The sequence below is a fragment of the Humulus lupulus genome, chromosome 5 (genome assembly GCF_963169125.1).
Source record: "Humulus lupulus chromosome 5, drHumLupu1.1, whole genome shotgun sequence".
NCBI lineage: Eukaryota > Viridiplantae > Streptophyta > Magnoliopsida > Rosales > Cannabaceae > Humulus > Humulus lupulus.
Window position 1 is genome coordinate 126,871,826 of NC_084797.1, and position 72,089 is coordinate 126,943,914.

Sequence of the window (72,089 nt, forward strand, 5' to 3'; positions counted from 1 at the left end):
CCTCGGGAGTGTCCCTACTACTACTTGGATTAGTTTGGATTGATCTCTTGAGGGCTAGATATTGGTGTGGAACCTTTGATTATCATGTTATTAATGGTATTCCATATATGGTTATGATTAGGTGAACGCTAAGGGCTTAAAGGTTGATCGTTCTCAAGGATCGTTCTTATATTGGTATTAGCTCGAATCTGAGGTAAGAAAACTGCACCCTGTGTATATGTGACATGCATGGTTATCATTGAAGCATGTTGGTTGATTATTGAGTATGACATGCATGGTTATTATTGATGCATGATGGATGTTTAAATGTAAATGTTGATAGCATAATGAATGCTTGGCAATCTTGCCCATTTGCATATGACTGTTGTTGAGGGATGCTGGATGATTAAGTGTGATGCATGTAATGCACGAGAAACTTGTGATTATGGCATGCCATGAATGATGAATATGAGATTGGTCAAAGCTTGAGTCTCTGAGTTTGTGCATGGTCATGATTATGCTAGAAACTGTTTAGTAAGCATGCTGAATGCCCTATTCTTGGATAACTGGCATATGATACATATTGATAGCATTGCTTACTTGTGTATGGTACTGACTAATTAGTCAGATCGACAAAAGTGTTAGTATTAACTGTGAAGCTGTGACTCACTAGTCAGGTTCGGCAGTGATACTGGACACAGGTCAGGTAGCGCTGACTTATTTGTCAGAACGGCCTTAGCGTGAATCACGCAAGCCAACAGAGATTAGATCTAATCGACTACTAGCATTGAATAACTCAAGGAGCATTAATGCCTGACCGACCTTGAGGGTCGATGAATAAAAAAAAGAGCTTGGAGGCGAGTGGCTTACCTAACAGCCACTCTCCCGCTAGAAAAGAGAGCTTGGAGGCTAGTGGCTTACCTAACAGCCACTCTCCCGCTAGAGAAGAGAGCTTGGTGGCTAGTGGCTTACCTAACAGTCACTCTCCCGCTAGAATCATGTGATGTTCACCCATTGGTTTGAAAGCTTTATATTCAATGTGATTATAATGATAATCATTTGATAACGTTTATGAAAAGTGTTATGTTTTCTTGCTAGGCTTTGGCTCACAGGTGCTATGTGGTGCAGGTAAAGGCAAGAGGAAGCTGGACCATCCTTGAGTTGGAGAGCTTAGGTGATGATGTGTACATATGCAGCTGCTCGACCACCACGGCCGAGGTTTAAAGTGGAACTAGGGTTGAACCCTGTTTTGCCGCTTAGAATGGCTTGTAGTAAATATTTTCTGTAATAATCTCTGAAATTTATATTTTTGGGATCCCAATGTATATATTAAACGTTCTAATGAAACGTTACATCATAACCAAAGTGTTTAAACCCTAAACCGCTAATCATACTTAGATCACGTTTTGGCCAAATGACTCGATTAGCGAGTTTAGCACTGTTTACAAGGCACACTGTAACGGTCCCAGGAGTTGGGGCGTTACACTAGCCTCGCGAGCCTTAACAGGCACCCAGCCTTGTGCAAAATAGGCATCCAACCTCACAAGCCTCAACAGGCACCTAGCCATGTGCAAAATAGGTGCTTAGCCTCGCGAGCCTCAATAGGTGCCTGGCCAAGTGCAAAACAGGTGTCTGGCCTTGTGAAATATATATAAAAGTACTTATAATGTATATATGCGTGAGCGGTGAACCTTATAAGACAAATTTTGAATCTATTAGGACTAGCTACCCTTATAGAATCTAAGGAAGTCAAAAGCTCCCTCAAAAGTGACATCTTCATAAACACACCCACCCTACAAAGGGACCACCTCGCAGAAGAAAAAAAGGGAGTCCAAAGAGATCCCTAAGTCTATATAGAATGAGTCGCCTTACCAAGGGAAAAAAGGGCCTTGAAAATAGGTGCTTGCGAGGTTTCACAATTACCATCTCCTTATAAGGGTCCCAACCCAAGGGGAGATAACCTCAAAGACCAAAAAAGGTCCTCATAACAATCCTAGGTCGGCCAAGGTCACCTAGCCCAAAAAGGGTCTCAAAGAAGATGCATGTGAAAAGGATCTCAAAGAAGACACTTGTAAAAAGGGTCTCGAAGAAGATGCTTGCAAAAATAGTACTATGCATAATGACGAGAAGGAAGATTCTCGCACAAAATAAAATGCACACGCAAAAATATAAAAGGATAGCGAGAACCCAAAGGGTCAACATATCCTTACAAGTAATCAAGGTGCACCAACAGACACAAATCACATACAGTAGAGAGGTCCCAAAGGGAACCCTTTCAAAATAATGCTATTGGCATTATGACCACAAGGGCTTGCAGAAGTTCCTCACAAAAAACAAAAAAGAACGGCTTCTCAGAGTCCCAGACCAAGGAAAATAAGGCTCCTCAGAGTCCCATACTAAAGAAAAAAGTAGGCTTCTCAAAGTGACACACCAATGAGAAAAAGAGAAAGGGATTACACTCCCCTTATACTTTTTTGATCATATAAAATTATCTTCTAAATAGGTACATCTGAAAGAGTTGCAAGATAAGAGGTCCTTGTGTCGTAGGCTCTTGAAAAAATGCGCCCGCAATGTGAGGCCTCAATTCAGTAGCCTTAATATGGAATGCGCTCAAAATGCGAGGCCGCAATTCAGTAGCCTTCAAATGGAATGCGCCCGCAATGCGAGATACCCTCACTATGCGAGATGCTCCGGCAATGCGAGGCCACAATGCGATGCCCTTGTGTATTCACCTCCTAGCTCATATGTGCCACATCATGAGGACGCAATGAAATTTAACTTATGGATATCTTGATGCTCCCGCAATGCGATGCCCTTGTGTATTCACTTCTTAGCTTAGATGCACCTGCATCGCGAAGTCGCAATGAAAGTCAACTTATGGATACCTCTTTAGTAATATCCATCTCACAAAATAAGAGGCATCTCAACTCATATTTTACCAAGTGTGAACAATGGAAATTCTCCCTCGACCTTGGTTCCCAATTGAGTTCGCTTCCTACCTTAGACATTCCTTACAATATCACCAAGTAAAGATGTCCAAAATCAATTTCTTAAGTCGACAAAGGGATGAGACACCTCACACCTTGCAAGAGGGTCTCGCATAGCAAGGGCACCTCCCTCGACAAGGTTGCCCTCGGCCTTTTAACTCAATCGGACTCCACTCCTTAATTGGAAATCTATCTAAATGCCACCTTGGACATAAATGAAGAATGAAGTCATGGAGACACAAAACGAGGTTAAGAGGCCTCGGACAGCGAGAGGGCCCTCGTATAGCAAGACCAACTATAGCCTAGTGCTTCCAAACATTCTTGTCTAAGTGCTTAACATGCCCCTAAGCTTCATATAAGCCTTATAATTGGAAGAAAGGTCGATAAAGGTATCAGGATGTCAACATAAGAAGCACAAAGAGAAGGAGGTAAGCCTCACCATGTGAGAGGGTCTCGTTGTGCGAGACCATCTTACATAGCAAGGTCTTCATCACTCAATAGTGCTGCATTACATCCTTCGCTGCCTTATATGCATCTGAGCATAATGCAAGTATCACATTCTTGAAAAAGGTGACACACAAATGCCTTCACATGTTGACAGATGAAGGTTGAAGACTTGAAGGCGCGAAGGAAGGTCACCCTCGGCCGGATGCTCCTGAATAACTTTGTTTATGGCCTCGCATGTCCATTCTTAGTTCTTTTCACCTAGCACTTGATCATACCCTCCAAAGCATGTTCTCAAGTGCCATATGCTATACCTATTCCTAGTCATCCCACGAGGTCTCACGAAACAATAACACCATGCCATGATGCTCAACAACTCCCCTATGGAGGTAATGAACGCCTAAATATCGATAAGTTATTTTTCCACTCACGCGACCATGATAGCCCAGAGTATGCTACCATTGTCACTAGCGTCACAAACTTCGTTGACGAGTTCTCACCGATAACAACTTGGTTTACAAGAAGGCAGAAAACATTACCACCAGAGCATAGTATGTATAGCATCATAATAAGTCTACAAGGAAGCCTAAAGACCTCCTCATAGACTGGGGGGCAAGTGTAGATGCCAAAAACTTTCCATTCTTAAAGGACCTTCATTACATGTCCCCCAAGGCATTAGACAAGCATAGGAAACAAAAGAGTACAATTCGGCACAAAGCGCACCTCGCGCAAGCTCACCTGAATCCTTACTCAAAGTATCATGCTCCATGGACAAGCCGACTTGCGCCAAGGAAAAGTAGCACCAACGGAGGTGGCCTCTCGTGGAGGTTGTCGCCTTGCGTCGATGGTTGCACCTCACAAAGGACATTGCCTCATGCTAAAGAGGCACTTCGCACCAAAGGTGAGCCTTGCATGAAGAGAGCACCTCGTGTCTAAAGGGCGCCTCATGCCAGAAGGGTCTCACGCTAGGAGGGACTCGCGCCTGGAAGAGGGCCTTATGCCGTGAGGGCCTCGTGCTTGGAAGAGGGCCTCACGTCAGGAGGGCACCTCATGCCTAGAGGGTGCCTCGCACCAGGAAGGCACCTTGCGCCTAGAAGGGTATCTCATGCCAGAAGGATGCCTCGCACCAGGAAGGCGCCTCACGCCTTGAAGGGTGTCTCTCACCAGCAGCGTCTCGCGCATGGAAACCGCAGGGCAATGGTCTAGTGAACTGAGACCCTCGTCTCACACATGGTCATCATGTCTCAACGTGTGCAATAGGCCTAGTTGAAGAGGCCTTATCTCTCTCCCTGAGATACATGCTACCAACAGGGCACCTCTTTCCTTGCGGGTCTCACGAGATGGAGAGTCAAGGACCTCTTGAACATGTGTTTGGGGAATGTTAGGGAAGACCTCACAATGATTCGGTATGAAGTCGGAAGACGTACATAATGCACTTACAAACCAAGAGGAGTTAGAGTACGGACACAGTTTCCACGCCGGACAAGTAGTGGCAGTACTAGAATGGTACATAGTAAGGAATCCCCAAGCATGCCTATGACGTTCGTACCAGACAAGTAGTGGAGGTACGACACAGTACCAAGGCATGAGTACTTTTGTAACGCCCTGGATAAGCAAGACCGTTACACTGTGTATTTAAAATAGTGCAAGACTTGCTAATCAAGTCATTTAAACAAAATGTGAATCTAATGTCATCAACGGATTAGGAATAAAATATTTTGGTCATAAACAAGTTATTTTCATTAAAAATGACATTTTAATACATGGAGACTCAAAACAGGGTTAGATGGCATATTTACAAAGATACCAGAAGTTATAAATAACTCAGGCCACTCTAATGGAAAAATACACATTTTAGGTTTCCGTCCCTATACAATCCCTCGACCTTGGCGGCCGAGCAGCTAACAATGTACACCTCGCCCTCAAGGCTCTCCAACTCATGGTTGATCCAATATACCCTTGCCTTTACTTGCACCACGTAGCACCCGTGAGCTGAGGCCCAACAAGAAAACATGATATCATAGCACGATCAATATAAATAACCAGATATTCCACAAAATATAACCAAGCATTCAGAAATTCATAACGTTTGCCTATTTAGTGATAACAGTCGACAAATCACAATTTTTTATCTAGATAATCAACATTTCATTTTTCAACAAATTAACAACAATAGTCACATTCATAATCAACAGTTTATCACAACCATTACACAATATTCAGGGTCGGCACCCTTAAGTCGCACCATCTATTTAACCCACTGTCTTTGGCTCACTTAGGCCGCCCCTAGTGTTATACCCACTTACTCCGGCCAACTTAACCGAGTTCAGTGATTAATAAGTTGTCCTTAGCTACCAGTGGCTGAGCCGCACCCTATGCGCAAATATTGATTCTGGCACTCTTAGGTCGTTTATCACATGTCCCATGGCATAATACCACCTCATGGCATGATATAAAAATATAGGGAGCTCTTAGTCCCATCATATTCACATGATTCATCACAATCACATAACAACATATATACCAATATAGGGAACCCTTAGTCCTAACCTAACCACATAATCAGGAGCAGTTTTCTTACCTCTTGTTCGAGCGAGAATTACGTTACGAACGACCCTTGAGAATGATCGATCCTTTGCTCCCTTAGCGGTCACCTAGTCATAACCAAACATGGAATCAAATTAATGAAAACATCCATAAGAGGGTCTTAACCTAAACCTCACTCTCGAGACCCTGAATTGTACCCAAATGGTGAGTAGATTTGATCTCGAGCCTTAAGGATTGAAACCTCGAGACAAGAACCCTTAAAAACACCCAAAATATGCATCTACTAAAATAGGGTAGCGCTACAGTGCTACCCCCCTAGCGCTACAACCAGGGGCATTTTTCCTTGGCTAACGATGTAGCGCTACCCTCTGGGTGCTATAGCGCTAGGACCATGCAGACATGGCCCTGGTTCTTCCTCCTTTGAATCCTCCATTTCCAACTTGATTTAAAAGCTTCCAAACACAATTTAAACCCCCAATTGAACCCAAATACCATATATACTAGTCCTATACATCATAACCTAACCAAGCTTTGCCAAAACCACATTGAATGGTCAACTTTCAAACCCAAAATCTCAACTGAATTCAATAATAAAACAGAGCAGAAAACTAGAGTTCTAATGGTTAGAATCTTACCTCAAGCTCGGTATAAACTCCTCTTCATTGATGGAAAAATACCCTAGATCCTCAACACTTGATTCCCCAGCTTAATTCCTCAAAAGAAGCTTCAAAATTGAAGAAGAAAAAGGAAGAAAAATGGTAATCGGTTGAAGCAAGAGGAGGTGCTTTGTTTTCTTAAGTCTTCTACAACTTTCTAGTTTTAAGTGTTGATATATATATCCTTAAAGGTAAAAAGACCTAAATTCCCTCAAGTTTTATTAAAGTCCTTAACAGCCACCAAGGGAAAAATCATCCTTTCGCACCTATCTCGTTAACCATAATTAACACCCTTAAATTCCCGTTATTCTCAATATTCTTGAATACCAATAATTCATATCCCGTTACCCCTTAACTCCCGGCAACGGTCTAATCACCAAATTTCCCCAGGACTCACCCCGAGCCCCGAACTTAATCCCGTTATGACCAAACCACTAACTTATACTCAAAGATCGTCTCATGCCGAACAACTCGAACAAATCCACATTATAATGTGGCCTCAACAATTGCTTACCAAAATTCATACAATTATACAATTACGCCCTCAACGGGCCAAATTACCAAAATGCCCTCATAACAAAATATATACCCATATGCATGCATTTATCATCATATAATAATATGATCCACATAATCATGCATATAATCATATAATGGCACAATAAATCAATTATGGCACTCCCTGCCTCCTAATCAAGGTCCTAAACCTTATTAGGAAATTTGGGTCGTTACAACTTTTGGAGATCCTTGGGCGACCACTACTCCTCCAACACCACTACCACTTGCACCCTGGATATGCAGCTCCTTGTCTCTTCGGGGCCACAATGTACCAAGAGCCATTAGAGCTCACCTATAAAATAGGGCCTTACTTCATCATTGAATGGGGTTGGAAAATTCATTGTATACTGTGGTTATTAAGAATATACGAGTTTTTACTCCATTGTTGATCTGCACTTATCTTTCCTCAAATCTATTCTAAGTTCTTACTTAGTTATTCTCTTACTAAACATTGAGTTTTCTAACCTAACATAATTGATGAGTTATCACCATCAACATGAGTTCTTTGATGCACTTGTTATGGTTTGTCAAAATGATCAGGCTGAAAACTATTATTTTAGGAACTCATTGATGTAAATGGCTGGGGACATAATATACATGTTACACCTAAATTTAGAGAATAAATAAACAACCTCTAAATGTAGGCTAGTAAAGTGTTAGCTCGGAATTAATAAGTGTTGACTGCGTTTTTAGCCAACGACGTGAGAACGTCAAATACGAAAAACCTTCAAGAGAATGTAAAAACGACACAGACGGTATAATAAAGAAACTAAAGAACACAAGAGATTTTTATAGTGGTTCAGCCCCGATTGTCGGTAATAGCCTAATCCACTTAGAGTTGTGATTTATAGATCTATACTCAAGATCAGATGGACTGAGCCAACTAAGTTTCTTCAGTACAGATTGTGAAAATACAAGAGTTCTCTCAAATATCAGCACTTTCTCTCTCTAGAATACACAGACCCAATTTTCTCTCTCTAGAAAGAAGAAGCATCAGAAGCCCCTCTCTCAACCCATAAGCCCTCTATTTATAGGCCTAGGATCCTCAACTGATATCCCCTTTCGATAGGGATATTTTAATATTCATCTTATATTTATATTACAATAAATGTTTAAAATACAACTGATTCCTCAATTTGAGTGAGGAGTGGGAGATTCCCGGGTGCCTAGACCAATTCTTGCTAGAGTCGTTCTGGGGACTTTGACGTAGTCTCACATGCATGTTGATTACTCCTTCAAGCTTTCCTTGGACCAAAAGTGGTATATGCATGGCTCTCCTCGGACCAAGGTGGTCCGAGGCATCCTTCTCTCTTGTTTCTCTCCTCGGACAAGTTCGAGCATACCTCTTCCATTCAAGGTCCCTTCGTACCTTGTGGCCTTCTCCTCGGACCAAGGTGGTCCGAGGCATCCTCCTTGGCATCTCACCTTGGACAAGTCTGAGGCACTCTCCTTGGCATCTCACCTTGGACAAGTCTGAGGCACTCTCCTTTAGCATCTCCCAATTATGTCCGATCGGACATTGTGTAGGCTCTCCTTGTCAAAATCTAAGTCTCCATTCTTGTTGCATGGGACTCCTCCTCCTTAGCTACTTACCTTGGACACTTTCGAGCCAACACTTAGGAAACCTTGGGAGGCTTACCTCGGACATCCTCCTTGGGGCCTCCTAGGACCACATACTCCTTGGGGTCTCCTATGACCACTTTCTCCTTGGGGTCTCCTAAGACCACTTTCTTGAGTTCTCCTCAGACCTCATCCTTGAGTTCTCCTAGGATCACTCTCTCTAGCCTCCTAGGATGCATTTTTTCATCTTTATTGCCATGCCATTGATCTCCAATTTTTGGGTATAACAATAAGTGTTAACATTATACTTGTACAAATAAACATGAAGATCCAAAAAGCTATATCATTGGCACTCGAGCATGAGTTGCAAGCTTGAGTGCAACAAGAGTCTCATCCAAAAGATGTGTTCGAAAGACCAATCAAGCAAGGATGTAGCGATAATTGGAACAATGAGCTCGAAGATACACATGATCTTGAAAGCGCATTGAAGCAGTGTTCAAGCTCGAAGATGTACTAAACTAATACACAAAGGTGCTGTAACGCTTTACTTCCTTAGAGCTGTTACTAAGTGAGTTTTAAAACAAAACAGTGTGCACTGAACTCGCTAACCGAGGTTTTTAAACAAAAGTGTGACTAATTAAAAGTTAAGGCTGTAATCTTAGAAAAATGTGTCGTTTCAATAAAACTTCTAGTATTAAACATTTGGGATCCCAAAATAAGGTTTGAAAACTATTTACATCTCAAAATAAGTTTACAATTGATCAGTTATAAAAATCATAGATTATTACAGCCATTTTCGAATAAACCCCCAACCAAAGCAGTCGGGCAGGCCAAACATGTACGCGTCGCTTCACGCTCTCCGTACTCATGGTTGGTTGACTCAGTCATTGCCCTTACCTGCAACACAGAGCACCCGTGAGCCGAAGCCCAGCAAGAAAACCCAAATAATACATAGCATATGCAATTCATATAGCTGGCATAATTCACTGATAAATAGGAAAACCATCATAATAAACAAGCACGGCCATGCCGCCCCAGAGGCCTTACCAAAGCCTGGGGTTTCGGTTCTCACCGCGAGGATAATTCATGTATCCCTTGGGTCCCACCCTGAATATAAGCATCCCATGTGCCTTGGGTCCCACCCTGAATATAAGCATCCCATGTGCTGAGTGTTACTTTCGGCCCCGCTGCCGCACCCGGCCTACGCCGCTCTCGGCCCTTGCCGTTCATTTCAGTATAATCACACATATAGTACATTCGAAATAATCATTCACACACATCATGATTCATTTAAGGTTAAACATTTGCACATAATACAATCTGGGGCCATGCCCTGCAATCACACAGTGGGGCCATGCCCTATTCTCGGGTGTTACGGTTTTCTTACCTGTATTCTGAGCCTCCTGATGCACTCAAGCCGCGAGCACGATCCTCTAGCACGAGCCTCTCCAATAGCCTAGTCACAACACACAGAAAACATCCTTTAATACTAATCAATTCATAACCACTTCCCGGGACCAATCCCGCACTCTCGGGACCTCTAATTCCCTAAAACAATACACCGGAACCATCCCCCGAGTCCCCGGGCAAAAGCCCTAAAAACCAGAATTTTGCCTGCCAAAATGGCCTAGGGCCGCGGCACTCCCCTCAAGGGCCGCGGCGCCCAGCGACCTACCCCTCTCCTGATGCAACCTTGCGCCGCGGCGCTCATACGCGAACCCAGATTTCTGGGTTTTCCCATGCGTTTTTCCCGAGCCTCAACCTCTCCAAATCACCCCAAACAAATACCTCAACCCCAAAATCAAATCAAAACCTCAAATGGACCATCTAAACACCCATAGATACTAGAATCAAGACCAAAACACCATCACACCCAAAGATCCACCCATTGATTCCTAATTTCAGCAACTCCACCCAAAACTTTAAAAACATAACTCAAACTTTATATTTCTCAAATCAAAACAGAAACCAATTCTTAAATGTATATAAAATCCTTACCTTGAATGAAGAATTCACCCAAAAGCCTCCTTGATCTCCTCCTAAACTCCCACTTCAGCCCATTTTTCTCTTCTTCTTCTTCTTCTCATTGCCCTAACTTTCCTTCTCTTTATTTTTAACAAAGCCATCAAATAAAACAAATGCCCAAACCGTGTACCCTATAATCCCAGCTGAAACTTGTCTAAACCCCTTGCCAAATGACCATGCTACCCCTCCAAATGATCCTTTCCCAACTAAGCCCTCAAGGGTACTCTAGTCCTTTCACTAATATTTCATTTCTACCATTTTCTATCTAGAACTTGTTACTCTCAGCAATAACTAATGGTTACCCAGGTTACTAAATCTCCAATAACCATTACCCGCTAAATCTCAACTTAACCATAAAATTCCCAAGGTACCCCTAGGCTCCTCCCGAGCCGGGTATAGAAATCCCGTTGTGACATTTAAGTAAACTAGCTCTCTAGGACCGTCTCGACACGTGCATCACAAATATAACACCACACTCACGTGGTACAATTCACAGAATACAATTATCACATATATGCCCTCAGCGGGCTAAAATTACAATTATGCCCTTCTAACACGATCCGGGCCTACATGCATACTAATATACATAGTCATGCATCTCAGATAAACAAATAGTCATATAACATGCTTTAAATCATAATCATGCATTTAACTCATCAAAGTCACACATAAATCCCATCATGCCCTCCTGGCACGCTAATCAAGGCCCTTAAGCCTTATTAGCGATTTTGGGTCGTTACAGGTGCTGTTAGGAAATCCCTATAATCATGGGGATTTAATTCAAGCCGTGTAATTAACCGTATTGTTTAGGGATATTTATCTACAATAAATGCAATTGATTGTATTTTAGTTAACCAATTATTATTTCAAATTCAAAATCTGACATGTATATATTGTAATATCCCTAAGATTAAGGGAGGATTCTCGTAACTGGGTCTATAAATAGCCTGGATTTAGTCATTTGTACTCACACTATTTTGAGAAACTCTCTGTGAAATTACTCTAAATGCTTTAACACAGACCTTAATAAAAGTGACTCGTGGATGTAGGCAGATTTTAACTACTAAACCACGTAAAAATCTATGCTCTTCTTTTCCTGCTAAATTACACATTTGCTTAGTTGCTCTTGTTTTTAGTTGACGAGAAACATCGTAAAAAGATTGATGTTTTCATTGAGAGCATTAAGCATTCTTGTTCTTTCAAACCTCCCGTTGAACAAACAATGGCTGCTCCTAGTGACAACATCCCCGAGGAGAACACTCCTCAAAAGGAAGAACATCCTTAATGGTCGGGCAAACAGCAGATGAATGAGTAAAATTCTATTGAAGGGAGTGCCTCATCAGCCCCATGAAAACCTGGTCATGGGTCTAGGCCACCTAACGAGGATTATTATCATAATCCTGAGAGATATGTACCAATGGTGGAGTTGGAGAATTGAAGGCCATGAGAAAGTTTTGCTGAAGTCACGCAGCTAAACGAAAAATTGATGGGGAAGGCAACAGAATTGCAGGCACTCCCACGGCGGGCTAGGGAACATCCTCAAGGTAGTACTGCAGCAAGGGTGGCCGAACAAAGAGCCCAACAAGGTCAAGGAACAAGGGCTAGAGTGAGTACTGGAATCAACCAGTCTGGGGTGTCAACTTGAAACTACTCACAAATCAACCATCCAAGAGAGGTTCCAGTCTCCATTGGGAACAACTTTGCTGCACCGCAAGCAGCTTGGAATAATAACCCAGAACCACTGATGCCACCCGCGAACAATGAGAGACCACCTCCATCTCCAATTAGGTATCCTCCATCACCCATTAAACATCCATCTCCAGCTCCAGATGTACCCCAGCATGCTCCTAGTGGAAACCAAGCCAAGGAAAGGGCATCTCAGTGGCTTAACCAAAGTGTTAGGAGTAGAAGTCAGGATAGAAGCCGTCAAACTAGACTTGAGCATAGGGGTGATCGTGAGGTCCCACTGGGGCACATTAGGGCATAGACAGGCTAGGCTATCCCAACCATCAGGAAGTGATATGTTGAGGTCATGTATTGCTGGAGTCAGGGTGCACATTAATAATCCACCTCGACAATATGCCCCACAATAGCAACAACAGCCACAAAGAACTGTTGGCTTCCTTGAGGGAAGCTAGGATTATACCAAGTCGGTGAGTGTGTATAACATCAAGCCTAGATATTATGAAAAATTATCCGAATGATCATCTTCATCTTTGAGATCTTCTGAACCAGAACTGGGGGCAATTTAACTGGCCAAACTCGGACTTGAGGGCACATTGAACACTCAAAAGGAACCCTTACAACTTGTGTATCGGAATTACTATAACCCTATACTGCAACAAGGAGCTGGAGTTCTTATGAACAATAACCAGCTCCTAGTGGCACAGGCTCCTCCTCTGGTGGAATTAGTTCAAGAAAGAATTAACCAGCTCTACGAAGCGTTCAGGCTCTTTCAAGAAGGGAAAACTAGGATAGGGCTTATGACTCATATGAGAAGCTCGAGCCATTTGCTCCATATATTTTGAGCACACCTTTCCCCAACGGATTCAAGATACCTCACATGGAACCTTACGATGGGACTATTGACCCAGACAACCGCTTAAGCACCTACAATACAGTAATGAGGACTAGCAATGTCGGGTACAAGATCAGATGCATGCTCTTCTGATAGAGTAGTTTTTATAGTGTTTTAGAGAGGTGTTTTAGGGATTATTTGAGCTTATTTAGTAATGTTTGTGTAGTATGATGCTTTTTTTGCCTGTGTTTGATGATATTTAAGGATTTATGGAAAAATTGATAAATGACCGTGTTTGGCCTCGAAAAGATGTGATTTGGTAAAAAAAAATGCATTTGAGCTGCGGGGCTGAGCATTAGAGGCGCGACGCTGCGATTAGACAGAGACGCCAAATATTGAAAAGTAGAGGGCCACGATGTTACCTTTGAGAGCCACGATGCTATTGATTGGTGAATAAGAGGCATGGGGCACTTGCATTAGAACCACAACGCTTGTTGAGGCAGAGATGAGATAGATTTTGATTCTTGGACATGGGTCGCGACGCTTCATTATTGGGTCGTGGCTCTTGAGGCAGTCAGAGTGAGAGTTAGGGTATTTTACACAGGGGAAAAAGTGGAATTTCAAATTAAAAACACAAACAACTATATTAGCAATATGATGATGTTTTTTTTTTATAAAAAAAAAACCCTAAGGAGAGATTAAAGAAAACACTCTATGGAGGCGAAAGCTCAGAGATTACGTAGTTCTATCATTATTTTTCTTCTTCTTCTTTTGCTTTCTCTTGTAGTGATGTTTATATTTAGTTTAATGGATTTGATTATGTCTAGCATAAACTAATTTCTTATTTAGGGTGTTAATGGATTCTCTTGAAACCTTATGATGATCTAATGAATTTTTATTGAATTTCCTATCAATATTGTGAATTATTTATCTTGTTCTTAATGCTTGTGATTAATTGGCCACTAATTGCATGATTTATATGATTTTAACATGAGATCTATGAATTGACAGATAAATATGCTATAGATAAATAATCATAGATTTATATTAGACGAGAGTACCTGTATGATTTGTGTAGCTTAGGGATTAAGTGTTTAATGCCTGCGATATGTTAATTTACCATAGAGATGTAGGAGATTTGCTTATTGTAGAGAGTTATATGTCATAGTAAGAATATAATTGACAATTTTAATCCACTATCCCAATAGAGATAGGAATTCTTAAACTCACATTATAGAGACATAGGTGGATAGTTGATGATGTTAATAACCTCAATTCTTATTCCATTGAGTTAATATTTTTGTATTGAGTTCTCTATTGTTTTTTTTATTCCTATAGTTTTATAAATTCTGGATTCATTATTTGTCAAATCAATTAGAATTAAAGATTAATTTCTTGTAGTTAATAACAGTCTTCGTGGAAAGGATACTTGATTTATCGCTTTATTACTTGTTACGATTACGTGCACTTGCATAATTCAACATTCTCAAAAAAGGTTTTTGGCGCTGTTGCCGGGGACTGTAGTATTATCAATATAGTTAATTTTTATTCTAAATTGGTTTATTATTGTACCACTCATTCAATTTTTCATGGTTATTGTGTTTTCATGAAATATTGGTATGTGCAACAAAGTAGACATAATGAATTGATACTGGTAGATCTTGAAATTAAAAGAACATGCAGATAAACCCGAAAGATTAAGAGAAGGCTGGACTTTGCCATGGCTGAGAATCAAGAAAATGTAGGTAACAATGCTACTAATGTTAATAATATTCCAAATATTGCAGAGGTCCCTATGGAACAATGACCAAGGACGCTAAGAGACTATGTGCTTCCTACAGTCATAGGAGTGCATTCATGCATCCAACAGCCCACTATTGTTGCGAATAATTTTGAGATCAAGCCGAGTGTATTACAAATGGTGTAGTCTATCGTTTATTTTGGGAGGTTTCCTACTAAAGATCCTAATTTGTACATAGCCAATTTCTTGAAGTTGTGTGCAACTTTTAAGATGAATGGGGTGAGTGATGATGCGATTAGACTAAGGTTGTTCCCATTGTCAATAACCGATCGAGCAAGGAGTTGGTTAATTTTTCTGCTAGCCAATTCTATTACAACATGGGAGGAACTAGCCAAGAAGTTCCTTGCAAAGTTTTTCCCTCTAGAAAAAGCTTCAAAGTTGAGAGGGGAGATTAATGATTTCTAGAAGACTGAAGGGGAATTGTTGTATGGTGCATTGGAAAGATTCAAAGAGCTGTTAAGGAAGTGCCCTCATCATGGTATAAAGAAGCGGATGCTGGTTCACAATTTTTACAATGGGTTGAATGGTACTACTCGTACCATAATAGATGCTGCAGTAGGACGTGAGTTCATGAGCAAAAGTGCTAATGAAGCTAATGAATTTTTAGATGAGATGGCGATGAATAACAACTGAGAGGGGACAATTGAAGAAGGTGGATGACATGATTGGATTGGATGCTATGTCCATGCTTACAACTCAAGTGACAACTTTAATGAAACAATTACAACAGACTAATCTCCCATCCCAAGCTATGCAAGTACAAAATTTATTTGAGACAAGTGGTAGTGCCCATCTACTAAACTAGTGCCCTATCCTAGATATGAATAACATGCCCATGGAAAAAGTACAAGCCATAAGAATTTACCAGAGACAAATAATCATTTTTCTATGTCATACCACAAAGGTTGGAAGAACCACTCTAATTTTTCATGGTCAAATAATCAAACCACACAACAACCCTATCCTCAACCCTAGCCACAATATCAACCTCCACAAAATAAACAACCTTTCCCACAATCCAAATATTCTTATCAACATACTCCACCTGACTTTTATCAACCACAAAATAGACCACCACAATAGCCAATGCCCATGAACCAACCTGAAATACAGCCTGATGTACTAAACCAATTCATGACTGAGACAAGGGCATCAATAAAGAGTTTGGAGACTCAAATAGGGAAGTTGGCTACTTTGATGACAAATAGAGCTCAAGGAAATTTGTCTAGAATTACTTAGGTGAATCCTAAAGAACAATTCCAAGCCATTACCTTGAGAAGTGGAACACAGTATGAAGAGCCAAAGAGAAATCAGTCAGAGGAGATGAGTCAGGAGAAAAAGGCACAAGGCACAACAGAGAAGAAGTCTAGTGAAGATATGGTTATTCAAGGCCTTCTAGAGAAAGAATTGGTACCACCAGTGATCATTGAGCATCCTATAGAGATTCCTTATCCATAGAGACTCCATAAGCAGAATTTAGATAAACAGTTTGCAAAGTTTTAGAGGTGTTCAAGAAGCTACATATTAACATACCTTTCGCTGAAGCACTGGAACAGATGCCTAACTATGTGAAGTTTATGTTAAGATCTTGTCTAACAAGAGGAAGATGGAAGATTATGAAACTGTAGAATTGACTAATGAGTGTAGTGCAATTTTACAAAGAAAGTTCCCACAAAATTTAAGAGATCTTGGTAGTTTTACTATACCGTGCACCATTGAGGAGTTTGAATGCAAGCATGTGTTGTGTGATTTTTGGGCAAGCATAAATTTGATGCAATTGTCCGTATTCCATAGACTTGGGTTGGGAGAAGCAAGGCCCACTACAGTGACATTATTGCTGGTAGATAGATCAGTTAAGCACCCAAGAGGTATTATGGAAGACGTGTTGGTGAAGGTGGATAAGTTTATTTTTTTGGCGGATTTTATTGTTCTTGATATGGAGGAGGGTGAAAATGTCCCAATTATTCTAGGGAGACCATTTTTAGCAACTGGGCAAGTATTAATAGATGTGCAAAATGAGAATTACGGTTGAGAGTACAAGGGGATGAAGTAGTGTTCAATGTATTCAAGGACATGACTTATCTTAGTGAAAGTGATAGTTGTTATTTGGTTAATGTGATAGATGGAGTTGTGGCAAGTCAGAAGCTAGTTGAAGATTCTCTTGAGTTCAGTCTTACAATCAATGACGTAATAGAAGAGGATTGTGTGGAGGTAGTGAGTTATTTGAATTGGATACAATCATATGGACCATTGAGAGAGAATAGGTTTGAAGAACTTGGACAAGGGCCTGAGAGACCATTACCGTCCATTGAGAAACCACCTATTTTAGAATTGAAGGCTTTGCAGGAGCATTTACGTTATGCATATCTTGGAGAAAAGGAGACCCTTCCAGTTATAGTCTCTTCATATCTCTCTAAGGTGGAGGTAGAAGAGTTATTAAGAGTATTAAGAGTTCACAAGACTGCTATTGGATGGACTTTAGCTGACATAAGGGGAATAATCCCATCGATTGTGGTGCATAGAATTTTGATGAAAGATGATGCTAAACTAACAATTGATGCTCAGAGAAGATTAAATCCAATAAGAAGGAAGTGGTAAGTAAAGAAGTTCTTAAGTGGTTAGATGCTGGAGTGATTTACCCAATATCAGATAGTGCATGGGTGAGTCTAGTGCAAGCAGTTCCAAAGAAGGGAGGAATGCCGGTGTTTAAGAATGAGAATAATGAATTGATTCCAACTCGTACTTTTACATGTTGGAGGATATGTATAGATTACCGTAAACTGAATAAGGCCACTAGAAAAGATCACTTCCCTCTGCCTTTTGTTGATCACATGTTTGATAGGTTGGCAGGCCATAACTATTATTGTGTCTTAGATGGGTATTCAAGATACCATCAAATTACTATTGCACCTGAGGATCAAGAGAAGACCACGTTTACATGCCCGTATGGTACTTTTGAGTTTAGAAGGATGCCATTTGGACTTTGTAATGCAGCTGCAATGTTCCAAAGGTGTATGATGGCTATACTTTTTGACATGGTAGAGAAGGGTATTGAGATCTTTATGGATGATTTTTTCAGTTTATGGTTCTTCTTTTGATAATTGTTTGGCCAATTTGGAGCTAGTTCTGAAGAGATTTGAGGAATCACACTTAGGCTTGAATTGAAAGAAGTGCCACTTTATGGTAAATGAAGGAATTTTTCTAGGGCACAAGATCTCAAGTAGGGGAATTGAGGTAGATAAGATTTCAACAATTGAGAATTTACACCCTCCTGTCTCAGTTAAAGGAGTGAGAAGATTTCTTGACCACACATAGTTTTATAGAAGATTCTTTAAAGACTTTTCCAAGATTTCAAAGCATATATCTACATTACTGATGAATGGAGTTCCTTTTAAATTTGATGAGAAGTATCGCCATGCTTTTAAGGTACTTAAGGAGAAATTAATTTCAGCACCCATAGTTGTTGCACCTAATTGGGATCTGTCATTTGAGTTGATGTGTGATGCGAGTGATTATGCGATTGGAGCAATGTTGGATCAAAGAGTTGACAAGGTGTTTAGAATGATTTATTATGCATGTCGCACTTTGAATGATTGTCAAGTTAACTATGCAACTACAAAAAAGGAACTCTTGGCCATTGTGTTTGCTTTTGATAAGTCTAGGCCATTTATTATTGGGAATAAGGTGATTTTAGACACTGATCATTCATCTATTAAGTATTTTATGACCAAGAAAGATGCGAAGCCATGTCTTATTCCTTGGGTTCTATTGTTGCAATAGTTTGATATGGAGATTAGAGACAAGAAATTGACTGAGAACTTGGTGGGAAATCATTTGTTTAGATTAGAGGTTGATGAGAGTCCAAGTATGCAGAAATTCCACATTAATGATGCTTTTCCTAATGAGTAGTTATTTGAAGTGAAGGCTAGTAATGAGGTACCGTGGTTTGCAGATTATGTTAACTTCTTAGCTACCAACATTATACATCCAGAGATGTCTAGGCTACAATTGAAAAAGTTTTATTCTGAGGTCAAGCATTACTATTGGGAAGAGTCGATTTTGTATGAACATTGTGCCGACTAAGTTATTTGTCGTTGTGTACTAGAAGAAGAGATGTAGTCTATTTTGTTTCATTGCCATACTCTTCATTTTGGTGGCCATTTTGGGGCGACAAGCACAACAACTAAAGTGTTACAATGTGGGTTTTATTGGCCAACTTTATTTAAGGGCTTCAATGAGTTTGTAAAAGCTTGTGACCGCTGTCAGAGAACATGAAATATATCAAGAAGGAATGCGATGTCTCTACATGGTATATTAGAAGTGGAAATATTTAATGTTTGGGGGATAGAATTTATGAGACTTTTTCCATCATCATATAATAACAAGTATATTTTGTTAGCTATGGAATATGTTTCAAAATGGGTGGAAGCAGCAGCAACCCCAACTAATAATGGGAATGTGGTATTTAATTTCTTTCATAAGAATATTTTAACTAGGTTTGGTACTCTTGGAGCTATTCTAAGTGATGAATGGACTCATTTTTGCAATAAAAAGTTCGACGGTTTGTTGGCTCAATATGGAGTGAGGAATAGAACAACAATTGCTTATCATCCTCAGTCAAATGCGCAAGCAGAAATATCTAATAGAGAGGTGAAGAACATTCTCGGGAAGACAGTTAATAGTTCGAGGAAAGATTGGTCTAAGAAGCTTGATGATGCGTTATGTGATTATAGGAAAAAATTTAAAAGTCCTATTGGCATGTCACCTCATAGTTTGGTTTTTGGAAAAGCATGTCATTTGCTAGTGGAGTTGAAACATAAATGTAACGTCCCAAATTCGTTAATAAGGTTTAGTGCCTTGATTAGTGTGCCAGGAGAGAGTAATTAGATGTTTATGTGTTAGTATGATTTAATTATAATTATATGTGTAAATTTTATGAGTTATATTATGATATGACTACTTATGCATGTTTAAGTGTATTAAATGTGCTTATAGGCTCGTTTCTGTTAAAAAGGGCATTTTTTGTAATTTTGACTCGCTGAGGGTATATTTGTAAATATATGTGTTTTGTGAGTAAGACCACATTATTATGTGGACATATTTGAGATGTGTAGCACGAGACGATCCTAGTAAGCAATTTGGCAGTAAAGTCACATCGGGGATTAATACCCGACTTGGGGTGAGCCTAGGGTATTTTAGTAATTTGTTGAATTAACAGGGGTATTGGAGTATGAGTTATAATTCGGGGAAAATATTAGTGTTTGGAAGATTAGTGGGATTAATTGGGAATTTGAAATGGAATATGAGGTTTAGCGGGAAAGTGGTGTCATATGACCATTTTTCCCTTAAGGGCATTAAAGAGTATGGATTTAGGCTAGGGGCGGTTTGGTCTTTTCCAAGCCTTAGGTAAGTTTAGTAAGTAAGGAGAAACCTTCAGAACTGATTAACATAATAAACACTTAGCTCTCTGATAACTCTATATTTTAGAGTTATTAATTGAGCTTTTGGACTTAAAAAGTTAGGTGAAATTGAGTGTTTGGGCTGTTATTGTGTGGTTTTAGTCACTTTGTCTCTTAACTTTGTTTGTGTAATTTGTTTTAATTAATGATAACTCTTGTGGAAAATAATGGAATTATGTTCTAAAAATGTGGTATTTATTTTGAAGGCATAGCAAGAGGGTGCTTGGAAAGCTTAGTGAAGCATGTGGAAGGAAATCATATTAGAGCTGAAATTCTGGCTGTTGTTGCAACATCAGTCAACTTTGCTGCAGCAAAGTATGGACAGTCAGCAACTTAAAGTCTGTACACTTGGCATGTACTTAGATGAGGTGGAAAGGAGCTGCAACTTCTGAAAAGGAGCAGAATTTTGTCCCCCACGTGTAGAGAGAGAAGGAGAGGGTTTATACCCTTTGTGAGCCCAAAAAAAAGGGGTTATCTTTTTCACCAAAAAAATATAGAGAGAGAAGGAGTGTACCAGCCGCCCAAGCTCCATTGAAGGGGTTTTCTCTGAATTTCTTTGAGCTGAATCATCAAGAAGAGAAGAGGAAAGAGAAGGAAGCTAGAAGAAGAAGAGGATTAAGAGTTAGAAGACAAGAAGAGAATATCTCTATCAATTTGGCTTGTTTTTCTAAACTCGACTTTCATATAATTTATTTTCTTTTTCTCTTTCCTTAAACTCTTGAGATAATGCTGAATATTTATTATGGTGATTTGGGTATTTTTACTATGACTTAAGTTATTTGTGTTAGGGGTATTGATGAACCCTAATTTGCAATTGCCCCCAAAGTGTTGACTATTTTATGAAATTTTTCTCTTGTTCAATTAAGCTATTTTTATTGTGCAAATCTCTTGCTTGAGAATGATCAACTTATGTGAGAGACAAGCTAGTTTTAATTCCGGAAGGGTAAAAATTAGTGGAAATGCTTGATTGATGCATGTTGGTACTTTTGTATTGATTAGTGAATAACTTAGGAATATTTTATTCACCTTGCAAACTTGAAGGATTGATGTTAGGAATTATGTTCTTGAAATTAAATTTAGCATAGGAATATGCGAATCTAATTGATGGAATTTTAACATGAGCATTTGGAAAAATGGCATGTGCATTAAATTGGAAATCCTAGTTACAAGAGAACTTTGCTATGAACTTTGTTGCAACATCAGGGGCAAGACTACAAATTAGGGGGATTTGATATGCCTAACTTTTATCATCATAGTAATCGCAATTTTTCACATTCCAGCTTTATTGTTAACCGCTTAAATTAATTATTTAATTCTTTTTGTCCTTTAGTTTAATTGATTAGTCATAAAAAAAAAAGGGATAGTTAATTGCACCCCAAATTGTTTGATGATGATTTTTACAATATTTGTTTAGCAATCCTTGAGGAGACGATAAAAATTACTTTCATTATATTACTTGTTCAACGATTGTGTACACTTGCACACACTTAGGAAAATCCGCAACAAGTTTTTGGCGCCGTTGCCGGGGATTGCTTAAAGTCAATTATTGTAAAGTTGATTATCTTGCAATTTGGTTTAATTTTTCTTTCTTTTGTGCTAACTTGGGTGATTCTCGTGCATTTTCAGGTTTATACAGTGTATGAACGAGAATCAAGACCCTGAACTACTTCCCATTGATCTAGAAATTGAGCGCACTTTTAGAAGAAGGCGAAGAATACAAAAGTCAAAAAGGGAAGTAGTAGTGATGGATGCTGAGCAAGGAGCTCAACAGGGAGCCGCCCAGACGGTAGCTCCTCTACCAAGAGTCGCTCATGATCCACCAGTAAATACAGCAGGAGTTGCTCAAGGGGGAGTAGCTGCCAACAATGGGCAAAATGCAGTTATTGTGGCTGATGACAGAGATCGTGCTATCAGGCAATATGCTCTCCCCCTCTTCAATGAGCTCAATCCAGGCATCGTCAGACCAGAAATTCAGGCAGCCCAGTTTGAATTGAAGCCAGTCATGTTCCAGATGCTTCAAAATGTGGGTCAGTTTAGTGGGATGCCAACAGAGGATCCCCACCTTCACCTTCGCTTGTTCATTGAAGTAAGTGACTCTTTCAAGCTGCCTGGAGTGACAGAGGATGCTTTGAGACTAAAGTTGTTCCCATACTCCTTGAGAGACAGAGCCAGAGCTTGGTTGAACTCTTTGCCTTCTGATTCTGTGAGTACTTGGCAAGAGTTGGTTGAGCGGTTTCTGATGAAGTATTTTCCCCCCACTAAAAATGCCAAGCTCCGCAATGAGATTACTTCATTTCAGCAACTTGATGAAGAATCTTTATATGAGGCATGGGAGCGGTTTAAGGAGTTGTTGCGCAAATGCCCTCATCATGGCATTCCTCATTGCATCCAGATGGAGACATTTTATAATGGTCTGAATGCCCACACTAGAATGGTGGTTGATGCTTCAGCGAATGGGGCCCTTCTTGCTAAGTCATATAATGAGGCATATGAAATACTTGAGAGGATATCCAACAACAACTATCAGTGGCCTACTTCTAGAATGTCTACAGGTAGAAAGGTGGCTGGTATTCATGATGTAGATGCCATCACTTCTTTGGCAGCCCAAGTCTCCTCTATTTCTAATATGCTCAAGACAATGAATATGGGAATGAATCAGTCAATGGGGCAGCCCATGGGGACACAAATGGGGCATTTGGAGAACATTTCTTGTGTGTATTGTGGTGAGGGTCATACTTTTGATAACTGTCCTTCTAATCCGGCAGTTGTATGTTATATGGGGAACCAAAATAGGAATGGCCCTTATTCTAATTCCTACAACCCATCATGGAGGCAACACCCTAATTTTTCATGGAGTAATCAAGGAGCTGGCCCTAGTAATCCTTCAATGCCTCCAAGACCAAATTTTCCACCGGGTTACCCCCCTCAAGCTCCACAACAAAGACCACAACAACAGACAATGCAATCTAGCTCTCTTGAGAGCATGTTGAAGGAATATATAGTGAAGAACGAAGCCATGATTCAGAGCCAAGCGGCTTCATTGAGGAACTTAGAAAATCAAGTTGGGCAACTAGCTAATGAGCTTAGAAATAGACCCCACGGTACACTTCCAAGTGATACCGAGAATCCAAGGAGTATGGGGAAGGAACATTGTAAAGCTGTCACTTTGAGGAGTGGAAAGGAGTTGGAGCAGGACAAGACCGAGTCTGGGCACGAGGGTGAGCCCTCTTCAATCCAAATAAATGAGGAGTTCCAAAAAGATGTTGAACTTCCTAGTGCACAAAAATCTGCCTCTGCCCAGGATACTGCAGGGATACCGCAGCATTATCAACCAGCAAGCTCAATTTCAAAGAAGCCACCTCCATTTCCTCAACGTTTTCAGAAGCAAAAGTTGGATTCTCAATTCAAGAAGTTTCTAGATATGTTGAAGCAGTTGCATATCAACATCCCACTGGTAGAGGCACTTGAACAAATGCCTAACTATGTAAAATTCATGAAAGATATTCTTACAAGGAAGAGAAGGTTAGGAGAATTTGAGACAGTGGCCCTTACCAAGGAATGTAGCTCATTCTTGCAAAACAAGCTGCTGCCGAAGATGAAAGACCCTGGGAGTTTCACCATTCCATGTACCATTGGTAATTCTTATTGTGGCATGGCATTATGTGACTTGGGTGCTAGTATAAATCTGATGCCTATGTCCGTGTATAGACAATTGGGGATTGGTGAGGTCCGACCTACCACAGTGACTCTACAACTTGCAGATAGATCTCTTGCTTATCCAGATGGGAAGATTGAGGATGTCTTGGTAAAAGTTGATAAGTTCATTTTCCCAGTTGATTTCATTGTGTTGGATTATGAGGCAGACAGGGAGGTGCCAATCATTCTAGGGAGGCCTTTTCTAGCTACTGGTAGAACTTTGATTGGGTGCAGAAAGGTGAACTTACTATGAGGGTTCAAAATGAGCAGGTGACTTTCAATGTTTTCAAGGCCATGAGATTTCCAGATGAGGTCGAAGAGTGTTCTGTGGTTTCAGTGGTAGATTCTTTGGCTTCAAAGGAATTAGAAAACAATTTTGATGATCCTCTAGAGAGACTCTTGATGTTTGATTCACATGCAGAGGATGAGGATGAATAGTTGGCTTGGCTAGAAGCTAGCTCACAAGGATTGCATACAAGAAAGCATTTTGAATCTTTGGAGCTCTCCTCAAGGTCTTTCGCAGCCCCTAAACCATCAGTGGAAGAGCCTCCGGAGTTGGAATTAAAAGCTTTACCGTCACACTTAAGATATGCTTATTTGGGTAAGTCTTCCACCTTACCTGTGATTGTTTCAGCTGAGTTAAGTATGGAGCAAGAAGAAAAGTTGCTGGATGTATTGAGAAAGTTCAAGAAGGCCATTGGGTGGACCATTGCAGACATAAAGGGCATTAGTCCTTCTCTATGCATGCATAAGATTCTGTTAGAAAACAATGAAAAAGGGTCTATTGAAGGGCAAAGAAGACTAAATCCTATCATGAAAGAAGTGGTGAAAAAGGAGATTATCAAGTGGCTCGATGCAGGTATTATTTATCCCATCTCTGACAGCTCATGGGTCAGTCCTGTCCAGTGTGTACCAAAGAAAGGTGGGATTACAGTAGTGGAAAATGAAGACAATGAGCTGATTCCTACTAGAACCGTTACAGGGTGGCGAATTTGCATGGACTATAGAAAACTGAACAAGGCTACTCGAAAAGATCACTTCCCTCTTCCCTTCATTGATCAGATGTTGGACAGACTTGCAGGGAGAGAGTACTATTGTTTTCTAGATGGATACTCTGGTTACAATCAGATTGCAATCGCTCCAGAGGATCAGCACAAGACAACTTTCACTTGTCCCTACGGTACTTTCGCATTTCGGAGGATGCCTTTTGGTCTATGTAACGCACCTGCCACATTTTAGAGATGTATGATGGCTATTTTCACTGACATGGTGGAGCAGTTCTTAGAAGTATTCATGGATGATTTCTCTGTTTTCGGTGATTCATATGACGAGTGCTTGAGCAACTTGGCTAAGGTTTTACAAAGATGTGAAGAAACAAACCTTGTTCTTAATTGGGAAAAATGCCATTTTATGGTTAAGGAAGGTATTGTTTTGGGTCACAAGATATCAAGGCAAGGAATTGAAGTTGACCGAGCTAAGATTGAAGTTATTGAGAAGCTCCCTCCTCCCACTTCGGTGAAGAATATTAGAAGTTTTCTTGGGCATGCCGAATTCTATAGGCGATTCATAAAAGATTTCTCCAAGGTTTCTAAGCCTCTTTGCAACCTATTGGAGAAAGAGGCGCCATTCCACTTTGATGAAGCATGTTTGAAAGCCTTTGAAGAGTTGAAAGAGAGATTGATTTCAGCACCAATAATTGTAGCTCCAGATTGGGACTTGCCTTTTGAATTAATGTGTGACGCTAGCGACTATGCAGTGGGAGTTGTTATGGGGCAGCGAAGAAGCAAGATATTTCACTCCATTTATTATGCTAGCCGCACTTTGACAGGTGCTCAACTTAATTACACAGTGACGGAAAAGGAACTCTTGGCTATTGTCTTTGCCTTTGACAAGTTTCGGGCTTATTTGGTGGGCACCAAAGTAATAGTCTACACAGATCACTCCGCTATAAAGTACTTGATTGAGAAAAAGGATGCCAAGCCTCGTTTAATTATATGGGTGCTCTTACTCCAAGAGTTTGATGTGGAAATTCAAGATAGAAAGGGAGTCGAGAATCAAGTGGCGGATCATTTGTCAAGAGTGGAAGGTGAAAAAGGATCCAGTGTTCAAGTGCCCATCAAAGAGACATTCCCAGATGAGCAATTGTTTGAGGTCAACCACTCTCATGTTGTTCCTTGGTTTGCGGATTTTGCTAATTACTTGGTTAGTGGATTGTTGCCTCCGGATTTGACAAGCCAACAAAAGAAGAAGTTTTTGCATGACGTGAGGCATTATTTTTGGGAAGAGCCATTCTTGTTCAAACAATGTGCTGACCACATGATTAGAAGGTGTGTTTCCGAGCAAGAGATGGAGGATATCCTGCATCATTGTCACTCTTCACCTTGTGGTGGTCATTTTGGGGGATCGCGCACCGCATCTAAGGTACTTCAGTGTGGATTCTTTTGGCCTTCCTTATTCAAAGATGCCCATGCTTTTGTGTTGAGGTGTGATCGATGCCAAAGGGTTGGTAATATTTCCAGAAGGAATGAGATGCCCTTAACTAATGTTCTTGAAGTTGAATTGTTCGATGTGTGGGGTATCGATTTTATGGGCCCTTTCCCTCCATCTTATGGCGACTTGTACATTTTGGTAGCTGTGGATTACGTTTCAAAATGGGTGGAAGCAATTGCCTCTCCCACTAATGATGCTAAAGTTGTCATGAGATTCTTACAGAAGAATGTTTTCACTCGTTTTGGCACTCCAAGGGCAATCATTAGCGATGAGGGGACCCATTTCGTGAACAAAGTGTTGGCTAGCTTATTGGCTAAATACGATGTGAGGCACAAGATAGCTACTGCTTACCATCCCCAAACTAATGGGCAAGCTGAGTTGTCTAATAGAGAGATAAAATGTGTCCTTGAGAAAGTGGTGAGTCCCAACCGCAAGGATTGGTCCAAGAGATTAGATGACGCATTGTGGGCTTATAGAGCAGCTTTCAAGACCCCATTGGGGATGTCACCATATTGGTTGGTATTTGGAAAAGCATGTCACCTGCCAGTGGAACTTGAGCACCGTGCTTATTGGGCTATTCAAACACTCAACATGGACTTGCAACTTGCAGGAGAAAAGAGAATGTTGCAGTTAAACGAATTGGAAGAGATGCGATTATTCTCTTATGAAAATGCCAAACTGTACAAGGAGAAAACAAAAAGGTGGCATGACAAGCATATTCAGCCAAGGGTGTTCGAAGAAGGCCAGCGAGTATTGTTGTTTAACTCGCGTTTGAAACTATTCCCAGGCAAGCTCAAGTCAAGATGGTCAAGCCCATTCTTGGTGGTTAAAGTGCATCCTTATGGAGCAGTGGAATTGCGTGAAGAAGGCTCCGGAAGGGAATTCAAGGTTAATGGCCAAAGGATCAAGCATTATTGGGGAGGTGAGGTTGAGCGAAACAAGTGCTCAATCTCCTTGGAGGATCCTTGAAGAATATGTAAAAACTCGGGTTGCTGTGGAACTTTGAAGATTTAATTGTAGAGCAACCCAAGTTTTATTTAGATGTATACTATATATATATAAATAAATAAAAAAAAAAAAAAAAAAGAAGGGGGGGAGAAGACAAGAAATATATTTCTTTGGAACATCGGATTTTGATGGTTTAATGTGCTTATGGGTGTAGAAAAAAAAAAAAAAAGAGGAATTGAAAAGGGGTTGAAAAGTTGGAGTAATGTAGCATCATATTGGGCTTGCTCTCTGACTTGGCTGTTGCTGCAGCAAAGTTCCATGTTGTTGCAACATCGAAATTCAGGATGCTCTCTGACTTGCCATTGCTGCAGCAAAGTTCCATGATGTTGCAACATCGAAATTCAGGATGCTCTCTGACTTGCCGTTGCTGCAGCAAAGTTCCATGATGTTGCAACATCGAAATTCAAGATGCTCTCTGACTTGCCGTTGCTGCAGCAAAGTTCCTTGATGTTGCAACATCAGCATTAAAACAAAACACATTTTTAGTCTTGCTCTCTGACTTAACTTTGCTGCATGCAAAGTTGTATGATGTTGCAACAAAGTTGTTCAAAGACCCATAGAGTAAAAATTTGACCCACTCCATTTTTGAAACCCTAAACCTATCATTTTCATCATCCCCATCTCTCTGTAACACACCCAGCCGCCACCCACCACCTCCCAACCCCCTCACCCACGGCGCCACCACCTCACGAACCCAGCCGCCCCTAGCCCCCACGACCCAGTCGCCCCACCTCACGGACCCGACCCACGGCCCCCCGCCTCTCACGAACCAGTCGCCCCCATCTCACGAAACCCACCCCAACCAGCCCCAAACCTCACGGCCACCACACCCCAGCCACCCCGTCGACCACACCTAGCCCCCACGAATCCAGTCGGCACCCCATCTCACGGACCCAACTCGACCCCAAGCCGACCCACCCACGGCCACCACACCCAGCCACGAACCCATCGACCCCCGACCCCACGGCCATCGCCATCTCCGCCATCCCCGAACCCACAAACACGCCGCCACCACCACCCAGCGACAACCCCCCCCGATCGGCCCCGCCTCCTACGAAACCCCACAGCCACATCGACCCCCACCATTTTTACGAACCTCCCAGGCCACCACATCCCGCGAACCCAAGCCGACCCACCCACGGACACCACAACCCAGCCACCCCGACCCCACCATTCTCACGAACCCACCCCGATCCACCCATGGCCCACAACCAAACCCGACCCACTCCCCCTCTTGCACACCACCGAGCCCACCCACACCTCTACACCGGTATTCACCACATCGCGCTTTGGGCAGCCCCTTGTCTTCCCTGCCTTGGAGTCTCACGACAATTCTGCCACCACCCAGTGCATTCACAAGGGTGTCCGACTCCTCTAAGGTACTCTATTACACTTTGGGCACCCCCCTTTCTGTGGCTGTTGCACTTTTGGTTATTGCGCGTTATGCCTCGCAGCAAACAAGTCGCCAATCGAAAGAAAAAAACTGTGGCTGACGAACCACCTGCTGTTGCCAAGTTTATATCCCCGAGGGCTGCCGACAAATTCAAGAAACTTATTGTGCGCGACATTTGGTTTGAAAGAGCTTTCCCCACTGATGGCAATCCTGATTATGTAACCAATGTGCTTAGTGATCGAGGATGGCTTAATTTTTGCACAGCCCCTCGCGAGGCGGTTGTCCCTTGGATCAAAGAATTTTACGCCAACTTTGTCTCACAAAAATTGCGAGAAGTCACAGTCCGGGGCAAGCAGGTTAGTTACGCCCCTCAAGCAATAAATGCTGTTTTTGGGCTGCCCAATATCGAGGCGGCTGAGTATGGGGACGTTGCCCCTCAACAAAGTGAGGCAGACCTTGCCAAGATGTTAGCTGAAGTTGCTTTGCCGGGCACCCAATGGAATGTTTCGCCGAAGTTTGGGGCCCACACTATACCCCGCACATCCTTGACGACTCCTGCTCGTGTGTGGAATCATTTTATCAAGACCAATATGTTACCCACCACTCACGATACCTCGGTCAGCAAGGATCGTGTTGTCCTCCTTTATAGCATCTTGACTGGCCTCTCGATTGATGTGGGGGAGCTCATTTCCGAGGAGCTTGTTGCATTGGGTGTTATCAAGTCCAAGGGCCCGTTATTTTTTCCCACATTGATCACTGCTCTATGTCGCCGCGCGGGTGTTCCCCTCGCTCTGGATGATGAGTGCCGTCACTCTCCCGATTACATCGATGCCCATACCATTCGGAAGGTGACCAAAGTTGTTTCCCATCCGAGAGAGCAAGCGCCACCCTCTGCCCCACCGCCCTCATCTAGCCATAGCTCTGCTGAGCCTTCTCTCTCTATATTTTAGAGTTATTAATTGAGCTTTTGGACTTAAAAAGTTAGGTGAAATTGAGTGTTTGGGCTGTTATTGTGTGGTTTTAGTCACTTTGTCTCTTAACTTTGTTTGTGTAATTTGTTTTAATTAATGATAACTCTTGTGGAAAATAATGGAATTATGTTCTAAAAATGTGGTATTTATTTTGAAGGCATAGCAAGAGGGTGCTTGGAAAGCTTAGTGAAGCATGTGGAAGGAAATCATATTAGAGCTGAAATTCTGGCTGTTGTTGCAACATCAGTCAACTTTGCTGCAGCAAAGTATGGACAGTCAGCAACTTAAAGTCTGTACACTTGGCATGTACTTAGATGAGGTGGAAAGGAGCTGCAACTTCTGAAAAGGAGCAGAATTTTGTCCCCCACGTGTAGAGAGAGAAGGAGAGGGTTTATACCCTTTGTGAGCCCAAAAAAAAGGGGTTATCTTTTTCACCAAAAAAATATAGAGAGAGAAGGAGTGTACCAGCCGCCCAAGCTCCATTGAAGGGGTTTTCTCTGAATTTCTTTGAGCTGAATCATCAAGAAGAGAAGAGGAAAGAGAAGGAAGCTAGAAGAAGAAGAGGATTAAGAGTTAGAAGACAAGAAGAGAATATCTCTATCAATTTGGCTTGTTTTTCTAAACTCGACTTTCATATAATTTATTTTCTTTTTCTCTTTCCTTAAACTCTTGAGATAATGCTGAATATTTATTATGGTGATTTGGGTATTTTTACTATGACTTAAGTTATTTGTGTTAGGGGTATTGATGAACCCTAATTTGCAATTGCCCCCAAAGTGTTGACTATTTTATGAAATTTTTCTCTTGTTCAATTAAGCTATTTTTATTGTGCAAATCTCTTGCTTGAGAATGATCAACTTATGTGAGAGACAAGCTAGTTTTAATTCCGGAAGGGTAAAAATTAGTGGAAATGCTTGATTGATGCATGTTGGTACTTTTGTATTGATTAGTGAATAACTTAGGAATATTTTATTCACCTTGCAAACTTGAAGGATTGATGTTAGGAATTATGTTCTTGAAATTAAATTTAGCATAGGAATATGCGAATCTAATTGATGGAATTTTAACATGAGCATTTGGAAAAATGGCATGTGCATTAAATTGGAAATCCTAGTTACAAGAGAACTTTGCTATGAACTTTGTTGCAACATCAGGGGCCAGACTACAAATTAGGGGGATTTGATATGCCTAACTTTTATCATCATAGTAATCGAAAATTTTCATTTTCCAGCTTTATTGTTAACCGCTTAAATTAATTATTTAATTCTTTTTGTCCTTTAGTTTAATTGATTAGTCATAAAAAAAAAAGGGATAGTTAATTGCACCTCAAATTGTTTGATGATGATTTTTACAATATTTGTTTAGCAATCCTTGAGGAGACGATAAAAATTACTTTCATTATATTACTTGTGCAACGATTGTGTACACTTGCACACACTTAGGAAAATCCGCAACACTCTCCTCTCTATATCTTCTTTCTCTCTTGAAGTGCTTGGGGGGTTCATTGGATTTTTGAGGTGAAATCTTGGGAAATTGAAGCAGTTGGAGCTAGGAATCAAGTTAAGGGTGGCTTAGGGTTGGAGTTTAGTAGATTGAGGTAAGAATTCTCCCTGCTCTTGGTAATTTCTTGTTATGTTTTGGTGTTATTGAGTTTTCCAAACTCAAGGTTTGAATTTTGAGCTGTGTTTAAGTTTAAGTTTATTTTTTGTTGTATTTGTGTTGTCTTGAGTGTATTAATGAGTATTTAGGACTTAATTATGGGTTTGGGGTGAATTCAGTAAGATTTTTGCTCAGAGAAAAGTTTTGAAAATGTGGGTTCGTAGGGTTACGCCGCGACATTGTTCTTGGTGCACCACGACCCGCATGAACTCAGAGGTTAGGGTAGTTCTCTGAATCGCCTTGGTGTCGCGACGCCAGGTGGGTTGAGCTGCAGTGTATGTCGAAGGAGATAGCTCGGGGGGCTCTTTGACTAGAGGCACGCCACGGCCTTTCAGGGGCGAGCCACGACTCTAATTGGGAAAGTTTGCCAAAAATGGGTTTTTGATTATGGGAACTCAAACCTAAGGGCTTGGGAAGGATTCTACTACCTGGTTTAGTAGAATTCATTGTCCTGGAGGCTAGGACTCATTCTTGAAGCTTTTAATTGGTTTAGTTCTTGATGGATATCCATTGTTATGTTGTGACTAAGGGTACTGCAACACCGGGAAGGAAAGGATTGTGCTCGTTGTCTCCTTAACCTATTGCAGAGGACTTGAGGTAAGAAAATTGTCTCTTGCACCAAGTGTAGGGCATGTGTCCCAATTATATGGCACGGGAATGACCGTGTCATGAAACCGTTTATAGTTGAATGTATGTTGTGTTTGAATTTATGCTAATATACTTGTTTATATTGATTGCTCGGTTGGGAGGCTGTTAACGACATTACATGTGTAATGTATGCCATAGTGGCGGAGCCATAATGCGGATGCGATATCTGCCATAGATGCGAGGCCATTGTAAAAATGTGACATACATCTACACGACATGAGTCGTATATTGTTTGGAAATTCTATGTGAACCAGTTGTGGTTATAGGGTATGCAATGCGTGTTAATGTTTATCTAAATATCTGTATGATTGTTTGGGGATTCTTGTGGAGCCTTAGTTCATGGGTGCTTTGTGGTGCAGGAAAGGGAAAATGAAAGTTCGACCAGCCATGAGTTGGAGAGCTATAGGGGCGGCATGTACATACTCAGCGGGCTCGGTCGCCACGGTCGAGATATTTTGAGGAATAGGTGTTATTAGTTGAAATTTTCCGCTTAGGTCAGCTAAGTCTATAATTTTTGATAAAATTGTATTTTTTTTAGAAACTTTTGGGATCCCTTGTATCTACTTAAGCCTTTTTTAATGAAATGTTCAACTTTTGAGCAACACTTTTAATACATAAACAGTCGTTTAACCCTAATTACACTTTTAAGTCCAAATGTAATGCCCCAAGTTTCCTAATAAGGTTCAGGACCTTGATTAGGAGGCCGAGAGGGCCATAATTGTTTTATTATGTTATTAAATGATAATATGCATGTTTAGGTGTATTAAATATGCATGTGAACCCATTTATGAGTAATTTGGTGATTTTCATATTTTGGCCATTTTGGGCATATTTGGCATATATGTGATATGTGTGTGGTGCTTTATTATTGTTTGGTTATGCTAGGGTTACTCAGAACAAGACGATCCTAGGAGGTAAGCTAGTGGGAAAGTCACAACAGGATTTATTCTTAACTTGGAGTGAGACAAGGGGGTATTTAGAGCATTACCGGGTTATTGGGTAATGTGAATTAATATTTGGTGATAGATTGGGAGTTAGTAAGATCAGGGGGAAATTTTGGAGGTTTTGACTAATTTGTCCCCAGGGGTGTTTTCGATACCCCGAGTGTTAGGATCTGGTTGAGGCTACTTAAGCTTGAAGTAACCTTTTAAAAGAGTAAAAAGAGCGCTCTGTACGTTCTCTCTCCCTCTAAGTTTCCTTTTCGTCTCCCGATTGCATTTTCGAAGGTAACTAGAGTTCTAGGACTCGGATTCAAGTGAGGATCGAGGCATAGTGATCCTAGGAAAGATAAGAAGCTTATTAGCCGAAGGATTTAGTTGGAAACAACTCAATTAGACGTAATTCAAGTTTTAAGTTTGAAGTTTTTTAAAGTTTTTAGGCTTGAATTGGATTTTGTGTTTTGATGAGTTTTTGTTAGAATTAAAGCTTGGGTTTTATGGGTTTCAGATCATGGGGATGTTTGGGAACTTTGATTTTGGGATTTGGAGATGTTTGGATAGGTTTTTGGAAGGTTTTAAAAGTGGAAAAACAAAGAAAAGTGGCTGGTGCGAAGTTGGGCCGCGATCCTAGCTTGATGAAGGTGGAGGAGGCTCTGCCAAGGGGGCGGGCGGCGGCATGATCCTTGGAGGGCCGCGGCCCTTTAGGGAAAGTTTCCCAAAAGTGTGTTTTTGTTATGGAAACTTAAATCTAAGGGCCTGGGATCGATCCTACTACTTAGTTGAGTGGGATTCGACGTACCAGAGCATGAGTTGGGTTTGGAAGTATTTATTTACTCATTTTGATGAGGTTTTATATTATAGTTGTGACTAGGTTATCACTAGATACTTGGAATCAGGGTCGTGCTTGTGGCTCGTTTATTGGTAACATATGCTTGGACAAAAGGTAAGAAAACTACACCCCATATGTGACATGCATGATTATTCTTGATGCATGTTGGATGTTTAAAGGTAAACATTGATAGCATATTGAATGCTTAGCAATCTTGCTCATTTTCATATGGTTCTTATTAAGGCATGCTGGATGATTAAGTGTGATGCATGTGGTGCACGAGAAACATATGATTAGGGCATGCCATGAATATTGAATATGAGACTGTTCAGAGCTTGAGCCTCTGTGTGTATGCATGATCTTAATTGTCCTAGTAATTGTTAAGTAAGCATTCTGAATGCACTGTATTTGGATACTAGACATATGATATATGTTGGTAGCATTGCTAACTTGTGCATGGCCCTGACCACTCAGATTTGGCATTGGTCGTGTGTTACCGACCTGGGAGACAGTAATGGCATAAGCGTCATGAACACTGGGCCGATAAAAGATTAGATCTAATCGACATTCTGCATTAGGAGACCCAACAAGAGCATTAATGCCGGACCGACCTCAAGTTCGATGAAAACTAAAAGCGCTTGTGTGACTTACCCATCAGTCACTCGTCTGTTGAGTTAGAGATTTACCCATCAGTCTCTCATCTGATCAAGCTAGTGACTTACCCAATAGTCACTCATCTCTTTAAGTAGTGACTACCCATCAGTCACTCATCTGATTAGAGCCATTGCAGGAAAGCCCAGGTAACAGTTTCGTTACACGGCTATGGGCACTGAGCCCGATAGTGACTTGTTTGTCAGTCACTCAGTATGGTTAACAGAACCTCAAAGTGATATTCACTCATCTATTCAGAGCTATAAGCTCTGTATGATCATTTTGATCATCATATGCATGGCTTTGGGTACTTAGCCCAGTAGTGACTTGCTTGTTGGTCACTCAGTATGGTTTACCAGAACCTCAAGTGTCGAAAAACTCATCTGATTAGGATTGACTTGATAGTCATCCAATCAGAAGGGCAGGATTTCTTATCCTGGATACCCTAGCATTATTTAAACTCATATGCATGCTTGAATAAAGTTATGTTTGCTAGGCATGCCAGATATGATTTGATATCACGATATGACTGTTCATGAGCATATTGAGTTTTCTTGCTGGGCCTCGGCTCACGGGTGCTATGTGGTGCAGGTAAAGGCAAAAGAAAGCTGGACCACCCTTGAGTTGGAGAGCTTAGGTGACGATGTGTACATATGCAGCTGCTCGACCACCACGGCCGAGGTTTGAAGGAAAGGAACTAGGGTTAAACCTTGTTTTGCCACTTAGATCGGTCGGTTGTAAATATTTTGTTTTAATAAACCTTTAAATTATATTTTTGGGATCCCAATGTATACAGTAAACGTTCTAGTGAAACGTTAAATCTTAACCAAAATTTTTAATCCCTAAACCGCTAATCATAATTAGTTACATGTTTATGGCCAAATGACTCTATTAGCGAGTTTAGCACTGTTTGCAATGTGCACCGTAACGGTTCCTGGAGTTGGGGCGTTAAACCAAATGACTCGCTTAACGAGTTAAGCACTACTTTTAACACACGACGTAATGGTTTTGACTATTCAGGGCATTACAATAAAGCTTATTGGGAAATGAGAAAATTGAATATGGATATGAATTTATCTGATCAGAATAGGGCCATGGATATCAATGAACTTAATGAATGGAGGAATGAAGCCTATGAGAATGCGACGATCTATAAGGAATGATCCTTAGCGTGGCATGATACGAATCTCATTCAAGAGGAATTCCAGCTACGGGAGCAAGTCTTATTGTACAACTCAAGGTTGAAGTTCTTTCTTGGAAAATTCAAATAAAGGTGGTCTGGACCATTTACTGTTGTTAATGTTTTCCCTTATGGGGCAGTGGAGATACAAGGAAAGATCTAGAGACGTTTAAGGTAAATGGGCAAAGAGTGAATCCATATGTTGGTGGTCTTATTAATCGAATCAAAATCATCATCCAGCTAAATCCTTTGTGAGTAGGAGGCAAGCGTCCGACTAAATGACGTTAATGATAGCGCCATTGGGAGGCTTCCCAATATCTTTTTATAATTTTTTCTTTTGTTTTGTTTTAGTTGGAAATTTTTTTATGTTTAGTGTTAAGCTTTTTATGTTGTTTTAGTTTTTCTTAAGAACATTGGATTTTTAGACTTTAAATTGTAGATATGAATGTGGAAATCGTGAAAAAAGAAGTTATTCGCAAGAACGTATTTGAGTCGTGACACCCCCTTAATTTGAGCCGCAGCGAGTGCCTCGACAGAGAGTAGAGGAATTTCGCGGCGCCCTAAAATTGAGTCGCGGTGCATATCCTTAGGATTGAACGCAGAAATTGCAAGGCCTGCGAGACTTAACCCCTTGTGCCGCGACGCTACTTAGAATTTCACCCTAAAGAGCCTTTTTCTCAGTTTGTTTTTTTCTATTCTCTCAAAAGCTCTCCCCCTTTCTGAAACTCTTCACCTGAAACCTCCATTTTGCAGACGAAATCCTCAAATCTTCCATAAAATCATCATGAATCTTCCTATAAGTATTATTTCAACACTTTTTCACCATCAGTTTAGCCTACATTACCTTTAAAGCCCATTTTCTCCTTCTACATGCCCTAGGGACGGATGAAAGGTATTATTACTAGGGGTGTTGTTTATGGTTATTCTGCATCTATAAAGGTTCCTAACCCTAAGTAATAATGACCACATAGTGGTTGGCGTGCTGAGGCTGCTCACGTTCCTGAATAAAATGAGGAGGCTATGGTGAGGATCCACCTTTGGTGTTAGGTGGACCGATTGACCCATATACCCAATATATGCATGATCAACTGAATTATATTATTCAGCAGAACAATCAAGTGCAACAATATTGGAGTAACAGGAATGCATATGAGCATGCTCATGTAGATCAATTGAATGCATTGGTCAACCGATGGAATCTCAATGATGTTCAATGGTCTTATTTCCAGTATCCTCCCGAGTTCAATCCGTATCAGTAGCCACTGTAACGTCCTACTTATCCAAGACCGTTACACTGTGTATTTGAAATAGTGCTTAACTCGAAACATAAGTCATTTAGACTTAAAATGTATAATTAAGACTAACTCGAGGATTAGGTATTAAAATATTTGGTCAAATAGTAATCATTTCTTTAAAAAGGTTTAGCAATGTAAACAGGATCCCAAAAGGGGTTTACAAGCTGATACATAAACAAAATAGATACAAAGGGCCGACATCAGTGGAAAAATCAGGGTTCAACCCTAGTTCCCGCAAGTTATCTCAATCGTGGTGGTCGAGTAGGCCGCATATGTACACAACGCCCCCGAAGCCCTCCAACTAATGGCTGGTCCAACTATTCTTTGCCTTTACGTAAACCATAGAGCACTCATGAGCCGAGGGCCAACTAGAATACCTCCCAAGGAATAACAATGTCAAAATATTCAAAAGCAATAAACACATGCTTCACAATTATCCAATACATTTATTCCAATTATACAACTAGCAAACATATTTTACAGTTAACAGATATGTCCTTTTTATTCTCTGCAATTAACTGCACGACCCAGGAAAACAACCCTGCTGAGCAGCCTCAATTGAGATAAGTGTGTACTTAGGCATACAACTCCAGTTCTGGCTAGCGAGTGGGGACTGCACCCTAAAAACGAACTCACTCTCAATTACACAACCCTAGAAACATTCATGCCGAGTAGCCCAGTCGAGCGACCTTAACCGAGCAAGATGCGTACTCAGGCATTCAACTCTAATTCTTATGGGGCGAGTGGAGACTGCACCCTTACACTGTACTCGCCTTCGCGACCTATGTTCCACATGCTATTGCCTCCCTCGGCTTATAAGTCAAGTTTCTACATTCAAATATAATAAATAAGCATACATCACTTAACATATAGATGCACAGTATAATCATGTTCGATATCTGGGGCTCAAGCCCTAACCACAGACTAGGAGCAGTTTTCTTACCTCAAGTCCTTGATGAGTCAAGTATAGCATCCCTGAGCGCGGTCCTTTCCTCCTGAGCCTAACAATATACCCATGTCACAACCAAAACAAGGTACACCTATCAAGAAAAGATTATGTGATAAGGCTCATGGCCTTGATTAGGGGGCTAGGATGGCAAATTATGTGATTTAATTATGAAATACGTGTTTATGCGATACATATGTGTATCATTATATGATTATGTGAGTTATATTATAATATGACAAGATATGCATGTTTAGGTGTATTAAATATACACGTGGGCCCGTTTCATATTTGAAGGGAAATTTTCGTAATTTGGCTCGTTACAGGTATATTTGGAATATATGTGACATATCTGTGAGATCACATTATTATGTGGGTATATTTAGGTTACTTGGCATGAGGCGATCCTAGGGAGCAAGTTAGCAGGAAATTCACAACGGGACTGAATACCCGACTTGAGGGGAGTCAAGGGATATTTTGGGTATTTAGTGCATTACCGGGAGATCTTGTAATAGGAATAAATATTCTAGGATATATTCAGAGTTAGTGAGATTAGGAGGGAATTTCACATTTTTTTATCATTTTACCCTCGAGGACATTTTTGGGTACCCCGAGCCTCGAGATTTAGTTAGATTTACTTGAACTCTAAGTAACCTCACATAAATAGAAAAACACAGAAATACAAACACTGTCCCTCTCGTTACTCTCTCTCATGTCCCGTGAGAAATTTTCTCTGAATTGTGAGGAGGAAAAGGCTGAACCTTGGGAACCGAAGCTAGCTTAGGCTCAAGATTACTTGGGGAAAAGCTTAGAATCATTTTGGGAAGGTGAGGTAATGAAAACACAATTCTGAGTTGGAGATTTGGTGAGAGGTTTTGACCAGGTTTTAGCTTTGGTTTTGTGGGTATTGAGGTAATGAGTTGATTGGGAACTTTTTTTTTTTGGGGATTTGGCTATGTTTGGATAGGTTTTTGGCAAGATTTGGGTTCAAGAAACCAGGGAAAATTATGGGTTTTCATGGCGAGCCACAACCCTATTCTTGAGACGTCACGACTCTCATGAATGCAGGGAGAAGCAGGTCCTGAAATCCCTTTTGAGTCGTGGTGCTTGTAGGGGTTCACCGCGGCGCATGTGTCTAGAGCATAGCCCTTAGGCTCTCTGACTTGAGGCGGGCCGTGACTCATTTTCCTAGGGACTCGGCGCTTGAAGGGCTTTTGAGCCTCGGGAGGGTTTTAAGTGTGGGAACTCAAACCTAAGGGCTCGGGATCGTTTCTACTACCCGATTTAGTAGAATTCGACGTCCTGGAGGCTAAGATTCAGTCTAGAAGCCTTAATTCACTCGTTATTGATGGGATTCTATATTATGGTTGTGAGTAGGTTATCGCTAGGGGCTCGAAACCAAGATCGTGCTCAAGGGTCGTTCTTATTATACATTGCACTTGGACCTAAGGTAAGAAAATTGCACCCAATACATGATATATACGATTAGGGCTTGGCTTGGTTGTTAAATGTGATTATGAATAGGGCCTGGTCCCTTGAGAATGAACATGATTAAGGTTATGTTTGTACTTTTTCATTAAGCATGCTTGAATGCTCTGTGTCTGGATAATTGTTTGATGATGGTTTGCATTGACTGTGTAATTAGGGCTTGACCCCGTTAAGGAACACGATTATTACTGTGTTTGTATTTAGTTGGCTGAGATATATGATTAGTATGTATGCATACTTTTATTGTCTGAAGTATGCTTATCTTTATCTATATCTGTTTGTCTGGTTATCTGAATATTTGTTTAAGGCATTGATTTATTAGTTAGGGGCGGCAATAGCTCGCTATGCACTGGTTGAGAGGCTTATGCCTAATCAGGGACGTACTATTACGTTGGCCGACCCTATGGTTGTTTGGAAAACAAAGCGCTTGGCTAGCTCTATAGCTAGTTACTCAGTACTAGGGCAAAGGGCCCTAGGTGACTCTATGGTCACATAGCTAGGGCATAGGGCCTCGGATTGAATCTATGGTCATCTATTAAGAGTAGGGGCCCCAGAATGATTCTATGATAATTTATTTGTAATTGTATGCATGCATGAGTAGCTTATTACTGCTAGGCATGCTAGATAAGCATCTGGAATCTGTATTTTCTGTTCATGCACATGATTAATTTTTCTTACTAAGCCTTGGCTCACGGGTGCTATGTGGTGCAGGTAAAGGAAAAGGAAAGTTGGACCATCCATGAGTTGTAGAACTTCGATGGTGGCGTGTACATATGTGGCTGCTCGACCACCATGGTCGGGGTTATCATGGAGGAACTAGGGTTGTATCCCTTAATATTCCACTTAGGTCAGGATGTTGTAACTTTTGAACTGTAATAACCCTATTAAGCATCTCATTATATTATTTTGGGATCCCATGTATGTACTAAACTTTTAAATGAAAGTCAACGTTTCCTTTGGACAAAATTTTTTAACCCTAACCCTTGTCACTAACCTTAGTTACACGTTTATAACCAAGCAATTCGAGCCTTAGTTACTCGTAACCCAATTGCTACTCCTCCAAGCTTCAAATTCAAGCAATTCTCCTCAAAATCAAAGAACTCCAAACCAAGGTAAGAGAGAGAGAGAGACAGAGAGAGAGATAACGAGAGAGAGAGAGAGAGAGAGAAAGAGAGTTGTTAGTGTTTAATCTCATCCTTTTTCGAAAGCTTCTAATTGACTAAGTCAATCCAAGGCTAGGGAAAAGACCAAAATACCCATTGCCTATACATTTGCTCTTTAATGTCTTAGGGGAAAAATGGTCCTTTGCCACCATTCCTCACTAATCCTCAATTAACACCATATCTCCCAATTAATCACAATATCCCCAAATAATCACCAAAAAACTTCCCATTACCCAATAAATGTCGGTAATGTACTAGCTTACCAAAATACCCCTAGGCTTACCTCGAGCTGAGTATTTAACCCCGTTGTGACTTTTATGCTAATTTGCTCACTAGGATTGTCTCGTATCAAATAACTTAAATATATCCACATAATAATGTGCTCTCAATCATATAATACAATATAATCATAATTATACCCTCAATGGGTTAAAATTACAAAATTTCCTTTTTTTAACAGAAATTGGCCTATAAGCACATTTAATACACTTAAACGTGCAATATCATTCATATAATAATATAACCCATGCAATTCACATAATCACATAAATATTCAATTAATTCACATATAATTGCACTTATGCCTTTCCGACACCCTAATCAAGGACCTAAGCCTTATTAGGAAGTTTGGGACGTTACAACTATCCCCTCCTTATAGAAATTACGTCCTCGAAATTTATCTGAATGATTTAGGATACCTATCTCGAATACCTGCCTCTAATTCCTAGGTCGCTTACTTGACCTTACTGTTCGTCTATAATATCTTAACCAAGAGACTAGTTTTGTCCCTCAATACTTTATCTTTCCTATTCAGGACCTGAATTGTCGTTCCTCATGGACTATTTATGCCTGTAGTTCCAGATCCTCTCCAGGATCTCAAAAGGTCTTATTAGCCTAGGGCTCAACTTGCCCGCCTTCCAGACCGCTTCACTTTCCTCAAAGGTTAAATTCAGAGGAAGACATAGTCCCCTACTTAAACCCTATTCCCTATGCTTAAGACTAGCATAGCTCTTTCATCTACTTTAGACAACGAGCATCCGAGCTCTAGTCTTTTCCATAACCCATTGGTACTTTAAAAAGTTTCAGGACCCATATATTTTCTCTTACCAATTTCATCACAATAAATGGGTGATTTATGCTTCCTACCATACAACATCCATATGGAGCTACTTCAATCATCAAGTGATACTATTGTTGTAGGAAGACTCAATCATGTGTCGATACTTACTCCTGGACCCTTCAAAATCCAATATGCATCCCTGAAGCATGTCTTCCTATATCTGAGTTGTCCTTTCGATCTGTCCATCAGTCTGAGGATGGCAGTCGGTACTAAACTCCAACTGTGTACCCATAACCTTCTAAACTTTTCCCAAAGCTTGGAAGCACAGGGGGAGTCCCGATCTGACACAATAGTCTTCAGAGCCCCACAAAATTGCACAATCTCTTTCACATACAACTCTGTATACTAATCCATAGTCATAAAAAATAGATCGTTGACCCACTGTCTTGGGCAGTCCAGCCATGAAGTCCATAAAAATGTCCTCTCATTTCCACTCAGGAATATCCAAAGGTTGTAATTGACCTTCTGATTTCTATTACTCAACTCTCACCAACTGACATGCTAGGCACGTAGCCACATAGTCGATCACATCTCTCTTCATCCTAGGCCACCAACACAAAGTATTTAAATTGTGTACGCCCTCGTGGTGCCTGGATGCAATGAAATTGTATGGTATGTGATTCATCCAGAATTTCCCGTCCAATAATCACGTTTATCAGAACACAGAGCCAACCCTTGTACCCCAATAAACTCATTTCTAAAACTGTATATTCCTTAGCCACTCTAGCGATGATGTCCACTCTCTGTCTCATCCACCGAGGATCACTTAAATAACCATCCCTTATTTCCTCCAAACGAGTAGGCTATAGAACAACGTTGGCTAACTGGGCCACCACCAACTCAGTTTTTGCTAAGATCATATCCTCTAATGATTCTATTGATCTCTGTTTTGAATTGAATAACTGTCCCAGACCTCTTCGGCTTAAGGCATCTGCCACTACATTGGCTTTCTTCGGATGATGGAGAATGCACGGTCATAATCCTTCACTATTCTAACAAAAATATCTGTCTCATATTTAGATCCTTCCGAGTAAAGATATATTTGAAACTCTCTCATGACCAGTGTAAGTCTCACAATTCTCCTTTAATATGATTACCAGTTGTGCTAGTCCCAAGTCATATGTGGGGTATCACTATTCAAATTCTTTCAACTATTGTGACACATCAGCTGTCACTTCTCCAGCCTGCATAAAGACACAACCTAATCCCTGTCCCAGTATAGCACCATATACAACAAAATATTCTTGCTCAGTCTCCGATTGAGAGTGAATCAGGATACCATCGATGGAGATAATCACAAATCAGTCTGGATAACCATTGAACACTCTATTCATCAAATCCATAAAGGCTCGTATAAAAGGTTGTCTACGACATGTCTTCCTCTTTGATCTTTAGCTGGTGATAACCAGATCAAAAATCAATCTTCGATAACCTTGTCTTATCTTGCAACTGATCAAATAAGTCATTAGTTCTTGGTAACAGATACTTACTCTGGATGGTCAACTTGTTCAACTATCTATATTCAGAACACATCCTTAATGTCTCATCCTTCTTTTCTTCACAAACCCAAATTGGTGCATCTCATAGTCAGAAGCTAGATCTGGTAAACCCCAAATCTAGTAGTCCTTGTAACTGTACTCTTAATTCTGTCCATTCCACTGGAGCTATTCTGTTTTATCCCTCGGATACCAGTTCTATCCCTGTGTCAGTCCCAAAGCAAACTAAATCTCCCGATGTGATAGCAATCCCAGTAAATTATTTGGAAACCCATTAGAAGCCTCGCTAGCCAATCCAATTCTCTCAGATCTAACTGATACAATCCTTGTGGCACCACAATATATAGGACTACCGTGACTGCAAACGAGTCATTTCATCCAAACTCAAAAGTGACCACCTTTACTTACAGTTTATGGTTGCCTCGTACTTGGCTAGTCAGGCTAAGCCCGACATTGTATCAAAATCTTGTATAACCAGCTCAATAAAATCTGATGAGAACCCTCTACTAGTAATAATCTGACCCTCTCCTGGAGACTACCAATTGCCCGCAGGGAACAGGGTCTCAAACCCATAACGTAATAAAAACATAATCTACACAATTTACCTATGCCTCTACTAGATACAAAGAAATACAGAATACAAAATCCAACCAGCATAAAATAAGAAAAAGCATAACTATAAAGCTGACCTGTCACTACGAGGAGCTAGTCTCCCTCTGGCTGCGTCAGAGCGAACACTCGATCTAGAGTCAAGCTACTCGCTCTCTTCGGTTCTTCCTTCCTCAGTCTTTGGAATTCCTTCCTGAGGTGCCCAACCACCCCACATAAGAAGCATCCCCTCGCTCGACATACTCCCAGATGACCCCTCCTACATCGAGCCCACTCTGGGTTAGTCTTCCAGCTCCCACTCTCGCCCTGGCGACCTATCTGAGGGCCTTGGAACCTCTTATCTAGTATAGGGATGCTAAACGTGTTAGTAAATAATCTTCGCGGATCACTGGGGCCTCTCCCCTTGTCCAACCTTGTAGGTGGGGGTATCACTATTTGAACCTCGCGCCCCACGGCGCTCTCCCTCCATATCTCATTTCCTGTGCCCTCAACAGTAAGAGCCCTCCCTACCACATGAGTATAGGTAGAGATCTCATGCACTGCGGTGATCCTGACATCCTAAGCTATCCCAAAAATCAATCCTCAGATAAATCACTCCTTCCGAGTCACATTCGTCGGCACCAAGTCAAAAGTGAATTTGGCCAACCCATCAAATTTATTAACATACTCTGTCACTGTCATGTTCCTCTTAACCAAATTCATAAATTCATTCGTCTTTGCTGTCATAATTGCATCACTATAATAACTCTCATTGAACAACTGTTTGAATTCTTTGAATGGGGAATACCTCTCCCCACAAAGTCTGAGCATCATCTTGTAACATATACATTGAGCAAATCACTCTGTCGTTGCCTACAACCCCCATATAATCGAGGATGGAGCTAATCATGCCCATTCATTGCTCAGCCCTGAATGGATCTAGGCCTCCTTCAAAAGTTGGAGGGTAATGTTTCTAGAATCTCTTATACAGCTGTTCCCATCTGTTCTCAACCCCTGGTTGAGCAAAAATTGGTGCCACCACTAGCAGTACAAACGAAGCAGCGTTCTCTGACAGAACCTTCTATCTCAACCACCTGATCTCTTCCTCTCGCCTCTACAATCTTTCTTGCATATTTGCAAACACCTTATGCAAATTCCAAGGGGCAGGCTGAGGGTTCTGGCCTTGATTATCATTTCCGACCTCGACATATACACCGGCTAGTCCCACTGACTGCCTTGGGTACATACCTTCTGAGTTCGTCTACAGTCAATGACTTGACCTATCACACACGGTAATCATATCCAAGAGCCATCCGAGGAGCAAAACCAAACAACAAAACATCCATATACAACAATAATGCTTGGACACATGCATATACTACTCATGTATCAATTTATACGCCATGCTCTTAACAATGTAATTACCATGCTCTCTATTATAGCATGTAGATAAAGCATATATATGTCCATTAAGTAGTTAAACACATAACCACATTAATGATTACAAAAACTTGAGTTGAGAGATTATCTTCAAAGGCGAGTGTACATGCACAACCAGTCTTCAAGAACCCTTAAACGTAGATCACTCTGATACTAAGCTGCTATTTCCTACTAATCCAGGACCTTTACATTGTTTATTTGAAATAGTGCTTAACCCGCTAAATGAGTCATTTGGACTTAAAATGTGTAATTAAGACTAACTCAAGGATTAAGTATTAAAATTTTTGGTCAAACAGTAATCATTTCATTAAAAAGGTTTAACTCTGTACACGAGAACGCAAAATGAGTTTATAAACTGATACATAAAAAAATAGATGCAAAGAGCCGATAGTCATTAGTGAATGTTGGGTGAATTCTGAAACAAAATGTCTCCCTGGTGTATGAGCTTTATGCAAATTTGCCTCAGCATGAAAGTAATTCATAATTTGTGAGGGGGAAGAGGGGACTGGTTAGTGATGGGACATTTAATAATTTTTATGAGCTTCAGTCTTATTCAGATGAGCAAGATGAGTATAATGTGTTCTTACACACTGATATTAATTATAAGGAGATGGTGGAATTCATTAGTATCCTGAGGCTAGGGTTACATATACTCATGATGAGCCCAAACACATGTATAACTGTCAGCTCAAACAAAAAGCATGTGTGTTTCTGTATTTTGTGAGCACTCGGCTAATCCCTTCTTCACATTTTTCTGATATTTCCATGGACCACTTGCTTATGGTATATGCAATGATGAAGGGGATGAAAATTGAAGAAGGTAAACATATTAGAAATATTATTGGGTTTATTTGTCAGCTCACGAAAACTGGTAGATTGGGGCATGGTTCCTTTCTCACGGACTTGTGTGAAACTTATGGGGTGCCGGTGCATCAGACTGATGTTAAGGAATGGGTGCAAGGTATTATTACTAGGGGAGATGTTTATGGTTATTCTGCACCTATAGCAGTTCCTAATCCTGAGCAACAAAGACCACGTCATCGTCGGCATGCTGAGGCTGCTCAACCAAAGGCTGCTTGCGCTCTTGAAGAAAATGAGGAGGTTATGGATGAGGATCCACCTTTGGCGTTAGGTGGACTGGTTGACCCATATACCCAATATACGGATGAACAGTTGAATTATATTATTTAGCAGAATAATCACATGCAGCAGTATTGGAGTACAAGGAATTTATAAGAGCATGCTTTATGTAGATCAATTGAATGCATTGGTCAACCGATGGAATCTCAATGATGGTCAGCAACTTTATTTCCAGTTTCCTCTAGAGTTTAATCCATATTAATAGCCGCTGTAATGTCCTACTAATCCAGGACCATTGCACTGTTTATTTGAAATAGTGCTTAACTCACTAAATGAGTCATTTGGACTAAAAATGTGTAATTAAGACTAACTCATGGATTAGGTATTAAAATTTTTGGTTAAATATTAATCATTTCATTAAAAAATTTAAACTTCGCACACGGGATCCCAAAAGGAGTTTATAAACTGATACATAAACAAAATAGATACAAAGGGCCGACCTAGGCGGCAAAATCAGGGTTCAACCCTAGTTGCAGAAAGTGATCTCGGCCATGGTGGTCGAGCAGGCCGCATATGTACACAACGCCTTCGAAGCACTCCAACTCATGGCTAGTCCATATATTCTTTGCCTTTACATGCACCATAGAGCACCCGTGAGCCAAGGCCTACCAAAAAACCCTCACAAGGCATAACAATATCAAAATATTCAAAAGTAATATTTTACAATTTACATATATGTCATTTTTATTCTTTATAATCAACTGCATGGCCCAGGAAAACATCCCTGCCGAGCGGCCTCAACCGAGTGAAGTGCGTACTCAGGCATTTAACTCTAGTTCTTGCTGGTGAATGGGGACTTTACTCTTAAATAGAGCCCGCTCTCAATTACACGAGATAGGAAATAATCCTCCTGAGTGAACTAGCCGAGCGACCCCGAACGAGCGAGATGCGTACTCATGCATTCAACTCCGGTTCTTGTCGGGCGAGTGGTGACTGCACCATTACACTGGACTCGCCTTAACGACCTGTGTTCTGCATGCTTTATCACCCTCAGCTTATAAGCCAAGCTGCTATATTGGCCCTGGCATTACAACTTGCATTCTGCATGCTATTGCCAGCCTCAGCTTATAAGCTGAGCTTCTATATTCAGATGTAATAGATAAGCATACATCACTTAACACAGATATGCACAGCGCAGTCAAACATGTTTAATAAAACATTCTAGGCACAATATTATCATTTTCGATACCTGGGGCTCAAGCCCTAACCACAATCCAAGTGCAGTTTTCTTACTTCAAGTCCTTAATGAGACACATATAACGACCCTGAGCGCGGTCCTTTCCTCCCCAACCTAATGATATACTCTAGTCACAACCAAAACAAGTTACAACTATCAATAGATTAATCTATAAGTACTTCCGGGCAAAGCCCTAGCCTCCGGGACCTTGAATTCTACTAAACCAGGTGGTAGAATCCTTCCTGAGCCCTTAGGTTTGAGTCCCCGTAGCTCAAAGCCTCATTTGGCCATTTTCACCAATTAGAGTCGCGACCTGCCCTGAATGGCCGCGGCGCACCTCTAGGCAGAGAGCCCCAAACCACAAGGCCACAGAACACGCGCCACAGTGCCCAAGGCAGTTTAGAAAAACCCCAGCAACTATGAGTTCATGCAGGTCGCGACGCTCCAAGAATAGCGCCGCGATGTAATCCCACGTACCCAAAATTCCAGAATTTTTCTTCAAGCCAAATCCCCATGAAAATCACCCCAAACTCCAACCAAACCCATAATTGAGTCCTAAACTCATAACAACACATCATAAGCTACATATAAACCCAAAAAACCCAGCTAGAACTTCACCATAACTCAAAATCCAATCCTTGAGTTCAAGACTCAAGAACACTAAAACCATACTAGAAAGTCACCAAAAACAGAGTATATATCCTTACCTCAGCTGAGCAATTCGGCCCTAAGTTACTCCTAACCCAATTGCTACTCCTCCATGCTTCAAATTCAAGAAATTCTCCTCAAAATCAAAGAACTCCTAACCAAGGTAGGAGAGAAAGAGAGAGAGAGAGTTGTTAGTGTTTAATCTGATCCTTTTCTGAAGGCTTCTAATTGACTAAGTCAATCCAAGGCTAGGGAAAGGACAAAAATACCTCTTGCCTATACATTTCCTCTTTAATGCTCTCAAGGGAAAAATGGTCATTTGCAACCATTCCCCACTAATCCTCAATTAACACCATATTTCCTAATTAATCAAAATATCCCCAAATAATTTCCCATTAACTGATAAATCCCGATAATGTACAACATTACCAAAATACTCCTAAAATCACCTCGAGCTGAGTATTTAATTCCGTTGTTACTTTTCCCTTAATTTGCTCACAAGGATCGTCTTGTGCCGTATAACTCAAATATAACCATATAATAATGTGGTCACAATCAAATAATACAACATAATCACAATTATACCATCATCGGGTTAAAATTACGAAAATGTACTTTTTAACAAAAATAGGCCTATAAGCACATTTAATACGCTTAAACATGCAATATCAATCCTTTAATAATATAACCCATGAAATTCACATAATCACATAAATATTCAATTAATTCACATATAATTCGACTTATGCCCTCCCGACACCCTAATCAAGGCCCTAAGCCTCATTACGAATTTTAGGACGTTACAGTCGCCGCCTCGTCCACCATGCTGATGTGGTGGTTCTATAAGTATTATTTTCACTTTATTTTTCTAATACATTAGGGGAAATGTGTTATTTAAGTTTGAGGGAAACTTTACTTTATTTTTACTTTACTTTTAGTTGTTTCTATTTGTTTTCATTTTAGTTGTGAATTAAGTTGTTTGGAAGCCGTTGATACTAATGACCATGTGATATGAGTGAAGATTTTAAAACTGTGTGAATCCATGTGCTCGGTGAGGTTAATTTTGTGATGAGCTTTGATCTGAGTTATGAATTTCCATGATATCCTTCATTAATAAATTTCTTACAATCTATTAGTATATCCATGTTAAGAAAGTTTGTGGAATGAGTTTTGAGAAATATTTTAGAACTTGCATAACTTGTTGAATGAGCTAAAAATGGAATAATTCATGGTTAAGAAGATGATTGGAACGATTAAGCCTTTTAAGCCAACCTCAATGTATTAAATCCCTACTTACCCAATTTTGAGCAAAACATGATTCTTTTGTTATTTGACACTTGTTTTGAGCCTATTTGAAACATTGTTATTTATCTTTCCCTTTGATATAACATGGGCATATGAAAAGTGATGGGAGAGGGAAATGATTTGTAGTGGGATTCATGTGAAAAAAAAAACATTATATGAACAACAGAAATAAAATATACTGAGAGAGAAAAAGAAAAAAATATATATTGACAAATGAACTACACTCCAAATAAGAATATAAAGAAATAAGTTTGGGGGAGTGTAGTATCATTAAAAAAAAACAAAATTCAGAAGTATGAATTCTCTCGAAGTAGGGAATTTCGGGAAATTTGGGGATTGTTTGTGGGTTTTCAATATGAGAAAGATTGGTTTGTTTGAGTTATGTGCTTATGGTGTATAGTTGAGCCTAAATGACTTTTTATTTACTTACTTATCATATTAGGGGAGATTGAAAATTTGTACAAGCATATGAAATACTTGGTTTTGATGGAATGATTTGGAAATATTTGACATGTATATGGTATTGTATTCTGATATTGGTTAAGGATGATTGGTGTAGCAAAGATTAAAGTTGGTTACAAAATTAATTTTGCTAAAATTCTGGATAAAAAAAATTCAAAGTTTCTATTACATGGTGTTTCTTAGGTTGAGACTTGTTAGGTTATAACTTGATTCATGTTTGTGATTAGTTTATTTTTGAAAGTGTCAATAGGATGCACGTGAATAATCCACCTCGAAAACATGCCCCACAACAGCAACAACAGCCACAAAGAACTATTAGCTTCCTTAAGGGAAACCAAGATTATAGCACGTTGGTGAGTGTTTATAAAATTGAGCCGGGATATTATGAAAAATATCGTAATGATAATCTTGATCTTCGAGATCATCTGAAACAGAACTGCGGGCAATTCAACCGGAAAAAATCGGACCTAAGGGCACATTAAACGTTCAAAGGGAACCCTTATAGCCTGTGTATGGGAATTATTATAACCCTATACTGCAACAAGGAGTTGGATTTCCTATGAACAATAACCAGATCCCAATGGCACAAGCTGCCCCTCCAGTGGAATTAGTTCAAGAAAGAATTAACCACATATTACGATAGAGCTTATGACTCAAACAAGGAGCTCGAGCCCTTTGCTCCCAATATTTTGAGCACGCCGTTCCCCAACAGTTTCAAGATACCTCACATGGAACCTTACGATGGGACTACTGACCCAGGCATCCACCTGAGCACCTTCAATACAGTAATGAAGGATAGCAATGTTGGGTACGAGTTCAGATGCATGCTCTTCCTGACCACCTTACTGGACTAACAAAGAGTTGGTTTGAAAATTTTTGAAGATACTCGATCTCATCATGGGAACAGCTGTCTAAGGAATTCAAGAAACAATTCCAAGCTGCAAAAAGCATCAAACTCGAGGCTTCTTCCTTGACAAATATAAGGTAGCAGCCAGGGGAATCATTAAAGAGTTACCTGGAAAGGTTCAATATTGAGGCATCCCAAGCTCTCAATGTTGATGACAGCAGCCATCTCATGGATGTACGAGCCAAAGTATTACCAGGAAGTCCTCTTTTGATGATATGCAAAGGAAGCCCGTGAGAACGATAAATGAGTTCACCGCTCGAGCTTAGAGGCTCGACAATGTAGAAGAGGCAAGGTCATCACTTAAACTGGCTCCTCCCCTCTCAATAAAGTACGACGACCAACATTAACTCAGCTATGAATTCGGCCATGCCGTCCACGAAACAACCTTCATAGGACAATTCTTCTAAGAGAAAGAAGAATGAAGGAAATAACCCTGAGGCACACGGGGGTAAAAAGAATAAATGAGATAAGCATTTTTCCATATACACCGTGTATACCAAGCTCACAGACACTCGGGAGAACATATTTGTCGCAAATAAAAATTAGGTCCCATTGAGACGACCTGAAGGGATGCGACATCAATGCAACAAGAGGGATTTAAGTAACTTTTGCAGATTCCACAGAGACATAGGTCATACAACTAAGGAATACATGTAGCTAAAAGATGAAATCGAAGGACAGATCTTGAGGGAATACCTTGGACAATATGTCCGAAATTGAAATCAAGCCCAGGCTCCGCCTAATCAAAGGGCAGATCTAGCTCAACCTACTCAACAATTCGGGACACCATCTGGAAGGGAGGATAATCGACCTCCCCCAATCGATGGAGAAGATGTAATAACCATCGTTGGGGGAGCTCATACTGTGGGGCCGAGCAAGAATGCTCAAAAGAGGTACGTCCAAGAGCTGAAAACGGGAGACGAATCTCCCTATGTGTCTAAACTACGAGCTTCGAAACAATAGAGGGTCAAAACCCAACATGTCACTTTTACTGAAGAAGACGCTTCCCACATCCAATTTCATCACAATGACCCCCTGGTCATAACATTCCAGCTCGCAAATAAGAGGGTTCGCCGAGTCCTAATCGATAACGATAGCTTAGTCAACATCATTTACAAGGCGACGCTGGAAAAAATGGGGTTGTCTGTTAGAGACTTAAAAGCTTGTGCAATGACCTAGTACAGATTCTCAGGAGAGGGAATTTCCAGTACAGGATCCATCGAGCTCCAAGTTACCTTAGGAGGCTCTCCACTCTCGATAACTAAGATGTTGGAGTTCATAGTAGTGGACACCCCATCAACCTACAATCTCCTACTCGAGACACCAACCTTGATTGGGTTGGGGGCAGTTACATCTATTAGTCATTTGGGCGTACATTTTCCAACACCGAGTGGTATCAGGACGTTGGAAGGGGATCAATTAGCTACTCGAGAATGCTACATTATCTACATGAGGGGAAAAGCCAAGCTAGTGCACAAGCATTAGTAATCATAAAGGAAATTAAATGGAAAGTCTATGAGGTTAAAGAAGAAATCCACCCCTGAATAGAATAAGACAGGGCCTATCTCGGTCCCATTTAGGCCAATCTCGGTCCCATTGAAGTGCTCGAAGACATTCAGCTCGATAATAAGGAAAACACCAAGGATGTAAAAATTGGGAAGAACCTCACAAAGGAAGCGAGATAGCAATTAATTCGCTTCCTGAGGGAAAATCAGGATGTATTTGCGTGGTCACACTTAGACATGATTGGGATTAGTATTACTATTATAAGCAACGCACTAAACATCGACGAAAGCTTCCCTTTGAAACAACAAAAGCGAACACTCCTCGATGATGAGAGGAAAAATGCCTTGAAAAAGGTGTTCGACAAATTGAAGTAAAATCAGTTGATTCGAGACACTTTCTACCCAGAATGGACAACTAACCCAGTACTAGTCCTGAAATTGAATGGCAAGTGGTGAACTTGCATCGATTATTCAGACCTCAACAAAGCATGTCCGAAAGGCTTCTTTTCTGTTGTCTCGAATTGATTAACTCATTGACGCAAGTGCAGGTCATGATATCATTTCATTTGTGGATGCATATTCTGGATATAACCAAATAGCAATGCATGCACCCGACCAGGAGCATACGAGCTTCATGAAGTACATAGGGCTATACTTTTACAATGTAATGCCTTTCGGACTAAAATATGTTGGAGTGACATACCAAAGACTTGTAAATAGAATGTTTGTTGAATAGATTTAAAATAACATGGAAGTGTATGTGGAAGACATGCTGGTCAAGGCCAAACACAATAATAACCATGTTGACGACCTTGCAGAATGCTTCACTATACTTTGAAAATACAACACGAGGCTCAACCCACAAAAGTGCTCATTCGAGGTATCTTCGGAAAAGTTCTTAGGATTTATAATGAATGCTTGAGGAATTGAGGAAAACCCAGATAAGATCAATGCCTTGATCGATATTCCTTCACCTCAAAAGCATAAAGTTGTCGAGAGCATAACCAGACGAGTGGTTGCTTTAAGTAGGTTCATCTCGAAATCTACACACAAATGCCTACCTTTCTTTAATCTTTTGAAAGGAGGCAAGAAGTTTAAGGGGTTAGACAAGTGCGGTCTCGCCTTTTAGGCTCTCAAAAGGCACCTCGATGAGCCACCAATATTATCCTAGCTAGCCACGGGGGAAATATTTTACATATACCTCGCTACAACTGAGCATGCAATCAGTCCATCGCTTGTTCGGGAGGATAAAAAAGTACAAAGGTCAGTCTACTACATTAGTAAAAGACTACTGGGAGATGAATCTAGATATCAACTGATGGAAAAACTAGCACTATGCCTAGTACATGCATCTCGAAAACTTTGACCTTACTTCCAAGTGCACCCTATACATGTTGCTGACTGATCAGTTGTTAAGACATGTATTAATGAAACCTGAAGCATCCAGAAGACTATTGAAGTGGGCAGTTGAACTTGGAATGTTTGCGATCACATATCATCTGAGAACAACAATAAAAGGCCAGGACTTGGCTGACTTTATGGTTGATTGTACAAGAATAACCAACAAAGAAGTCATAACCCCAGCTCGCGAGGTGTGGAGACTTTATGTCGATGGATCCTTTAACGAAAATGGATCGGGGGTAGGCATTATCCTAATAACCCCATCCGAAAAAAAATTTCACTCAACCTTAAGATTTGGCTTCGAGGCTTCAAATAACGAGGTTGTATATGAGGCACTATTAGTAGGGCTCTGAATAGCTTTTGAGTTGAAAGCTAAGGCCATACACTGCCATAGTGATTCTCAGTTGGTGGTCAACCAAGTTCTAGGAGAGTACCAGGCTCGTGGGACAAACTGGCAGCATACCTAGAAAAAAGTTAAAGAGACATTTGAACTATTTGAGTTCTCTGTGATCGAACAGGTTCCACGAGAAAAGAACTCGAATGCAGATGCCATAGCTCAAGGGAAGCTCACACACTCAATGTGGTACCAGTAGAGTTCTTACCAAAACCGAGCATAGCCAAGCCTGACAAGGTCGAAGTTGACATGGTAGACTCCCAACCTACTTGGATGACACCCATAATCGACTACCTCGAAACTAAAACCTTACCTATCGACCAGAACGAGGCTTGAAAACTGATGCACAAAATACCAAGGTACGCTATCTTGAAAGGGAGATTGTACAGAAGAGGATATTCCATGCCATTACTGCGATGTGTAACTCCACCCGAAGCTAAGAAAATCCTAGAAGAAATTGACGAAGGATTTTATGGAGATCACACTTGGGGGCACAGTAAAGGTAGACTCATTTGAATACGTAAAGTTTTGCGATAAGTACAAGAGGCCACTAGTTGTAGCGTGCAGTGTACTAGTGAATAGTAAAAGTTGATTGAGATTACTAATGATGGATGCAGGTTGAGGATAGAACATGTTCGATGCCTCGCCCTTGTCTCCTTCACTGGAGACTACAAATGATGGGAATCCTATCGATAAAGAAGAGGCATAGGCATCGCCTCTCGATCCAATTTGTCTTCCCTGGCCTCCCCAACACACTCATGATACAAAAGAAACCACCTGCCATGGAGAAGAGATCTAAAGTCTGGGTCCTATCAATCACCCTTCCCTTGAACTGGAACTGGTCGAGAGAGAAGAACCTGCACCATATTTTATAACCTTCGAACCAAAATCAACCCCCAACTAGAGATGGAATTCAAGAACCTAAACAACTCAGTTGAGAGCTCCATGACCAACTCAAGGGAAGGGCCACCAATGATTGATAGGCCATTCCCCCTATTTGTCTCTTGATCTCTCATTCCACTAATTCATTGTTACTGATTCATTTAAGGAATAGACTCCCAACTTCTTTGTCTTATTAGCACAGGTGTTCATCAATAATGAAAGTAGTTGAACTTAAGACTCGAGTTGAGAAATAGGGCTAGGCCCAGCAGGGTGACTCTCAGAGACTGGGGCAGACGGGTGGATTATAGAACTATGGGGGGATCGAAGGTTTTTCCATTGGGATTGGGCACGGACAATCCTCGACTAAGCCAGCATTGATAAAAAAATTTCAAAATAAAAACTTATCCCATCGCATCATTATTTGGGGTAGGATTAAAGATCAGGTCCATGATTCGTGTGAAATCGACCTTCCCTTTCATCTGAGGGTGAGGAAAGGAATTCAATGAAACGTATAGATCATAAAATTCCAACAAATGGAATGAAAAGTGGGTCCATGTAAATGATCGAGACCTAGAAAACAAAAACGCTCCTTCCCCGCATGGAGTTCGGAACCCAAAGGCAATCGTTGAGTGAATTGTATCCTCTTTGTGTTAGTTGACCTAAGCTTCAACATTACTTTTGGGTAGGGCTCAGCCTCCAAACCGTATGTGAGACGAGTTTCTGCCTCATACAACTCAGGTAAAACACTATGGAAAGTTTAAGAGAGATAGGGAGACCCAAGACCTTTAGTACCGTACCCTTACCCCTGAACCAGCAACCTACGCGCCAAGCAAGATCGCCCTTGTCCATTTCCTTTCTCCATTCTGCCTCCTTCTTTCTTTGTTCCAATAAAGTCTAAGGCAAAGAAAAAGTGGTTCGTATACCTATTTCAAGAAAACAAACGAACTTCGTTTCCGGGTTTATGGATTGGAATGAGTCAGCGTCTTGACATAATCAAAAGGAAGGAGTGATGCTTTGGTTACCAACGAACGCTTCCAAAAGGTGACCCTCTCGAGTTTTCGATTGTTTCCTAGATTTAAGTAGCCTTTCATCACCCTACAAAATGAAAAAATTCATTATCAAACACCTTGCCCTGCTGAAGTATCAAAGGTGCACGGAGCGCGTTTTGAATGCTTGTCCGATTCGGAAGTTCTCGCGAAGATAATAAGATGCTACTCCCCCTCCCTCTGTCTTTTCTCGCATTGCTAATTTTCCCCTCTAACATGGGATGGCCGGTGGTGGGCGTGGGAGGAAGAAACCTAAGAGAAGAGTGCTTTCTCTTAGGTCTTTTTTTAAGTGCAACATAGGATAACGCCCTCTTTTTGTCATCCTTGCACCAAATTTTGTATTGAATGCATCGTGTAGTTAGGACCTTCAAATAATGTTTGAGCCTATGGTCCAACCAACTCTCCCCCCATCTTTGAATAAGGCTACAAATAATTCCCTCCAAGTTTAGATAGGGAATGCTTTCCCCAACCATTAAAGGAAAGGCTTGATGAAGGGAGGAAGATGCAAGAGGGGAAGGAAAACACTTTCAAAGATCGAGATTTTTTTTCATCGAAAATGAATAAGGCAGAGCAGGGCCTACAGTGCATATTATCTGAAGGGAACACACACTTTTTTGACCGCGGTAGTATGATTTTCGGGCCCTCTCCTCGTTCTGCCAGCTGACCTATTTGGATAGAAGCCTTTAGGCTTTGCCTGCCCTTTATAATAAAAAATTCTGGCTCAGTCTGGGAAAGCCCTGGCAACAACAGAAAGGAAGGGGTCCATGTAGCTGCTACGTCCACCCCCTTCTTAGTCAATGGGGTAGCAAGTTCGACATCCACTAGAAAAGAGAGAATCCACTTCAGATAACCACGCCTCTGCTAGGCAGCATGTGAAATGGACGAGAGCGGAACTTTTTGGAACTAGACATTAGCACCAAATAGGATGTATGAAAGTTTTGAACTTGACATTACTAAAGGTTTTGAGTAATGTATGATGATTTGTTTTGGATTCTGTTAGTCCGTATTCTTAACTGCAGCAAAGAATATGTTTTAAAAAAAGAAAAAACACAAAGTGACTACAGAAGGACCTGAAAAATATAGAGTGTTGGTCTTGCAAGAAGAAAGGTAACTTGAGTTTTGTGTGCCCATAAGAGAAGGGCAAAGGGAAAAATCCATAATGATAAGGAAAAGGTAGTGTTTGTCACTACTACAACCCTGTTTTCCAACATTTCAAATAGTTGGTGGATCGGGTCCTCGCATTATATTTTCTTCTGAAAGGAAGAATTTGGAAGTACATATATGATTGAAGAATTGGGTTCTTCATATATATATATGGGAATGGCACTTCGACTGTAATCAGAGGCCGAGGGAATGTGTAATTTCTATTTGAAAATGGAAAGTCATAAGAGGTATCAAATGTTGATTTCCTTTTTGTACTTGAAAATAAGCTACTCTCAATGAGAAGAGCCTTTACTTGACTTCTAGCAGCTTGCTTCAAAGCATGAATAATAGGGATTCTTTTTTATAGATTAAGAGGTGAGTAAGGAAGGGGCTGCCTTTTTTTAGGAGTAGGGGCGCTTGGCACCTAGAGAAATAGGTGTAGCTCAGGGCAGGATGTACAAGATAAGAATTCAAGAGTATACTTTGTTTGGGTTAGGTAAAGTCCAGAGGTGGAGTGAGATACCTCCATGTCGAAAAAGTAATACAACAGATGAAAGAGAAAAATTAGTTGCCAAGCTCCTTGATGAAATCAAATAAAAGAGAAGAATCATTCCCAGTGAGAATGTTGTCCTCGATGTATAAAAGAAGGATGAGGCAATGACTATGATGTCAATGAATAGACATGGAAGAATCCGCACGACTATGAACCTGTTATCAAAAATGAAGTAATGAGAAAATAGTGAAAATTCTGAAAGCAGGCACCCTTATTAGCTCGTGGTGCCTGCTACAGCTTGTCGGAAGCCATTGCATAAATCACTTTCTTGAGCTTGCATACCAAGTTAGGATTCCTATGAGAAGAGAAGGCTCGAATTGGAGAAGGTTCAATAAAAATTTATTCTTATGGATCCCCCCGGGCATTCATTCAAATCCTTCACTAGACTTATTCCGTAAGTGGAGCCATAGTTTCTTCCTATAGGCTAGCCCGTTACTCCCTTTGATCCGTCATTTCAGACAAGATATTATGTCCCAACAAATGGGACCTAAGCCAAAGAAATTAGCCCAACCATATCAAGTGGTAGAGCCAGGATATTTAGAAGAAAGGGTTTGGTATTACATGTAAAGCCCTACTTCCTTAGAAAGCAGGTTAACTTGCTTCTTTTCTAAATGTATTTGAATCTAGTTTAACCTGGCGGGGCTCAGAAGTGTAGGCTATGGCTAGTACGATCCTAAGTGTATATAATAGTAGTTCGGTCAAGCTTAAGTAGGCATAGGCCTTAACCTTAAGAGCTTAACTAGGAGAAAGAAATTGAGGTGTCTATTGACCATCAAAAGGTGCCACTTTGATAGAGGTTGAAGCCTTCCCATAACAAAGAAAATCTTCATCTAAGCTAGCCTGGGTAAGTGGTGGTCAACAGTACCCACTACCATATGTGTTGGTTGGAATGGCAGATAGCCAAGCCAGAGGCGCCGAGAGAAAAGCAAGGCAAAGGCTTAGCCCGAGCATAGAAGACAAAGCAAATCGAGATTTTTGTAAAGAAAAAAGAGGGTGACTATACCTATCTAATCTAACAACAGAGCTAGCGAACTAGAACTCGAAAGCAGCAAAATAAGGAATGGTAACGTCGTCTGGGCTTGTGGTTCATGGTCATTTTTCTTCACACTAAATGGTCTATCTTATATAATAGAAAGAAAGAGTTTCCTTTATTCCCTTCAATGGGGCAGTAGCACGGGCTAGCTCAATTGGGTTATATAAGGAAAAAATGCCTACTTAGTCAACATGATAGGGGGAGAGAAAGAAAGCTATGCGTTCAATTTTCGAACCAAAAATAGTACATTTTTCGTACAGGCAAGAGGTTGCTAAAGCTGGCCTAGAGATTTTAGGATGCTACTATGTGAGGAGGATTGCTTATGATATCAATCAGCTAGGTTCATTTCTCGAATAGTTTTTCAATGCATGCTTTCTTTCGAGTATCGACTAATATAGAGGCATGTTCAGAATCGGACCCTCACACCAAGAGAAAACCAGAGCTCTTTCGAAAAGATAGGGACATAGCAAAGAATGAGTCATTTTCAATGAGGGAGGAAAAGTCAGTTGTTTCCAAAGACAAGGACACGGGTGCAAGGAAAAGTGGTTTTATCAGGATCCGGTCCCTTCCACTGATGGTTGAGTAAGCTTCCTCTATCCTCTCTCTTACATTCGATCTTTCACTTGAGCTTCCCTCTTAGGTCGAAAGCAAACTACTGCTTTCCTCACCACTGGGTACTCCAAAAAGGTCCCTGCAAAGCCATATACTGGGCTCGTTCCCTATTTTCTTTTATTGGAACCACTTTTTGAATAAATCCCCCACCTCTATAGTTATCCTTCTGCTCTCTCATGTGTTGGCCAGCCTTCTGAAGCTCTTTTTGAACTACCGTCTGATAGCTGTGAAAGATAAGAAAATCTCTTTACCGACCATGTCCAACAGATACTTTCCTTATGACTCTGACTATGTTTTCCCTGAGATTAGACCAATTCTCCTCCTGCTGCTCAACCAGCTCGATGTGACCTGACTTTGACCGCTTTCTGATCGCTGGTCAATGAAAACCCCATATCCTTAGCCTTATCCTTTGCTGGGTGGTTGCCCCACATGGACTACTCTTTGATTTAGTGTTGGATGGGGAATTGTCTCTGGGTAGCGAAACGTACGATTGAGGGTGTTCGTAGATTAGATGGGAGCATACAAGAAAAAGAGTCATTTTGTAATCTTATCAACTCGATTTTAAAACAGTCGCTTTTTCAGACCAAAAATAATTGCTTTAATGCGTGGACCGTAAGTCCCTACTCCTAATAAGTTGTAAAACTCAGTCCCTTCCAATATGAGTGTCAGACTTGCTTCCTGATCTACCCCTCACATGCAAAAAAAAAAGCAACTTTCTAAGAATCCGCTTTTCCTTGACCCGAAAAAGCACCAACCAGTTTCGGCTCCAGCAGTCCGAAGTCAGTGGGACAAAGAGTGGAAGTCGCAGCAAATTCTTGTGTCATTGACAAAGGATAACGACCCCCTATTATTAATAGAGAGCTTACTGCCCCGCCCTTTATAGTCCTGTTGTCATGGAACAAGAGTGTGTTTTCTATCAAAGTAGCATGTTTAACGTTGCCTATAGCGTAAATTTGACTCGCCTCTAAACTAAATTAAGGGTAAGGACCTATACTCTCTCTTCCATAGATACACTATCCCTTTGAGACTGTGGTATGGGGGAAAGGAAGTGAGATCTGTTGATTAAATATATATTATATGAGCGGCTGTACTACGATCGTTCGGGAGACATGGCCCCGTGCGCTACACAAGAATGAATTTTTTTACGGTCAGTAAACTATTTCTGTACGCAGCCTATCAAATCAGATCATGTATTTTTATATATGTTGTTCCATCATGTAAATGTATTCGATCAACATTTTTTATGTTCCTGCTTGTGCCCGGAGAGAGAATGGGCATGACTCCCCCTCTCCTTGTTCTACCAACCAAAACATGTCGGCCATTCTATGCTCCGGGGTTGAGCCGGAGAGGACCAGACCAATTCATCCGGATCAGTGGAATCTAAATAGATATGATTGTAATACTTATGTCCCTTACTAATCAACTATAAATTCCCCAATTGTACCTAGACGGTCTTCAGTAATGACTATTAACGATATTAGTCATACATCGAAAACCATTGAATCCCTAACCCTAGTCCTTCCTCTCGGCAAAGGGAGGGGGTCTAGGGTGGATTAAGGGAGTTTAAAGAAAGAGTGTCATTGGTCCAGTAAACCAATATTCTGACATCCGTTCTACAATAGCCCAGCTCGTCCCAGAGCAATCGAGTGGATAGCATAAGTGAAAGTTTATCCATTAGAAGATCCAGTGGATAGCAATCGAGATCTAGAGTTCGCAGGCATAATTTCATAGTTTGTTGCGGATCACCTACCACGTTAAGGCATAAATAATTTTGACTGTTCCAACTAGTTATAGTGGACCCAATGATTATGTATTGAACTATACAAATATATGCTAATGATTGGCATAATCACTGGCGGGACAGAGACACGGGTTGCTGTTTAAGTTCTAGACTCTACAGACCCAAAGCTAGGTGTTGACTTGGCAAAATCATAATTAATTTCAGTATCACACTGTGGTCCGGTCAATGTGTCGACAAAGAAGCGCGATTACCCTATTCGTGCAAGCGCATGTTCTGACGAGAAGAGGTAAAGCTTCAACGGGGTTCTAATCAAACAAAACAATTAGTGAAGGGGAATAAGCTTAAGCTAGTGCCCTCTTTGATTTGACTTCTGATAGACCTCAGCTTTTTTCGATCTTGGTAACCTCTAGTTTGATCAGTACTATTCAACCAGAACTAGAAGGCAGGGCTTGAAGAACAAGTTGTGCAAGAACGCGGGGATATCATAAGTAAGCTGGAAGTTTCTCCTCTTTAGGACCAACTACAACAAGCTCGTGACTCTAATAGAAAGAAATGATGAGCTCTCAGCTCTATTTTCTTGCAATGATATACATATACAAGTTTATAAATGCTTCTGTAATCTTACACTCGTTATGTTGTTCGACTGATCTCCTTGGCTCCGCGTCCACCAAAAGTCGGTAACCTTCGTCACCGTCAAAATTTGGTATTCTCTCGGTAGCTTCAATAGTTCACTGAAAGCCTTTGGTGTAATAAACTAAAAGCACTTTAGAAAAAAAGGCTTGGTTGCGGGAACCGCCGCTGATGAAGATTATTGGGCCGATGCGGTCGAGTATTGGAAACCACAAGGATGTAAGGCTCCCTAGAATCGACGTTCCCTTTGTAAAGTAGGCCTTTTGATAACTAATTAGAGGTGACATAAACTGGATCACACAGAAAAAGACGTATATGATGAATGAATGATTCAATCCCCTCCCACCCCCACTGGTTCTTCTATTGAAGGGGTTCCCCTTCTTCTATGTGAGGTGGGGCGTACATAAGAGCGGAACCTAGATAGAACGCAGAGCCTCGGCCTAAGCTGTCCATACAGTTGCCATGCTTCCCATCACTTACCATTGCTACCTATAGATATAGATGGTAGGTAGGCAAAGGTAGCTTGCATCTCTTCTTATAGGCTACTTCACATGTTATTCGTGAAGAAAAGGCAGCTAGCAATCCTTTGCTTAGTAAAGCTACCGGCCGCCAGAGGACGATCGATTCTTGTTCTCACCCAGTCGCTTCTTTAAATTTGATTATCGTTTTATTTAGAATCCTATACTAATAAAGAAGCTCCTGAATCAGAGTAGAGCCAAATCAACAGCATAAGAACTGTCCAAAAGAATTACCATGAATTAACCTACCGTCGGTCACCTAGGGGCGAAACATGACCGCGAATTAAGATTCAAGTAGTGTTGAAAAGACTAAAGGAACAGGGGGAATGACTACCTATAATAAGGCACAAGCTAACATGAGACGACTAGAAGAAGCAAGGCTTACCATATCCTGAACACAATATTCCTAGAGATGGAGAGCCCATTGCCTCGCCTTTTCTAGCCTCTCATATTTGCTTGCTTATCTTGATCTTATCTTAGTGACTCTTCCTCTTTATCTATGTTTTTTAGTGTTAAAATGGTAGATTTCTCATTTTCCAATGAATTTTATCTGCCCCAGTTCGATCAATAATGGGATTCTTGGCTAGAATAAAGATTCTTTGACATGGAAGCCTAACTCGGTCGGTCGGTTGACCCACCTAACAGCTGATGAGATTCTAGATTGATTTTATATATGTCTTTATGAAAGCCTCTCATCTTTCGAGATCTATTCCATCATCAACTATTCAGTCAGATCTTCTTGTTTTCTTGCTTTGACCCTTAACAGATTTGATCGGCATTTCACGCCTGCAGAATTCAACCTTGTATTCGCTGGTTGGGTAGAGTGTAGTAAGGTTAGAGGCACAACTAGAAGAGTTGGTCCTATCTTTCTATTTTTTTTCTCAATTTTATTGTAGTCTTCGAAATCCTTCTTGATCGATGGTCCCCATTAGCATTATTCCCAATTAGCAGTCGCTCTTTTTGGAAGGCGAGGTACTTATGTGTGATCGTTGATTCCATAGTAGCAGTAGTTCTAGTTCTACATTAGGAGCACAGGGGCTCTATCTATTTAAAGGAGGCACGGACCCCTTCCATAGTAGTGTACGATGAAGTTGATAAACGTAAGCCCGGTCGAGCATACATGTTCTATCTTTTCTTTGCTGAACCCTCTATGGTCTACCCTTTTTCTCGATATCCCAATTATAGCGTTCATTAGCATAAGTAGAGATAGGGGAGATATGATTTATTACATCATTTATGTGAAAAAGATAGAAGCCGCTATAAAGGGAAGAAGCACATCCTGCACCTTCACCTGCAAAGCGCAACGATCCTGCTTATGAAAGACTGAACCAAAGAAGGCATGGGATAGACATAGCCATATCTCCCTCACCTTAGCTCAAACTCTGCATCCTAATCCAGATCCAACTATAGACTTACTAGAGCAACTACGCATCCTATAATTGGGGGAAGGAGAAAGGAAACTTAAACGACAGCATAAAAGTTTGTCTGAACCTTCCTAAAGTAGCAGAGGACATGAAAGCCACTATACAATGCTTTAAAACTATTCAGTGTGGACATAGAAATTTTTTGGGTACAACAGTGAGACAGTGATCCCTACACCCTGAAAAAACTGCCCGAGGACCTACATATGCTACTACCAACACTACAACAAAAACCCATTTCCATAACACAAAAATTTAACACTTTTAAAAAAGTATTATAATATATATAAGTGTATATGTATATAGGCAGGACTTAATTGCAATTTGGCGCCTAATTTTCCCCAGCCCCCCAAAATTATTCACACGGTCTAATTGACCAAAAAAAAAGAAAAAAACACACCATTCGGTCCCCGATTCCCCTCTCTCTCTCTCTTGTTTCCCTGTGTTTACCCTCTCTCTCTCTCTCTCTTCGTTTACCCTCTCTCTCTTTGTTTCTCGACCAATCTGCTCAGGAGGAGGATGATTAAGCTTGCCCGCCACTTATACATTTTTTCAGATTAATTCCTTCCAATTTCTACTCCATTCTCCCTCTCTATTCATTGTTTTCTCTGCACTGCCTCAGACCACCCATTCTTCGATCAAAGATGTCGCCTCCTCACCGCCTAGTATCAACAACAACAACAGAAGCAACTTGATTCCCACCACCGCCACTGCTGAGGGTGTTAAGGGGAAGAAGAAAACTGGTGGAGCGAGGCTATGGATGAGATTCGATCGCTCGGGGTAATCGGAGCTCATCGAGTGCGACAAGAATACCATAATCCGCCGCGCATCCATTCCCCCTCATGACTTGAGGATTCTTGGACCTCTCTTTTCTCATTCCTCTAACATCCTTGGTAATTTCCCCTTTTTTGATGTGAATTTGTTCTAATTTCAATATCAGAATATTGTAAATTTTGTTTAGGGAATATATATCTATATGTCTTCTAGTTTTGAAAATTTAATGTAGTTACAAATTATTTATATGAACAATTTCAGAAGAAACTGTTTTGGAGTTGTTCTCTTTCACCTTGCCCGTTCCCCTCACTTTAATGAAATCTTCCCTAGCTATAGCTTTACAGTCCAATTAGTCAAAAGTAGCTAAAGAATCGATGAGCCCTGGTATCTGATTCTTTGTTTGTTGTATATTAATTATGTATGGTAGTTGGTTATGATAAATTGTATAAGTATATTTGCTATATTTGTCTTGCAGCAAGAGAGAAGGCCATGGTGGTTAATTTATAATTTACTAAGGCAATAGTTACAACTGAAGAGGTGTTGTTGCTTGACCCTCTTCGCCAGGAAGTTCTTCCGTTTGTGGATCAACTCAGGCAACAACTTCCTAATAAAGGCCCATTTCAGATCAATGGAGCAGCAGGTCCTTTTGAGGAATAAGAAAATGAAATGAATGATTTAACAAGTAGACAATGGTTACCTGTTCTAGAGGCTGTTGAACGTCTGCAATGTGAGCTTCCATTTGAGTTTCAAGTTCTTGAGATTGCATTGGACGTTGTTTGTACATTCTTGGATTCCAGTGTGGCGGACCTCGAGATAGAAGCTTGCCCTGTTTTGGACGAACTGGCAAGGAATGTAAGCACTTTTGATGTTCTTCAACTCATGTCATTTTGATGTTCTGAAGTTTGCACTTACATTATCTTGTGTATAGTTTTCCTTGTATTGAATTTCTTCTGCTAGAGCAACCTAATGAGCAGCTGTTTCTAAATGCTAATGCAGTACTTGTCTAAGAGTTTTTAGCTGTTGAAATGCAGCAATCACCCAATACCAGTTGTGTTCTCTCAGGCAAAGTGATCATGTATATGGGATCCTAAAGGCAAACGGTATCTAGACTTTCTCTCTTCTTATTCTGCAGTTAATCAGGTAGAAAATGTTGGGAAATTGTGTTGTCATGTATATATTTGTTACTTGATGACTGAATTTGTTTCTATCTGAGCCACTGCTGCAACTTTTTATCTATTCATATTTCAATGTTCTTTCTTTTTTTCTTTTCAATGATTTTCCATTTGCCAACTTGCTTATTACTGTGACGATTGCTCTTTTTTCTCTATCTCAAGTAAATGCAAATTCATAGAAGATGTAAGGCAGGAAATTTACTGATATTCAATTCAATTCAATTTATATGAATGACTAGTGCCCGTTTGTGTTTTTCATATGAGCTTTCATAACTTCTTGTTGTAGGGACATTCTCATCCAAAAATCATGAAAGCATTACAAGAACAGGCAGAAAGGCTCACCCTTATCTCTCGAGCATTCCATATTGATAAATTTCCAATATTTGCTGAGTCTAACAGAAATGTTCGGATATGACATGGTGCTGCCTATGAACATTGGTGCGGAAGGTGTAGAAACAGCTCGGAAGTTGGCCATGAAATGGGGTTACAAGAAGAAAATTCTGAAAGATAAGGTAAAGTTCAGAGAGATTTTATTTATGATTTAAAACTAATGTGAATTTAACTCTAACCTTGAGAACCAAGTTGAAAAGTTTGTTGATGGGTGCTGTTTTTCAGAGGAACAGCCAAGGAAAACGGAGAATTAACAGCAGGACTAGTATGGCACAACGGGAAGATAGAATTCAAAAAACTGTTTATGTTTCTGACATTGATCAACAGGTAAGCCATTTGCAACTTATTTTTGGTGTTTCCATTAGTCCCATTATTTACCTATTCTTTGGTGTATGCATGACTAATTCATTGGAAACTGGGACATAGGTCAATGAAGAACAGCTTGCAGCTCTTTTTGTCACTTGTGGACAGGTAATTGCTCTAATCTTATTGTATCTGAACTGTTTAGAATTCTGTGTTTTCACTGTTTCTCTTACTCTCTGATTGGTGGCTGTTCAGGTACAACTTCTTCCTTTACTAGTTTTTTTTTCCTTTTAATTTGCAAACAATAATATACTAGCCAAAACCCTCACTATATTATTTTTTTAGGAAAACTTTATTTTCTTTAGAAAACCTTTGGCCTTGTATGATAACAATTTTTTACTTTTATGTTTTGCCTTTTTAGAAAAGTAGAAAGAAAAAGAAAGAAATATATTTAATTCATAAAAAAATATCCAAGCATGCCCATGAATGAGATCTCTCTACATTTTGGCAATATGCACTTTGCTTAGGGGAAAAAAAAAAGACTTTTGTGGCTGCTTATTTCCTATGCAGAAATTGTGAAGCTACACGCGAAAGGAGAACTTGAACCTTTGCTGGCAGAAATCGAAAATAAAAAGGCATAAAGCTAGCTTACTGAGCAAATTTTTGTTTAAAGACTTCAATGGCCTTGCAATATGACTCCAAGCTTGCACATTTGTAGCTTTATGTTTCATATAAGAATGCAGTCAGAACCTTATTGGCTAGATTTGTTCATGATTAATTGATAATCCAATTTGATTTGAGAAAATGTGTATTAGTATGCCTTTCCTCTTGCTGAGGTTAGTTTATGATTATGTGAATCTAACAGAAAGATGAAGCAGGTGAAATCTTTTATTAGATAAGATTTGAATGGTGAGCTTAATTTGTTATCATCATTATAAGTATTACTTTGTTACAGTGAAAGGGAACAAAAATACGCATCATTGCTAGTTTGCTGTTAATTTTCCTAAGCTTACTAGGATCTCAGTAGATAGAATGGTATCCCATGAATTTATCTTATTATCTTATAATACTTGTTTTAACTGATTCTGTTATAATTGGTTATGAAATTCTTGTTTTTGCAGCTTGGTAAATTGCTTCCATGGCCACTACTTCAAGGCTTTTCCCTTCCACTGCTTTCTGTTGTTATTGTGCTGCTGCAAACTTATGGTAAATTTTGTTATTTTTCAATAAATTTTGTTATTTCCTTGAACAGTTTTTGTTTTTCATTTATTGAAATTTATTCCAATGGGTCATTCTATGACATAAATCACTACAAGAATTCGGTATTGAACATCAGAAGATCGCCTTTGCCTTTCTCCTCTTGAAGGTCATATATGTCCTATAAGTCCTATATAGGTGAATGCTTACTTATTTATTTAGAATGAACAATAAATTTTGGGTTGGCTACAAGGATATGAGCTTTTGCACACAAATCAACTAGTAGATTGACCCAATGAGAAAATCTCTCTTGTAAAAGAAACTTTTCTTTATTTTGGATGCCTCTTTATATATAAGATCCATTTTATTATTTAAAAGACTTATGATCATAACTAAATCAGTGTATGAAGATCTTTTTATTCAATTGATATAGAGATAGAAGCATTGTAATGTAATGAAGCTGCTAGTATTCTCAATATTTAGTGTGCCATTCATCTGTGCATGAGTTAAATAATTAGTGTTTCACCAATATTCTCAAATGACAAGTGTGCCATTCAACCATGGTAAATATATTAGAAACTTATGCAGAATAAATTTTCCCATGCCTGAAACCAATGTTTATGTTGACTCTTAGTTTCCCATTAAACATATCACAGGACAGTCATATAATTAACCATGGTTAATATATTATAAACTTCTTAGTCATCTACTAGAACTTTCTTTCCTTTATCATTTTGTAATTCTAGCTACAAACCTTTTCTCATCTTTTTGTTGGCTGTTGGCACTTGAGCTAATGTAATTCATCAGGCAATTGTAGAGTGCTTCTTGACGAGTTCTTGTTTGTTGGGAACGAAACAAGAAAAATATATTTGCTGGTTGTTGGCACTTGACTTGTTGTGTGTCATTGTTGAGAAGGAACAATCATTCTTACATACATGTACACATGCATATGCAATTTTATAAAGAAAAAATGAGGCTAATGTTGAGAAATATTAGATTAATCAAAATCACTAATCAGTTCAGATTTTTCTTTTTTGCTTATCTTGAACTCAAAAAGTATCACAATTAATTTTCCATTATTGATTTTTCATTTTAAGTGTATTATGACAGAAGTATCTTTTAGAAACAATGACTAATGCGCTCACTTTATATTGTTTCATTTTAGAAACATGGAGTTAGTGTTTCTTTCTTGGAAACAATAGGGGTCTGCTGGTTTGTTAGATATAGGTGCAATAAATTCTAGATTTGTTTGAAGATATGGTTTTCCGAATGCATTTTCCCTATGTATATTGAAAATCTCCTTCTCCATATACTTAATAACTGTCACAAGAGTTTTTTATTTATTAGGTTCTCTACACAAATCCTGTTTTTTAAATTTCTTTAGGACTCTTGCAGAAATTCAAGAAAGAAGACAAGCAGCTTTAGGAACTGAGGCATTTATGTGGAGATCAACTTTCTTAAAAATAGTGTTCGACTAGAATTAATCAAAAATAGATATAGGATTTCAGTTTACAATGCTCGCCAGCCAATGAAACAGAGGTGGATTTTTTTTATTGTTATGTTATTTTTTTTTACCCTTGAAGTAGTATCATTTGTCATTTCTGTTGATATTACTAGCAGTATTCTGCCCATATTTCTTTATGTTAATTTTTAAATGCTTGGATTGGAACCATATACAATTTTCTTAATCTCTCTATTTTTCTTTGTTGCCAACCATAAGCAAGAACAAGTGCCCTACCAGCTATCATGTTCTTCTTCTCTGTGCCATTGGCAGCACAATAGTAGACTATAATTGACCTATTATACCCTTTATTTATTAAAAATGTTTCATGTAGGTTCCATAGCTGAATTTTGCAGCTGCTTGGATTGTGTTTGGTATTTTCCCAAATTAAATACAAAAAAATAAATCAAAAAAATTCACACTTGAAAGAATATTCACCATCCCATTGACTACTGCAATAGGTTCTGATTTCCTTTATTACAATGTATGTGTTCAAGACTAATTACAGATTGAATTTACTTGTTAATTCATACAATTGGATTTTGATTTGCCCTTTGTTTTTGTTGGTTTGGCATTCATGTATGTTAGTATTATCTGCATTATCTGCATTTAAATTACTGTTATGATTTTTCTATTGAATGAGCTTTCTATATAATTGATTTCTTACTATTAATTAATCAAGCTTTGTGTGCATACAGTAGAGAAAAATAGTACTTGTGAAACAATTATATCATCAATGTTGCTTAGTTTATTCTTCATAAAAGGGATTTGATTTCTGTGTTCAATTAAATTGGGTCCTTGACTTTTTTTAGTTTGGAAATACATTATAAAGTTTGATAGAAATTTTTCTTTTTCTGGAAAAGAGAAATCAGAGGGAATTTCCATTGCTTTTTTATTCACATTTTTTATTGTCCTTGGCTTTGCATTTGTGATTGTCTTTTGTATTTGGTGTCCTTTCTTGGAAATAATTTCCATAGTATTTTTCTTGAAGTAATTTGTGATGCTAGATAATAACAATAAAATATTTCTTTGTTTATTTTGTAGATGTGACAAGCGAAATAGAAAATGATACTTAATTTTGAAGGCTTTGTGTTGGGCAGCTGTAGAATATTTTGTGTTGAAAGTAGTAACTTTTCAATATGTTGAATATTTAAGACTACTTGAATACTTAAAGAACATTTTGTTGTTGATGACAGTGTTGAATATTTTAAACTAATTTGTGGATTGTTAATACAATGTTGAATGTTTTTCTTTTAATTATTTGAAAATCAAGTTTATTTGATGATGCTAGTATATATTAGAAAGCTAATTTTAATTATATAAATATAAAATAAAAATATAATAGAATAAATTAGTGTTATATAAATGAATATATAATGAGAATTTAAACTTATATTAATATTAAAATAATACAAAAAATGTGTTATAATATCTATTACAATAACACTTTTTATAAGTAAAGAATTTTGTTATGCAAACTTCATTATATAACACAAATAATGTGTTATACTAAAGTGTAGTATAACACAAATTTATAAGTATTGAAATGTGTTATATAATTGACTATAAATAATATAATTAAACACTTATCTATTTATTAAAATAACACAGAAAGTGTGTTATCGTTGACAGTATAATAACACATCTGTATAACAATGATAAAGTGTTATGTAAAGTACCCTAACCTACGATAACATAGTCGGTTTTAACATATCAAAAAGTGTTATGGTATGTTTTGATAACACATTTTTGGTGTTATTAAAAGCATTTTTTCTTGTAGTGCAAGCACATTGCTGCCAAGAAAGGGATGGCAGTAACTACAACTTCGATACATAAATTTATTCACCCAAAGACTTAAGATAGAACCAATCCCATTCTTTTGTTCATTACTGCAATGCGCAAACCAAAGTAGAAATCTACCGCTCCTATTTAATGTTTTATCTATGATTTACTATAAATTAAAAAGATCTCAGTGATTTATTACATCTCTTGCTATGCGACTATAATTTGTTGATATTGGAGCCCAGGTGGGACAATAGATATGAAAAGGAAAGAAGTGACGTACTCCTACCATTCCATGGGCTTCTCTTGCTTTAGCGCAAAAGAACGGTGGATATAAAACTTTAGCTAGAATTTTCATGGCTTACTGCACCTATGGTCTAACTAAAATAAAAGTACTTGTCAAGGGCCCAAACACAAACCTTCACTTATGCATCTATCCAGAAAGGAAGATGCAAAGACAAGGTCTGGGTAACTTTATTATAACATTAGAGTAGCACAACCACCATGCTAAGACATCTCGAACACTGAAACTTCCCTTCTATTCTTCCTTCGGCACCGGAAGCAGAACTACTTGACCAAAGGATATAGACAGAAAGAAAAGAGGAAGAAGTTCATACAAAGGCTAAATAAATCTCTCTTGGAGCAGCATCTCAATGAACCTACAATCACTTCAATACATACGAAGCCATGAACTGGAGTTTAGTTGTATTCAATGTGGGCATAGAAATAATAAAAGAAAAAGACCAAACTAGCAAGACTAATATATACTTATACCTATGAGTGGTCCACTTATACTATTGAGAAAGTCTCTTAAGCTCTATTGAGTGGTCCCCTAATCCCTTTCTTTGTCTTTCATCCCCCCTCAATCGAATAAGTAAGTCCCTGTTTTTTCTAATTCTACTAAGAAAATAGGGGCAAA

General features: G+C 39.9%; 1 protein-coding gene and 2 non-coding genes across 3 annotated transcripts; 1 reads left to right on the plus strand and 2 right to left on the minus strand.

Moving 5' to 3' along the window:
- Positions 1-15,450: 15,450 nt before the first annotated feature.
- Positions 15,451-15,557, minus strand: LOC133780781 (small nucleolar RNA R71). Its single transcript, XR_009869599.1, has one exon. It is a non-coding gene; the product is annotated as a small nucleolar RNA R71 (small nucleolar RNA).
- A 1,591-nt stretch (positions 15,558-17,148) lies between these two features.
- LOC133779455 (uncharacterized) lies at positions 17,149-18,173 on the plus strand. The gene is made up of 2 exons (XM_062219415.1): positions 17,149-17,669; positions 17,918-18,173. The coding sequence occupies exons 1-2, from the start codon at positions 17,149-17,151 to the stop codon at positions 18,171-18,173; spliced, it is 777 nt and encodes a 258-aa protein (XP_062075399.1).
- Positions 18,174-22,803: 4,630 nt separating this feature from the next.
- On the minus strand, positions 22,804-22,910 carry LOC133780838 (small nucleolar RNA R71). Its single transcript, XR_009869648.1, has one exon. It is a non-coding gene; the product is annotated as a small nucleolar RNA R71 (small nucleolar RNA).
- Between the last annotated feature and the right edge of the window lie 49,179 nt (positions 22,911-72,089).

Excerpts from the sequence above, each read along its gene's own strand:
- LOC133779455 (XM_062219415.1), top strand. The coding sequence starts at position 17,149 with ATGACTTATCTTAGTGAAAGTGATAGTTGTTATTTGGTTAATGTGATA. Across the intron at positions 17,670-17,917 it reads AATCCAATAAGAAGGAAGTG|GTTGGCAGGCCATAACTATT; the intron begins GTAAGTAAAGAA and ends CATGTTTGATAG.